Below are 72,089 nucleotides of genomic sequence, written 5' to 3'. Positions count from 1 at the left end.
GTTGAGTACACTGTGCTAGAAGTATGAAAGGGCAGTTTATGTGCTTTACCTAACTGGCAAGCTGAACAAACATTCAATATATTTTTCTTAGCAAGAGGAATGTTACAATTGCGCATAACAACCTCAAGAACAGAGGAATAGGGATGCCCAAGCCTTTTGTGCCATAGAGCAGGTGAAGAGGATAGTCGATCTGTACCCAAGAACGGTGAGGTAAAATGTGAACCTGCAGCAGGTGGGTGAGGTGACGAGCTACACACATGGAACCTGTAAAGACCATCATGCATGTGGCCTACTAGGAGTGTTCTCTTTGTCGTTATATCCTTCACATAACACAAGAACGGGTGAAATTAGAAATAAACCTCATTATCTCTTGCAAACTGACCAACAGACAGCAAGTTTTTACAAATATTAGGAACATAGAGAACATTTTGAAGGTGCAACAGCCTAGAACCAACCAACATACTGGTAGAACCTACATTAGCAATCCAAACAGGAACACCATTTCCCATTGAGATATGACTCGTACCTGCATAAGGAGCAGCATTTGTAAAGGATGATATATCGGGCGTGATATGATTTGTGACGCTAGAATCAGGGAACCAAACTTGGTCAAAATCTGAAGGTTGCAAAGGAGGCTGCCAACACGAGTTGCACTTATGAGAATAGGAGCATGTAGAAGAACCATCATCCTGGTCTCGAACTTGATGACAGTTGATTGACATTTGTTGGCTGGTGCTGACCCCTGAAAAAGACTCATCAAAGCGATGATAACAAGTCTGAACCAAGTGACCAACTTTGCCACACAGTTGGCATTGAGGCCTAGAACGAGACCAACCACGACCACTTGTACGGCCCCTGGGACGAGACCAACCTCAACCATGTCCTCGATGACCAGACTTATACTCCTACTGGTAGGTATTTGAGGTTCATTTTTCTCATTAGTGGCTTACTTGTGATGAGAAGCCAAATTCGCTTGTAGTGGGATTTCTGTCAGAAGAGCTAGTTGCCTTATTTCGTAGTCAAGCAACATTTCAGTTAAGAGGTAAAGAGACATTTGAGTTGCCGAGGCAAAACTACGAATAGACTCGTATTCCATCAAAAGTTCAGCTAGAATTATACTGACCTGTTCTTGTTCAGAAATTAGACTGCCAGCAGCAATCAAGTTATCACATAATGTTTTTACCTTGGCCAAGTAGTCTTTCATCTGTAAGATTTACCTTCTTGACAGAGTACAAGGCATGACACATACTAGAAATTTTGACATTAGATTTTACACGAAATCGTCGTTCAATGATTGACCACACTTCCAAACTAGTATTGGCCATTGTAAGATGGACCAAGATGTCATCAGTTACCGTAGACAGCAACCAAGAAGCCAGGAATTTATCTTGCTTCTTATAGAGAAGAAAAGCTAGATTATTAACAGGCTCCCCATCATGTCCAGAAATAAAATGAGTGGGGATAGAAAAAGTGTCAAGAACATACCCTTCAAGTTCATACCCCTCAAGAATGAGTAAGATTTGATGTCTCCACAACAAGTAGTTTTGCTCACCAAGTTTAACCGTGTCATGTTTTGAGAAATACTGAACGTTCGATAATGGAGTAGAAGTCTTACCTTGCGAAGTAGCATTGGACGAGTGACGCAGTGTATCACTTGGATGGAGGGCTTCAGTATCTATGGACGAAGCACGAAAAGAAAAGAAAGAGAAGAAAAAAAAGTCAGTTATGCCAAGAACACACTGGCTCTTGATACCATGTCATGATCATACCAGAAGCTGAATAAAATTCATAATGATTTTCTATGTACATTAATGTGAGAGTACAGGTCTTTAATAGATGGAAGAGAATGAGAATAGCACTAACTAACTTGACAGTTAACAACTGCTTTAGCTAACTAACTAACTTCTAACTCCTTAACACTAACAGAAACAAAGACACGTATGGTGAAATTGGGAACCCTAATGAGTCAGCTTTTCATCTCAATATATGAATTGGATTACCAACCGAGGCCTCCTCCTCAACTACCTCAACCTTCAAGTATGTCTCTAGAAGACATTGTCAATAAACTTGCTTTTAGTACTCTTCAATAATGATAGGACACGAAAGCAACACTTCAAAATTTGGAAAATCAAGTGAGCAAGCTTTTCATAATGATTGGTGGACTCAAATCCCAAGGCAAATCGTCGTCCCAAACAAAACCAAACTCAAGGTAAAATACAAGCACAATAGCTTTACGAAGCGGAACAGTTTTGGAACCTGCACCTAGCAAGAGCCGTAGGCATGACATTGGGTGAGAAAATTAGAAAGACGAACTAGCGACTAAGAGAGAATCTGGACTACCAAAATCGATTTTTGTACCATCTCCATCTCCTAAAGGGCTATCTAGAAATAAGAAATTGAAGGAAGAAAAGGAGAACCTCGAAACTCTTTACAAGGTAGAGGTAAAGATACCGTTACTAGACGTCATTAAACAAGTACCTCGCCATGCAGAGTTTTTGAAAGGATTGTGCACTATGAGAAAGAAGTAAGTTGGTTTTGAAAAGGCATTGATACTTGATTATCTCAGCTACCTCTTGTCAAGAGTTTATAAAAATCTTTTGCCTCAAGATTGGAAGAAATTTGGATTAAATATCCGACTTGAGTTGAAAAATAAAAATTATTGAATCAACAATATTAAACAAATGCTCTTTTGGGAGCAACCCTATTTTATTTTATTTTCTTATTTGTTTCAGTAATCTTCTTTATCTTTATTTTTGTTTTTGGTTCTAGTTATTCCTAATTTCTTTTCTTTTCTTCAATAGGATTGGACTCATGTGATCCATTGCATCACCATCCCATCACATTACATAGCCACAAGGAAGTTTCCTCTTCATACTTGATTCATTCATTTCATTTTATTGTGATACACTGAGGATAATTTATGAATTAAGTGGAGGAGTTTAAATTGAATCATTAATTGATATATTCTAAGTGTTTGTGGTAAATTGGGTCGTTGTTTGCTTTGTCTTGAAGTAGTAATTGTGTTTTCGCTCTTGCATGCTAATTTCATTTAGAAATTTTCAAAAATTACTTTGTCAATTCTTTGAAGCATCTAGACGTTAGGAAAATGTTGATTCTATAATTAGATTATGATGATAAAACACGTAGATTCACTTAATTATTTGAGATAAATATGTGTGCAAAATTGAATGCTCTATTATGTTAATTTTGCGCTAAATTGGTCTACACACTTTATTTGCATGAATTTTTTTACTGTAAATAAACTTTTGTTTTATCTTTTGTTTGAAGAAAAAAAGAGAAAAAATTTAATAAATACTCCAATAATTGTTTAGATTATGAGTAAAGTCTTAGAATTGTGACTGGTTGAGTAACTAGAGTCAGGTGCTTGGGTTTTCATTTGTTTTCGCGTCAAAAGTTTGAGTGACGTTCTAAGCTATTCACTTATTCTGCTAATTTTAAATTTTATGAGTAGAGCTAGTAGCCATCGAGATATGTGATGAATTGCATAACTGGGGTGGGGTGCTTGGGTTGTCATCCTTCTTCGCATAGAAATATTTAGTAACACGCTAGAAAAATTTTTATTTAAAAAAATAAAAAAAGAAAAAATTGAAGATAAGAAATGGGACAAATAGTTATTTATGGTTGCAAATTTTTGTTTAATTTTGGTGCTTTGACAATTTAGCATGAATTGATTTTATAGAGCCTTATTATAAGAATATTTGATAATTGTGTGCTTAACTGAATTGTGAATCGACGTGTTAGCTTGAGAGAGACAGTTATGTGATCATGTTAGAATTAAGTGACCTGAATCCTTATTTAAATAAAATACAGTGGTAAAATAAAATAAAAGAACAATCCATATAGAATTACACTTCTTTTATTTTATTTTAGAATAAGGTTTTTTAAACCTTATTAAATTCTATCTATTTCCTATTGATTAGAATAAGGTGTTTCAGTCTTACTAGAATATGACTTTACAAGCCTATAAATAGACATAGTCTATTTCTCTTGTAATAATTTGAATTTTCTTCTCCTCTGCCCGTGGTTTTTTCCCGAAAGGGTTTTCACGTAAAAATCTATGTGTTTTTTATTTTCATTTTATTTTTATTTTTTCATAAATTGGTATCAGAGCTTCCGGGTTATTCATCTCAATCACGGTAATGGCATCTTTGAAGTATGAAACTTTACTGTTGGATCGCAACACCAGATTTGTGTTGTGGCAAATTAAGATGCAAGCAGTTCTTGCACAGATGGATCTGGAGGATGCCCTGCTAGGGATAGATAAGATGCCTTCGACATTAACAGATGAAGAGAAGAAGCGTAAGGATTGAAAGGCGTTAACACAATTACATCTACATTTTAACACAATTACATCTACATTTTTCCAATGAAATTTTACAGGATGTGATGAAAGAGAAGACCGCCACTGCATTATGGAAGAGGCTAGAACAATTATGTATGTCGAAAACTCTAACAAGCAAGTTGCATATGAAGCAACATCTTTATACTCATCATTTGGAGGAAGGTGCGTCTGTACACGAACACTTAACAGTGTTTAAAGAAATTCTCTCAAACTTGGAGGTAATGGAGGTTCAGTATGATAAGGAAGATCTAGGGTTGATTCTATTTTGTTCGTTGTCCCCGTCTTATTCAACCTTTAGAGACACGATTTTATATAGCCGCGAGTCTCTCATAGTTGATGAGGTTTATGATTCTTTGACCTCGTATGATAAGATGAAGCATCTTGTGGTTAAACCCGACTCTCAAGAAGAGGGTCTCATTGTTCGTGGGAGACAAGATCAGAATGCTGATGATGATCGTGGAAAGACACAGAAACGGAATCCTCGCGGTAAATCTAAGGGTAGATCAAAGTCTTCAAACAGAGGTAAAACTTGTAACTTCTGCAAGAAGAAAGGGCACATTAAATCTAAGTGCTACAAGCTACAGAATAAGATTAAAAGGGAGGCTGCGAATCAAAAGGGAAAACAACCAGAAAATTTCGGTGAAGCTGATGTTGTAGAAGACTACAGCGATGGTGAACTTCTAGTCGCTTCTGTCAATAATTCTAAAGTAAGCGAGGAGTGGATACTTGATTCAGGCTGCACCTTCCACATGAGTCCCAATCGGGATTGGTTTACAACTTACAAAACAGTGTCTGAAGGTGTTGTTTTGATGGGAAATAATACTTCGTGTAAAATCGCAGGTGTTAGAAATAATACAGTGTCGGAGCATATCATCAAAATCTCACTTATTCCCTCATAATTACAACTCTGGTAAGGGGGTGAGGTCGTAAAGCCTCTAACTTAACTCTCATAACTACACACATATGACTTGACATTTATACATAACATCATCGTTTTCATATAATTCACTTCAAGAAAATTTATACACTTATATAGTCTATCAATATTTTCTGCCATCGACAATTTCAAACAATGAATTCACTTAGTTTAGCTCAATATCAACAATTAATCAATTTCAATCTTTTAAGTCCATTTATCACTTACATTTTTTAATCAATTTAGAGAACCATTTCGGAATTTAGTACTTCGTTTTCATCATGCCATAGTAAAACTATGGTCTTTTACATAGTCACATATCACACACCGTAGCCATAGCCCAGCCATGGCCTTACACGAATCACATATCACACTGATGCCATATCCCAGATATGGTCTTATACGAAAGCACGTAATCACATATCTCTGATGCCATAGCCCAGCTATGGTCTTACACAAATCACATATCACATTGATGCCATGGTCCAACCATGGTCTTTTCCGTCAATTCGTCTTAGCCACTGAACGAAAGTACTCAAATCCGTTGTTCCACTTAATTTGTACTTTTATTCAAATATCATTTTACAACTATCACAGTTTAATGACATTCATATGCAATAATATACTATATCATTCATGAAATTTTCATATCACAACATTAAATTTAGCCATATGAACTTACTAATCATACTTATTCAACCAAGTGTACATAAACACACACTTATTTAGTTTTGAATAAAATTTACTTAATCAAACATGTTAGGCACATAACATCGTAGACATGCCAAACAGACACGGATAGTCTTATCATAATAGACATAGTCATCATAAACCAAAGAACATACTTTAAGGATAAATCATGATCGATAATTTACGAAATAAGAGTGATAGGAAAACCGAGATAAAGAACTCCAAAATACGATACCATACCAGAAATCCGAGAACATAACTCATACGAAAATAATAATAAATATCCAAATAATTTCTCAGAGAAAACCAGAAGAGACAGAAGAATAGTCTCATGTAAGTTTCACCATCGACTTCCTTTTCCAAACATAATAGAATTGAATCTCATATGGAGTGATAGGGATTTAACACTTAATAATAATAAATAATTTGAATTATAATAATATAATCGTATGTTGAGTATGTTTGTACTCAGTAGTATTACCATAATTCAAATTATAAATACTATAATAAATAATAGACATCAAACATGTAACAATATAAGTCATATGTGTTAATTATGCTTTAATTTCATATCTCGGCAATAGTCTTTCATCAAATGGCATCATATATCATCTATATTATCTTTAATCAATTCATGAACCTTTGGTTCAAGCTTTCAATCTCATATCTCTATTTCAATTCACAATTCACATTTCTTTTCATAATTCCACTTTTTCACACTTTCAATAGTTTATTCGATCAAATTCATTCGATTTTCTCATTTCATTTACTCAACCCTATTAACATAACTCGGACTTAGACGGATACACGGATCCAACCAAACTCACCAGTACGGCACATTGTGCCTAAAACGGTACGTAGTACCTGATCAGTATACGACACATAAATGCCTGAAACGACACACGAGGTGCCTGATACGACACACAAGGTGCCTGAAATACGACACATAAAGTACCTGATCAGTATAGTCGACAAATCCCGTACACTTCCAGTTCCTATGGCATGCCAATTATATCCGACTAGTCCGATAAGTTAATAGGGAATTCAATTCTATTTTCAATTTCACTTAATATTCATATTTACCCCTATTAACAAGACTCGGATTTTGGCGGATACACGGATTCCATCCAAACACACCAAAATGTCCAACCAAAACACACCAGTATAATCCTCCAAAACACACCAGTATCATATAATCCTCCCAAACACACCAGAATAATATAATCCATCCAAAACACACCAGAATAGCACAAAGTGCCTCTTCGGATAAATCCGAAGGATATAAACATCAGCATATCCAAATCTCATCTCCAAATCCCTTCTCAAAATCCTATGGCATGCCAACTATATCCGAATCAGTCCGGTACAGTTAATAGGGTATTCAATTCACTTTCCAGTTTCCAATCAATACACATTTCAATTAATCACATATTCATATCAATTTCATCACATTCCCAATCAATAAAATTTTCAAATATAACATATATCCAAAATTCTATTTCCACATCAATCACATATATCCATACAAATTCAATTCAATATTAATACTTACCTTAAAATTTTACTTAGTATACACATAAATTTAAATATAACATTTATTCATACCTTTATGAGTTCCGACTCATCATAATCTACTTTTGCTCATATATTTGAGTATCGCTTTCAACATTATCGTAATTAGCTTGGTTGAGAAAGTATCTCTGTCTTTAAGTAAAATAAATCTCATCAGAGTTGGAAGATATTACATTATCTTATCACAAGTTATATAATGGCATGTATTTCTAGACTTCACATATGCTACGTTCGGTCCGAGAACCGACTAAACCTTAGCTCTGATACCATTAAATGTAATACCCCATACCCGTACCTGAGACCGGGATAGGATACGAGGCATTACCGAAATTTTTAGAATAATTTCAATTAATTTATATTATTTAGTATTCATGTTTCATGTTTCATGTAACATCCTTTTCATATATTCAATTCAAAATATCATATAAAATACGATACAATACTTAAATTGTTATATTTACATGCTCATTCAGGATATCCGAACCTACCTGACTAAATTGCAGAAATACCAAGATTTAGGGGCATATTGGTAATTTACCATTTTCCCAAATTTCACCCAATCTTAAATTGATAATTTCATTCAATTTATTAATTTAGATAATAAAACAATTTATTCCCTTCAATTTAGTCATTTTTGACATTTTTACAAAATTACCCCCTAAAGTTTTACTTTTATTCAATTTAGTCCATGAGCTTAAAACATGCAAATTAGCCATGCTAACTGAATATTCATATATATTTTTCCTCCTCCTCCTCTCCATTCCACATCCTTAATGTATATAACATTCTTGTAAGTACGATTTCACAATTTACTTATTAATGCTCACATCAAGCTGTTCACGCGAGTCATAGTCACTCAATTATTTATAATTCGAGCTACAGAGCTCAAAATTAAGATCCGTAAATTTTCCCTGAAACTAGACTCACATATCATTCCACTATAAAATTTTTAGAATTTTTGGTTTAGCCAATTAGTACAGTTTATTCATTTAAGTTTCCCCTGTTTCACTATCCACAGTTCTGACCTCTCTTCACTAAAAATTAATTATATCATAGTACAAAACTCGGATAATGTTCCCATTGATTTATATTGAAAATAGACTCATTAAGAATTCTAAGCATATAAATTTGAGACTCTAATTAATTTTCTCCAATTTTTAGTGATTTTCTAAAGTCAAAACAGGAGAACCCAAATTCATTCTAACCTTGTCTCACAAAATTCATTATATCTCATAATTTACAAATCCATTGCTTACACCGTTTCTTCTATGAAAAACTAGACTCAATAAGCTTTAATTTAATATTTTATTCATCTTCTAATTCGATTTATACAATTTATGGTGATTTTTCAAAGTTAGTCTACTGCTGCTGTCCAATATTGTTTTAGTTCAAGATGTTTATTACCATTTTTCCTCTAAATTTCACAGGTCATACAATTCAGTCCTTGCTTAATTAGCCCATCAATTAAGCTAATTTTTCTCAATTAAAATTTTATTCCATCATTCTAAACTATTACACAACCTTTGAAAATCATAATTTTAACACTAAACCTTAATTCACAACTTTTTCACAATTAGGTCCTAAAATCAATTTTCTATTGAAATTACTTGATAAAATCATCAAACAACAAAATCAAAGCTTCAAATTCATTTTATTTCATCATAAAAAGCTAATAATTATCAATTATAGCTTTTAATTTTGTTCATAAAATCAAAAACTAATGAATTAAACACTTGGACCTAATTGTAAAAGTCACAAAAACATAAAAATCTCAAAGAAAAGGGCAAGAATTGAACTCACATATGTCAAAGTATGAAAAACCAGCAGCTTTCAAACCTCCCATGGCATTTTTTCTGAAGAAAAATGATGATATCTCTAGATTTTTCAAATTTGTTTTGTTTTATATGTTTAATTTGCAAAATTTCCCATTTTGCCCTTGTTTCTCCTTGTCTTTTTTGCTGATTTTCTTGCCCAACCGTCCAGCCCATACAATTTGGGTCCAATTTCCTTTTAAATCCCTCCTTTTTAATCACTAAAACTATTTAATCACAATTTAATAAATTTCGCACTATTTTCAATTTAGTTCTTTTTAATTAATTGACTAACCAAACGTTAAAATTTTCTAACGAAACTTTAATACTAACTTAATAACACTCCATAAATATTTATAAAAATATTTATGGCTCGGTTTATAAATTCGAGGTCTCGATACCTCGTTTTCAACCAAATTTACCTGATTAATTCTTTTAAAATTGCAAAATTCACTAATTAAAAATTCTTTTAAGTTCGCGTTTGTCCTATAATTATTATTTATTAAAATTTCTAAACTTACTCGTTGGATTTAGTGATCTCGAATCACTGTTTCCGACACCACTGAAAAATTTGGCTGTTACCGCTATGCTACCTAACTTATCTCTTAAAGACTCTTCCAATAAAGAAAATCAAAAGCAGGTGGAGCATCAGATTAATACAGAGTCAACTCCTCAAGCCAGTACAAAAATTGAGAATAGAGTTGCTTCTTCACCACAATACTCTATTGCCAAAAATAGAACTAGAAGATAAATTAAACCTCTAAAGAAGTATGTCGAAGCTGATTTAGTTGCTTATGCTTTAAATGTGGCTGAAGATATAGATGCAAGCCAAGAGCCACCTAATTATTCTAAGGCGGTTAGCTGTGAAGACTCAGAAAAATGGATGTTTGCTATGCAAGAGGAGATGGAATCACTCCAAAAAAACAAAATATGGGATCTTGTGAAACTTCCTAAAGGTAAGAAGATTGTTCTTTGTAAATGGGTGTTTAAAAGGAACGAAGGGACTCCAGGAGTTGAAGAACCTAGATATAGAGTAAGGCTTGTTGCAAAGGGTTATAGTCAAATTCCAATAGTGGACTTCACAGATGTGTTCTCCCCAGTTGTGAAGCATAGTTTGATTCGAGCTTTGCTTGGTATTGTGGCCATGCATGATTTGGAGCTTGAGCAGTTAGATGTAAAAACTGCATTTTTGCATGGAGAACTTGAAGAGGATATTTACATGCAACAACCAGAGGGTTTTACAGTCTCAGAAAAAGAGGACTATGTTTGCTTGCTGAAAAAGTCCCTTTTTGGTTTGAAACAGTCACCAAGGCAGTGGTACAAGAGGTTTGATTCCTTTATGACTTCTCATGATTTCAAAAGAAGTAGTTTTGACAGTTGTGTTTACTTTAAGAAAAACAGTAATGGTTCTTTTGTGTATCTACTTCTTTATGTTGATGACATGTTGATAGCAGCAAAAGATAAAGGAGAGATAAGAAAGGTCAAAGCCTAAATAAGTGAAAATTTTGATATGAAAGATTTGGGACCAGCAAAGAAGATACTTGGTATAGAGATTCTCAGAGATAGAAAAGCAAGTAAATTGTACCTAAGTCAGAAGGGGTACATTGAGAAAGTTCTTTGAGGTTCAATATGCAGAGTGCTAAGCCTGTTAGTACTCCTTTAGCAGCCCATTTCAGACTTTCATCGGCTTTGTCTCCACAATCAGATAATGAGATTGAGTACATGTCACATGTTCCATACTCTAGTGCATGGGATCTCTCATGTATGCTATGGTTTGTTCACGTCCAGATTTATCATATGCAATTAGTGCAGTTAGCAAATATATGGTGAATCCCGGTAAAGAACATTGGAAAGCAGTTCAGTGGATTTTAAGATACTTACGAGGTACTACTGATGTTTGCTTACAATTTGGAAGAACTAGAGATGGAGACATTGGGTATGTTGATGCTGATTTTGCTGGAGACCTTGATAGAAGAAGATCTCTCACAGGTTATGTTTTTACAATCGGAGGTTGTGCAATTAGTTGGAAAGCCACTTTGCAATCTAGAGTCGCTTTGTCTACCACTGAAGCTGAGTATATGGCGATTACTGAGGCTTGTAAAGAAGCTATTTGGTTGAAGGGACTCTTTAGTAAACTCAATGAAGACCTTCAAATCAGCACAGTATTTTGTGACAGTCAGAGTGCCATCTTTCTCACAAAAGATCAAATGTTTCATGAGAGAACAAAACACATTGATGTTCGGTATCATTTTGTTCGTGATATTATTGCTCGTGGTGATATTGTTGTGAGCAAAATTAGTACTCATGAAAATCCTGCAGATATGATGACTAAGTCACTTTCTATAACCAAGTTTGAGCATTGCTTAGACTCGGTTGGTGTTCATTGTTGAAGTTAAACCCTTAAGGGGTTTTATGGAAGAGGTGGAGAACTTGTTCGTTAAGAGTTCGCGATGAAGAACTTGTTCTATTGAGAATTCGTGTCAAGGTGGAGATTGTTAGAATTAAGTGACCCGAATCCTTATTTAAATAAAATACAGTGGTAAAAAAAATAAAAGAAGAATCCATATAGAATTACACTTCTTTTATTTTATTTTAGAATAAGGTTTTTTAAACCTTATTAAATTCTATCTATTTGATATTGATTAGAATAAAGTGTTTCAGTCTTACTAGAATATGGCTTTACAAGCCTATAAATAGACATAGTCTATTCCTCTTATAATCATTTGAATTCGACATAGTGAATTTTCTTCTCCTCTGCCCGTGGTTTTTTCCCGAAAGGGTTTCCACATAAAAATCTGTTTGTTTTTTATTTTTATTTTATTTTTATTTTTTCACAGATCAAGATTTTACTAATGTATATTTGGTTGATTGGATTGAGGATTGTATTGATTTCATTGACTTCAATGATCGTAGTATGCTTGGATTGATAAATGCATGAGATGCTTGAGGACAAGCATGGACAAAGTAGGGAGAATTTGATAGTGTGCCAAACAGACATATTTATGTGATTTATTTTGATGAACTTTTAGGCACGATGCTACTAATTTTGTTGTTTATTGCTTAATTTCTATGTAAGTATAGTGTGAGTCCAAAAAATTTGGAGAACAAGTGAAAATATGAAGTCACGCGAAAGATTTGAGTATGGGAGTTCTTAGAATTTAGGATCATTTTATTTTTATTTAAATATTATTTGTAAATATATTTATTAGGAGTTAAAATAGGATTAAAATATTTTTTTTTATGAAAGATGGCATTCATTAAAAAAAAGGAAATAACAACAATAAATGAGAAATAAAAGCAAACAGAGAACAAACAAAAGAAAATTAAAAGCATACCAAAATCAATTGGTGAAAAAGCAAACTAAACGCTAGAAGCACCAAGAAAAAACCCACAGCTTCTCCCTACTGAAAATCTCAACACTAAGGCCAGGAAAATCTCCTAATTGGATTATATGACATTGAGCGAACAGCAGAGGAGAAAAACATAATGCTAAGCAGGATAAAATTGATTAATTCCTGCTTCCAAAAGCCAACCCGAGAACAAATTAATCCGGCCGATCCACCCATCATATGTTGGCAAGAGCAGCAGCTTCGACCTCCACCAGAATCTCCTTCACCCAAAAATGATCCATCCCCAAATTAAAACCTACGGCGGCAAGAAGGTGGGAAACCATGTTATATTCTCTATAATAGTTGTTTGAAAATAAAATATGAGAAAAAAATCGTTAATTTATGCTTAACTTCTTTTATAAGACTCGCGATTTCAGACCGGTCCTCATGCGTGGAGCAAATATTCTTGATTACAATCAAAGTATTGCCCTCAAACACCACGTACCTTAAGCCCAGATCATCAGCAAAAGACACTGTTTGGATAAACACCTTTACTTCCGCAACAAAAGCATTAGGTACGTAATGATGGAGTTGTTTACTTGCCCTTAAATTAGGCCATTTCGATTTGTCACCACAACTCCTGAGCAAGGCTGCCAAGAATGAACCCTGTAGGTTGCATCGAAATTAACCTTAACATATGGTTCTGCCGGCGGATGCCATTTCCTTTCGTGATGTCCAACACTAAGACTACAAGTTTCACCCAAAACTTGAACTTCTATGTAATAGGAATAGATCAGAGCCACTAAAGCTGAGGTCGTTTGAACAACCCTTTCATGATAACCTTTGTTCTACGACAACTATAAAGCCTGGATTGCAATTAGAATGAGATTAACAATATTCGTAGAATGTTTGTTGAACAGAAATGATAACCAATCAATAACATCAATATTGTTGTGTTTCGCAGGCCAAGAAATATTTAGAGATTGCCACACCGCAACTGCCATTATACAATCGCGAACTATATGGGTAATAGTTTCTGGAATTATATTGCATTTAGGACAAAACTAAGTAAAAGAAATCCTTTTGTTGAAGAGATTAGAAAGATTAGGAATATAGTTTTGACAGAATCTCCAGTTTGTAATATAGATTTTAAGAGGCATTGTTGCTTTCCACAATTTTGTATAGAAACATTATTTGGGTTATGTGCATCATGTAAACCATGGGAATGGTCCATATCTGTAGATGAGAACAGTAATCGATATCCACTACTGTGTATACACCAGTTGGATCACCCTTCCAAACAAGTACATCTTCATGAGCAAATTTAGAAAACGATATGGATAGAATTCTGTCAGCTTCAGCCTCCACAAAAAGAGTACAGACCCTATCTATATCCCATTTATTCAAACCTAGCTACAGAAGGTCCTTAACCCAAGAAACAGAACCATTAACATTCGTGTCTACAACCTTACATCTACCAGGTCCCGGAAGCCAGCAGTAATTCCAGATGGAGATAGAATTCTCGTTTCCAACACGCCAACCCAATCCTTTTTCCAGTAATCCTCGCGACTCCAAATGCTACGACATGAATAAGATTGATAAGATCCCAATCTAGCACTTACAACACCCGCATAAAGAAAATATTTAGCTTTGATTACTCGACTCTTAAGGCAATCAAGATTAGACGAGCAATATTGAATTTAGCCAAAAGAGCAATATTGAATTTAGCCAAATCCTGAAACCCCATACCCCCATTCAACTTCGAATTACAAAGAGCTGCCCAAGAAAACCAATGCATACCTCCCCTTCCCCCAATTTTTTGCCATAAAAACTTGCACATGATAGACTTTTAACCGTTTGCAGGAGGAGGACAGTAATAAAAAAACACTGCATCGCATAAGTTGGAATTGTCTGCAACATTGACTTACTAAAAACTTCCTTACCTCCTTGGTACAGACACCGAACACTCCCAACTGTCAATACACCTTTTGAAACGATCTTTAAAATGCTGAAAAGCTTTCTTCTTAAGACTCCCCACCATAGTCGGAAGCCCAAAATATTTTTCAGAATTAGAAGTAATCTGAACCCCTAAAACAAAGCCGGTCTGAGAACAATCTGCATAATCAACATTTGCACTAAAACATATCAGAGACTTATCAAAATTAACTTTTTGTCTGAGCATGCCTCATATTCACTAAAAATGGATTGAACATTACGTGCACCAATGACAGTGGTCTTGCTGAAAATAATGCTATCATCAGCAAACAACAAGTTTGTTTAGGAGTAGAATACTAAGAAAAAGATTAGCTTCAAAGCTAAAATTAAGAAAGACATAGACGTCCCTTTAGCTTTGAATTGTAAAGACTATTGCCAAATTCCATTAATTTCTTTATTTTTTTTTATTCCATTTATTCAATTAACCATTATAAGCAATTATATAAGGTGGACCAAATTTCGGTGTTTGAGTTGTGAGATACAAAATTATACTTAATTTATTTTCATTTGTGTATTCGTTTTTCTCCTGTTCAAGAGATAGATAGGATCATTTCATAGTATTGTTTTTAGTGTCATTTCAAGAAGGATTCCTTGTACAATGTTAGGAACAATACATAATTGGTACAATTAATTCGGCGTCGAAATACTTTACTGAAGAACAAGTTGGTGTGGTTTGTTTGGGAGTGCAGTTTGGTGACGCCATGGGATTAAGTGATCTAATTTAAATGATTTGTGCGGTTGAGATCATTAATTAGAGTCGGGTTCTTCTAGTTAGTAAGGCTGTCAACAAATTAAACCGTGGAAGCGTCTTAGAGTTATTCGTTCGGTAAGGTAAACGATAATTGTTGGGTTGTTCCTGTAGTTAATTTACGATTAAGGAAGAATTGGTGTTTGAGGCATTATCGATCACTATAACTGGCTTGCCAATGAGCGAGAAGACATCCATAGTCCATGATCAACTCTGAGATCGAGACCGACGTCGTACCTAAGGTTGAAACATTCATTAATTGGGTTTGTTTTATTTTATTTTATTTCGAAAACAATTTTTATTTATTGTTCTCCAACTTTTATTTATTTAATTTTGTGTTACTTTAATTCTCATTTATTTATTTTATGCAAGACTGCAAGAGTCGTGAGCACAAAATTGTCCACGAAATGCCCTATGAGAAATTCGAACACTGTCAGACCCATCCCTGTGGATCAATCCTACTCCTTATATTACGAATTTTATATTCTATTTTTAGGTGTAGAATTTATTTTTGATAGATTCGAAAATCATCAAATTTTCATCTACTAAAGTGTTATCCAAAAACATACATAACAATTTTATAACAGTTTAGAGATTTTTTTTCTTGATTTATATGTAAGATCTAATATCCTATTATAGAATATGGTTAAAAAAATTTTAAAAATGTTTTTACCACATGTAAGATCTATATAAGTTCCATAAAATATTTTTTCCTATGACACCATATAACACCAAGATAGAGAATATTAATTTTTTTTCATATTTTTTCATATTTTTCTCTAAAATAATTTTTAGAAATAACAAATTACCATACATTAATAATTGAAAATTGAAAGTGATTGTTAATTTTCCAACACATCATTGGTGTCAAATGTTAAACTTAGAACTGACTTAAAATTAAATGTTACCATATTTATGTAAAACTTTGTTATACATTATATATATATTTATTTATTTATGATATATACAATTTAATTTTCATTTTCTTGTTCAAAAATTGAGTTGTAAAGTTTATTTGTTTTTCGACTAATTCTTTTTGGTAAAACAAAAATTAAAAGGACTCAAATTCGTCTTACAATATCAAAAGCATCAATTTGTCTCTATTAATGAGATCTAATAAATTCGTAGGAGTTGTTGTCAACATGTTAACTCTCACCTTATCAGTAGAGACCAATTTAGTAATCTTGTTAGGAACACAATTAGCCTCCCTTATGTTTAACCACCCAATGTTCTTTATGTTGTAGTAGCTTTCGATTCACTTCATCAGAGCGGAAATTGAAATAGCTGGAGTGTCCATTCTTAGTACTTGGGCTACCTCGAGATCATCTGTATGAATTACTCTCCCATCTCTGTTCTTTTAAAAGGTAAGATCATCTAAAATGCTCAAAATTTGGCATCAAAGACAGTAAGTTTCCAAGAAATTATTAAACCCTATAATTCATTCCTCAAGATAGTTTCTCACCACTCCACCAGTGGAAGCGTAACTTGTCAAAATATATTAGATAGTTAATAAAAACAAAATATTATATCAATCCGAAAGATTTGTCATCAAGCTTTATTATATATTATTTAAATATTTAAGATTAAACTTTTTTTTAATATTTTAAGGTGAATATATTTTTATATTTTGATTTGCTGCTTACATTTAGTTTGATGAAGTGGTATATTTTAATTGGCATAGATGAGAAGAGGACTAACTTAGAACTTAAACTTACCTAAATTGCTCAAAAACTCTACTTTATTATTGTTATTATTATATGATATGAGTTTGATATAATCAATGTAAAATGAGAATAAAAATTTATTATAAAAATTTATTATAATAGTCGATCAAGTCTTAGCTCGATTAATATGGGCATTGTTAAAAATACAGGAGGACGTGGTTCGAGTGCGCTGAAGCTTATTATCCTTCTCCTATTTATAGGTTAGGGAGGAATTATAAAAAATTATAGATATTATGTCAAAAATAACAGATATAATTAAATTTATAACTGGGTTATTAAAAAAATTACTATAAGTTTTTTTATATATAAAAATGGTTGCCACTCCTATGTATAAAGAAGTTAATATTTATTTTGCAAATATTACGCCTAAAATTCTGTCAAAAAAACAATAGCAATGTTGAAATTTGGGGAAAACAGTACACGTGTCACATACATTTTGACAAATGGCAATAAAAGAACTAAGCCAAGAAAATAAGTTTACCTTTTTGGTTACTAGTTATAGAATATTATACTATGGCTTAAATTAAAAATTGGCTCTCAATTTATAGAATTTTTCCTATTTAGGTCTCTAAGTTTTTTTCTTTTAAGAAGTGGTACCTAAATTTTGATTCTCTTATTACTTCGTTTAAAAAAATTTCCAAACCTATGACACATGGTAATTTTTAATTAAATTTAAACAAATAAATTTAATATTAAATAAATGTAATTATTCTCTTCTCTCTCTTCCCATGTTTCATCATCATCTCCCTTACTCCTTCATCGCACATAACCACGCACTTATAGTTGCTCCTCATTATTGTTCTTGTGTCACGAGACTAAACTTTTTGTCTCGCAATCTGTGTGACTTTAAGTAAAATCTTCATTTTAAATACACTTAAGTTAGCTTGATTATTATTTATAGAAATTCTCCAAGGCATCGAAAATAAACAAAACTCAAAATCAAAAGAAAGTTCGAAATAACAGAATAGCCACAAAAAAGCACAACACACTAAGTGTTTGAGTAAATATTCTCAATATATTCTTTAACTCAAAAAATAGGATACAATGGATGATTGCAAATAAGAGGTGGCTCTTTATTTATAGTTAAGTTCCCTCAAATCTAACTGTACAACTAGCTTTATATCGACAAACGAGATCGAAGCATATCTACAATTACAAATTTTCTAAGATTGATTTTTCTATTTACTAAAGTAGCCTTAATTTTCCATAAGTGCTTCATTGGGCAACCAAAACTTCACGTAAATAGGTTTGGTCACTTGTTCTTTAAATTGGATTAATTCAAATTGATTAAATGAACCCTATTTAATAAATTAACCCTATTTCATATTTACGATGCTAATTTAAATTTTATATTTTTAAATATAACATTTAAATACAAAATAAAAAAAGAGATATAAAGTTAAATTTAGTCGAATTAAATTAGGATATCTGAATTTTTTTTGAATTAGTTGTGATAATTTAATTTGGTTTCAAATTTTCATTTTAATTTTGGGTTTTGATGTTTAATTTTTATTTTTGACGGAATAAGTTTTATTTTATGACTTATATATATTATTTAATAAAGTTTTAAAGTATACTAAAAAATGTTTTTAAATTTTTAATTTTTCAAATAAATAAAAAATAATCAATAACATTCATATAGTATTTTCTGAAAATAACATTTTATATATTACTTTTAAGTTATTTTCATTATTTTCAAAATAAAATATTTATTTTTACATTATAAAAATAAAATTAATTATAAATTAAATAAAAATTAGAATTTAGTTCAATTTAGAATAATTTTCTATTTCTTTTCTCAAACAGTTGAGAAAATTAATAAAATAATCTTATGTATTTTAAATAAGTTATATTATTATGAGGGTATTTGTGTCTTTTTCTTATTTAAAAAAATAAATAAATAATTTACAAATATTAATATTTGAATAAATAAATAATTTACAAATATTAATATTTGAACCATGCTACCAATATTTATAAAATTCTTTTTTTCATCACTTTAACCAAAGCTTTCTTTTAATATATTTATACATTCTGATGTTATTATACAAATTGTTTGCCCATATTATGTGTATTTCTCAATAATGTCGTCGATTTCGCTACTGTCACAACTTAATAATAAACTATTGCAATGCATTTAATACTATAAATTAAAAGTATTTACTTATTAATTTAAATTAATTTTTTATTATTATTATTTTAATTTCGTAAATATTACATATGTGGTATAGTTTTAAACTTTGCTTTTTATTTATTTATATTTATATTTATATTTTAAATACGTAATTTTTAACGTATACACTAATAACAAAAAATATTTATAAAAATTATTCTTTCAAATGATGAATTATAAAGTTTATAATAATTCTAACAAGTTCAATTAATCAATGAATTATATAAAACCTAGGTCTGTCGTCCTTGACACGCTACTGTTTTTCGCTCTGGCAAAGTGATTAGGGTTTGTTTTTTTAATTTGTTTTTTTGGTTTAGTTTTGTGGAGGCGGAGCTTCTTGGCTGTAATCTCTTGTGCACTGTTAATAGAAGGCATAGTTTGCGATTGGACCTGCAAAGATGGAAACTGAATTGGCTCAACTTTCAATAAATGAAGAAGAAGATGAAATTATTCAAATACAGCCAGATCTGAACAGATAAGAAAGAGGGGAGATTTTCCAACTTGTGGGTTGTTTTCTTACTGCTAGCGTCATTCACTTTCCAGCAATGAGGAGTACTTTGGCTAATTTGTGGCACCCAGTTTGGGGCGTTCAGATCTAAGATCTGGGAGAGAAAAGGTGTTTGTTTCAATTTTTTCATATTATGGATCTGGAAAGGGTTATTAAAGGTTCTCCTTGGACCTTCAACAGCCATTTGTTGCTGCTTTATAAATTGAACTGGGGAGAGGATCCACTACAAGTACCCTTAATTATGACGCCGTTTTGGGTTCAAATACATGATGTTCCCATTGGATTATTTTTTGAGAGTTTGGCTGTTCAACTAGGGAATTTTTTTGGAGTTTTTTGGAATATGATGGCTCTAATTTGGGTAAGGAGAATAGCAATTTTATGAGGATCAGAGTCCAAATTGATGTAAGGCGTCCTTTAAAAAGGAAGAAGCAGATTCTGTTTTCTGAAAGAAAGTCATATGTCAATTTCAAATATGAACGAATATCGTTATTTTACTTTTTCTGCGGAAGATTGGGCCATAGCGACTCTTTCTGTGAAGCAAAGATGACACTTGGTGTGGAAGTAGCTGAAATGGGTTGGGATTTGTCTCTACGAGCCCAGACCCGAAGAGCATTAGCAATGAAGAGTATCTGGTTAAGAGAGGATGGGGAAGGGAAAATAAGAGATGATGGGGGTCGTATGGTAGGAGAAGGGAATAGGTTTTGGAGGAAGAAAGATAAAAGAAGTTGTGTAAAACCTGTGGACCCAGTTCTTGGATTTAATTTAGCAGAGGGATCATTAGGGTCTATTCAAAGGGTGACAGGTGTATTGTCAAAATAGATGCATGATTCTATGGAGCATGATTTGGAGGACCCACCACTAATCGGAGAGGAGGGGAAGAAAAGATTTAGAATTGAATATGATAATTTCGTAGAAAATGGTGATAACAGTATGGTGCTGTCCAGTAACAGGAAAGTGGAGGAAAGCGATTTAATATTACGACGGCTGCCAGGAGGTAAGCCGATCGGATGCAATGAAAATTTTAAGTTGGAATGTTTGAGGTTTGGGGAAACCTCGAACAATTAGAAGACTTCGGCATTCGCTGAAGACTTGCAATCCCCAATTAGTCTTCTTTAGTTTACAAATGGAGAGAGTTCGAAGAAGTTGTGGTTTTGCAAATGGAATTGAAGTTGATTCGGAGGGAACGAGAGGAGGCTTGTGTATGGCATGGAAAAATGATATCGTGATAATTCTTAGAAGTTTTTCCAAGAGGCATATTGATGTGATAGTGGATGACGCAGAAATCAGTGGAAAATGGCGTCTTACGGGCTTTTATTGTACCCCTTATGTCCGAGACAGAGAAGACTCTTGGGCTGCCTTGAAAACTCTAAGTCACGAGGAAGATATCCCTTGGTTTGTTTGTGGGGATTTCAACGAAATTATGTATGGTTGCGAGAAACAGGGAGGCTTACCAAGAGAAGAGAGAATGATGGATTTGTTTCGGAGAACGTTAGAGGAATGTCATCTAAATGATGTGGGTTTTTCGGAGAGGTGGTTTACTTGGGAGAGGGGAAATCTCCCTAAGACAAACATACGAGAACGACTGGATAGGGGGGTTGTTACTACAAGTTGGATGGCTTTGTTTCCCGAAGTGGTAGTCCAACCTGGTTAATTTTTTTTCTGATCATTGCCCTCTATTGATTGAGACTCGTAAAGAAGAGGTCATGAGAAGAGAGGGTAATTTTAAATTCGAAGCATGGTGAACGCTAGAAGACTCTTTTTATGAAGAAGTTAAAAACCTTTAGGAGAGAGCAGCAGGTGATCTTTGGCAAAAGCTTGAGGTTTTGAGAATAGGGCTGAAAAGGTGGGTAAGGACGATACGAATGAGCAGAAAGTGAAAAAAGGAGATGTTAACAAAGAAATTATCAGAACTAATCAATGCTGAAAGGGATGAAAAAAATTTAGCTGACATGATTGACACAAAAATTCAGCTAAACTTTGAAATTAAAAATGTAACACCCTTCGCCCGTATCCCTCGCCGGAACAGGGTTCGAGGTGCTACCAGATTTAAACTTTTCATACACACGTATATTATCCTTTAATCGGGCTTACAAGCCCCAAAATATTCATGAGGCATTATTAAATATTTACCAATATCTTAGTCTTATATCATTTACTTACTCAACTTTACAACCCTATACATGTCATAGACTCGAAACACTAAGATTTACTTACGCCGATAGCGTAGACTTGACAATGTGATAATATCTCTGACGGCCTCCAACCCGAGCTATCCTGGCAACCCTAGGGAATATGGGAAATAAAAGGGGAGTAAGCTTTACACTTAGTAAGTTCATAAGAAAACAATAAGCAACTCATTAACAAGTTTTATCAATGTTTACAACATAATCACAAATTCACTACAAGTTGTCTTCCTGAGCAATAGTAACTAAATTATTTATAACTGGAGCTACAAAACTCCAAATCAATTGCCGTTAATTTTCCCTGAAAATAGACTCATAAATCTTCCATCCATAAAATTTTCAGAATTTTAGGTTTGGCCAATCAATACCAGATTTTTCTTAAAGTTTCCTCTGTTTCACTGTTTAACTAATCTGACCACTCTTCACTACGAATCAAATTTCTCATTGTACAGAATTCAAAATATGTTATATTTGATTTCATTTGAAACCATACTCATTAAGGAATCTAAGCATATAAATTTTATCTTATAACCATTTTTGTACAAATTATAATGATTTTCTAAAAACAGAACAGGGGACCCCGAAGTCATTTGAATTTATCCCACGCCACTTCAAATATATCATTATCAAAAATTATTTTGCTTACACGGTTTCTTTTATAAGAAACTAGACTCATTAAGCTTTAATTACATAATTTATTCAGCTTCTAACTCAACTCCAAAAATTTATGGTGATTTTCCAAAATCACATTACTGCTGCTGTCCCAAGCAGATTTATTACAAATTTACTCTTTCACATATTCTTTGCATTCACATTATTTAAACATGTATATCACCAATCAATTTCATCACATATCTATAATTTCACTCAAGCATAATCTCAATACAATACATCATGCTCAATGATTCGCACACAACCGTTCAAATTAGCAATTATAAGATGATTCCGCACATAGTCCACCCTTATCGATAATTTACGATGGTTTTACCCTTACTCACATATATGACATAGGCATTTTCACCTATGCTTCTCATTTCATATTCATGATTCAATTCCAATCGATCTAACATGCATAAGAATATATCACATACCTGGCCAACTTAATGCATTGAACAAATTCAATTGTCGATTTAACACAGTCTCATAGTCTTAGACTTTTATCAAATCACCGGCATTTAGCCTGCTAGGTTTTAAATCCGATAATATTATTCACCTGCTTAAAGCTTGCTAGGCTCAAAGCCCAAATATCACCATTATAAAGTCGTCTCATAAACAATTCATATAATATAGCATGTATACCTGCTCACTTTGCTCTATTTAATCATTCAATCACAATTTATAATATCCTTTGAATCATTTGATATTTTGCACACTAAGTGTCATTCTCAATATCTCGCATACTAAGTGTCATTCTCAATATTTCGTACACTGAGTACCATATTTGATTGCCACACACACTAAGTGCCACATTTTGTCGATATGTCGTCAGACATTAAAATATTCACGTATATACAATTTATACAATATTAAAGCATTAGAAACATCAATTTAACAATGCTTATTGCATACAAACTTACCTGGCTAAATTGTAGAGATACCAAAGTTCAGGAACATTTTGATAATTTTTTCAATTTTCTCGATTTTCCACCCAATCTTGATCTAAATTAATAATTTCATTCAGTATACTAATTTAAACATTAAAACACCTCATTTCATACAATTTGGTATTTTTTTATTTTTACAAAATTACCTCTAAAGTTTTACTTTTATTCATTTTAGTCCCTGAGCTCAAAATATGCAAATTAACCATTTTTAACCATAATTAAGCTTAGCCAAATATTCATGGTATCAAAACAGTCCATAATTCACTTTATGACAATTATAATTTTGCCCCTAATATTTCAACTTCTTACAATTTAGTCCCTATATCATAAAAATGCAAATTTATAAAATTGAGTAAAATTCTACTATAGAAGAATATCATTAGTGTCTCTCGCAACCCACATATTTCATTTATTTGACATTTTAACCACAAAATTTTCAAATTTATCAATTTAGCCCTTAATTGTCAATTTCACAAAAAATCACTTAACAAAAAGTGTTTAACTATCAACAAGGACTCATATTCTTCCATTAAACTTCAAAGCCCTATTATACTCATCAATGGCAAATATCAAACTATTCAATGGTTTTGCAAAATAGTCCCCTCATTAGATAGATTAAGCAACAACAATCCCGAAAATATAAAAATAATTAAAAACAAGACTAGAAATGCCTACCATGCATTAGCTGAAAGTTGGAAGCTTCTTCCATGGCTTCTCAAGCCTTCATATTCGGCTAGTAAAAAGAGAATGAAAAAGATGACACCTTGATTCTTTTATTATATTCATTTTATTATTATTTTTAACCAATTTACAATATTAACCTTTATACACTTTATTTATTACACCAAATGCCAAGCCATCATATCCCACTATCTCTTTAATGGGCTAATTACCAAATAAGGACTTCTACTTTTAAGTTCTATATCTATTTAATACCTTTAGATTATAGAACACAACTTTTGCACTTTACACAATTTAGTCCTTTTTGTTTAATTAACTATCGAAACGATATAATTGTTCAACGAAACTTTAATACCATCTTATTGCCACTACGTAAATATTTATAAAAATATTTATGACTCGGTTTATAGAAAGAAGATCCCGATACTTCATTTTCTAAACCCACTTGACCTTAGAGTCATACCACTTGAACTTAATAAATCGCTTATAAAACAAAAATCACAATATCAAAAACATTTTTTAAATCACAATTAACTCGTAAATATTAAATATAATATTTACCAACCTACTCGTTCGAATTTGGTGGCCCTGAAACCACTGTTCGAATCAACCTTAAAAAACCAGGCTGTTACAAAAAGGAAGAATATTACTGGGAACATAGGGCTCGGTTGAATTGGCTTCATCTTGGCGATAGGAACACAGCTTTTTTTCACAGCCATGCAACATAAAGGAGGAAGAAGAATTGGATTAAGAAGTTGCAGCATGACAATAGGGAGTTCACGGAAGACACTCAGGAAATGGAGGACGTTACACAGGTATATTTTGAGAATTTATTTACAACAGGGAGGACTATTTTTAATGATCAAGTTTTTGCAAGTATTAAACGTTGTATCTTTGATGAAGACAACAGGAAACTCTTAACTCCTTACGAGGATGAGGAAATTCGAGGAGCTTTATTTGAGATGGGGTCCACCAAGGCACCAAGAGAGGATGGATTTCCAACCCTTTTTAACCGAAGATGTTGGGATAACGTTGGGAGTGATGTTTCTTTTTGCCTAAATCTTCTTAATGGTGAAATGGAGGTTAGTTCTATTAATACTACACAGATTGTGCTGATCCCAAAGATATCTAATCCTTCTCATTTGACTCATTTTCGGCCAATTAGTCTATGCAATGTTCTATATAAAATCGTGGCGAAGGTGATTGCAAATAGATTTAGAGGAGTCATTGACAAATATATTGACGAAGCACAAAGTGTATTTGTGCCAAGAAGACTCATAACAGATAATGCATTAGTGGCCTATGAAATATTACATTCGATGAAACAGAAGAGAGGGAGGAAGAAGGGATTTATGGCAGTCAAGTTAGACATGAGTAAGGCCTATGACAGAGTATAATGGAACTTTCTCCAAGAAATCATGCATAAAATGGGTTTCAGTCAAAAATGGATTGATTCAATTATGAAATGCATCTCTAGTGTCTCCTATTCAATAGTGTTTAATGGCATTAAATGAGACGATTTCTATCCAACAAGGGGACTTAGGCAGGGAGACCCATTAAGCCCTTTTTTATTCTTGATATGTGGATAAGGCCTATCGAGTCTAATGCGAACTGCTACTAGGGAAGGGGTTATAAAAGGTGTCAAAGCCAGCAGAAGTGGCACTAGGGTGTCTCATCTATTGTTTGCTGATGACTGCTTACTATTTGAAGAAGCATCAAGCAAAGGTGTAAGCACACTTAAACAGATCTTGTGAGAGTATAGAAATAGCTCAGGTGCGTAAATTTTGACTAATCGACAGTCTTTTTTTAGTAGTAATTTAGCTGAGGAAGTCAGGCAGATGGTGGTCATCCAATTGGGAATTCGTAGCTCCAATGAATTTGAAAAGTATTTAGGGCTGCCAAGTTTAGTTGGGAGAAAGAAAAAAGAATTTTTTCAAGTATTTAAGGACAAAATAAAACAACGGATTGATAATTGGAGTACAATATTACTGTCTCAGGGAGGAAAAGAGATTTATTAAAGCCATTTTACAAGCGATACCAACTTACTCCATGGCTTGTTTTCTACTACCAAAGACATTACGTGATGAAATGGAAGGTATAATCGCCAAATTTTGGTGGCAAAAGGGGCAGAGGAGGAGAGGAATTCATTGGTGCCCTTGAAGAACTATGATTTTTTAAAAGAAGTTGGAGGTATAGGTTTTCAAAATTTTAGCCAATTTAATATTGCACTTTTAGCTAAGCAGGGTTGGCGTCTCATTAAAATCCGAGTTCCTTATTAGCTAAAGTTTTAAAAGCCAAATATTATCCGCAATCAAATTTTTTGAACGCATAGCTGGGTTGGTTACCATCATATACCTGAAAGAGCATCTGGGCAGCTCGAGGGCTCATTCAGGACGGGCTGTGTTGAAGAGTCAGACGAGGGACTGAGATTGATGTATGGAATGACTGTTTGGATTCCTGAATGTAGAGTCATTGGTGAGCCAGGTAGAGAGACAAGCAGTGAAGTTTCATCAGTTTCAGATTTAATCAATAGTACCTGTAGGACTTGGAAGCGAGAGCTAATCAATAATACCTTTCAGCCGGACATAGCGCAGAAAATTCTGAAGATTCCCTTATCAGATACAGAACATGCTGACTTTCAGGTGTGGAGAGAGGAGCCTTCAAGAGAGTTCTCAGTCAGAAGCGCCTATAAACTATTACATAATGCTAGCTTGAATCCTAATGTTTATCTTTTATAGCCCGAAACAAGAAATTTCTAGAAGAAATTATGGAATTTACAGATAACAAGTAAAATAAAGATACTGATCTGGCGAATTTCCTGGAACTATATTCCTTCACTAGTTAATCTAAGATCTAAGAAAGTAACAGAGTACACTTGGTGTACTCGGTGCAGACTTGAAGAGGAAGATAGTAGCCATATCTTTTGTCTTTGTCCTGCAATCACTGAAATATGGAGGTCTTGGACCAGAACTCATAGTAATCAAAGTTTTTGGGAATGGCTAACCTGGGTTCTTGAAAGGGGTACAATAGAGCAATATCGGTTCTTTTGCTGTGCGTATGGTGCATATGGAGTTCCCAAAATCAGTTAGTACATGAAAAGAAGATTATTCTAGTTAGGGAGTTAGCAAGGAAAGTAAGTAGTTACATATCAGAAATGGATGGGATCCGAATGAAAACACCTACCTTTTCTACCAAAAGGGCAATCAGTTATACCGGGGCGACAGAAGGCATCATAGCTCAGTTTGACGCAGCCTTTGGCAGAAGAAATGCTAGATTTGCCTCAGGTATAGTCGTTCGAGACCAGATGGGAGATTTAAAAGCCTCAAAGATAGTTATACATGAGGATATTCCCACCCCGTTCGTAGCAGAAGCCCTCGCAGGATTAGACGCCATGAAGTTAGTAATAGAAATGGAGTTAACAAAAGTAATGATAGAAGGGGATTCGAAAACAGTCATACAAAAATGCCAGAGGACGGAAATGGATAAATCGGTTCTTGGTGCGATTATTTATGACATACAGAGCAGGAGATTCAGGGTAGAAGAAGTTATTTTCAAGTTTATCCATAGAACGAAGAACATTCAAGCCCACAATCTAGCAAAAGCAGCGTTAGTGGGAAGGGAAGACACATACCTGGGAGGGGAAACGATGATCCACAGTGTAACAAAACCAGAGGGGAGATGGAGAGAACCTCCGGATTGAAGATGAAATGACGCAGAGTAGGGAGCAGTTCAGGATAACAAGATTTGGATATCTTTTGGAATGGCTATCCATTAATGCGTGGCTGTTGGGAAATGAAAGGACGAGCAAAATAATAAATGGCCAGGCTGGCTGATGTGACTGGGAGATTTTCTTTGATTTCATTTTGTTTTCCATCTATTTATTTTATTTCTTTACTGTCTGTCATTCTTTATTTTTAGTTTTGGGTTAGGTAATAGGTGCTTTCTTTTCTTTGTTTTGTTTTGCTCGTATGGGCAGACGGACTTGAGCCCAAATATTTACTTGAGTATTGTTTTATTATTTTATTATGAGCCCAGTCATATTATTCAAAAAAATGTTTATAAAAATTTATAGATTTATTAAAAATATATTTTTAGTTATTTTGTTAGGCCCAACAATTAATTTTAAATTTAGTAACAAAATAATAAAATAAGGAAATTATATATACACAGATATCTCTAGAAACATTAAAAAACGACGGTTTCGTTTTTCTATTTCTATTTATCTCACTCGTTCTAGTCCCGTCCTAGCTAAAACCAGCCCAAAATCCCCTAGACCGGCCACCGGAACCGCCGTCTACCGCTGTTCTCCGTCTTGGGGCGCCCCTAGCAGAAATTTTTATCCCAATCCATCAAGGGGATCCTGTTTCCTTCTCTTTTCACATTACCTAGATAAATTTTCCCCAAACAAAAACCCTAAGAAGCCATCGATCTAGATTGAAAAATTGGTACTGCCACTTCCTCAAGTCTACGTTTCCTTTTGGAAATCATCTCCTAGCTGCTAAACCTTCTTGGATTTTCTGGTTTGGGATTTTCTTTGATCGAGGTTGGGATTGAAAATTACTGGCTGAAGTTTATTTTTTTTTTTGTTGTTGTTGTTGGAAATTGCTTGCCGTTGATTCTGTAGGTATTAACAGCAACTATGTCAGGGAATTCTAGTTGCAGTGTCTACATAGGTTGGTTGTGCTTTAACAATCAATATCTCTGTTCTTTTTTATTTATATATGATTGGAATTGTTTAGTTTAAATTGTGCTCTGATCTGTTTTTTTCTTAATTATTGAAATAAAAGGTAATTTGGATGAGAGGGTAAGCGACAGAGTTCTGTACGATATTCTTATCCAAGCAGGAAGAGTAGTAGACCTGTACATCCCTCGAGATAAGGAAACCGATAAGCCTAAAGGATTTGCCTTTGTTGAATACGAAACCGAGGACGTTGCTGATTATGCTGTCAGGCTCTTTTCTGGCCTTGTTACTCTTTATAACCGAACCTTGAAATTTGCGGTAAGCTCTTTTCCCTGTTTTATTATTGTTATTCTTCTATAATCGGGGGGTAAAGTTTCACTTGTTTTCTTATTCTGAACAAGCACGTACCAAATATACTACATATTAGCAATTAAGCTGTGTAAATGGAAATATTTGCCTTCCTCTGTGATTCATAATGTCCAACTTCTGAGTTCGTTTGTATAAGAATCGAATATTGACTGTAATCCCAACAGATCTCCGGGCAAGACAAGTCTTCTCAAAACCCTGCTAATGCAGCCATGCCTGCTACAAATTCATCCTACAAATCAAGGCATTACCATGGAGTAGTTAACCACATGGAAACCTCTCAGCAGCCAAAGAAGTCTTCAACCCCTTCTAGGATTCCGGATTATCCTGCGCGTTACAGCCAAGGTGATTGTTTCTTTCTTTTATTATCTCAGTATGTTTTTTAGATATGTCACTTGATTGAACTGTTTAGTTCCCTGAGTGCTGAAAAGTTTGTTTTGATCCAGCGCCACCTCCTCCTGGTGTTTCTCACCACTTTAATGGGTATGGATCACATATCAATGATATTGATTATGAATACAGTCGAAGGGTTTTTGGGGCAACATGGGATAGCATTAGTCGCCCTAGGTCACGTCGCTATGACACAAGTGACCCAATTTCATATCCCTTTTACTGATATTTATTATGACAGCTACATGAGGGTAAAATTCTTAAATGATGCACTTAAAATTGGACTGTTGTAGTTATTCAAACAAGATAGGCTGTAGAGTTGTTAGTCAGAATGGGTAAAGCTAGCATTTTTTGTAAGTTATTTCTTTGGTCCCAGTATTGTTTGTTTATCATACTACAATTTCATTGTGTGGTGCTATTTCATACTTTCACAACCTTTCAAATATTGTATTTTTGTATGGTTATGACTCCATATTTGCTAGTAGATTGAAACTGAATAGCAGATTATTTTCTTGGCTGAATTCACTGAAAAAGTTCACACAAATCTTTTATATATATATATCCTTCCTTTTGAGTAAAAGGAATTGGAGTCTCATATATATTATGTTACTCTTAGAGCATGTGGTTCTTTTTAATTTTGTTTTTCTTTATTTTAGTTATAAACTTATAATCTATAGTGACTTAGTGAGCAAAAATGATTTTAGAGGTGCATTAGATATTCAGTTTTCTTGTAGGTGCTTGGTAACCGATGGGATGTTTTTAGTCATTATTTATTTTAGTTTTTCTTGCTGACGAAGGATGTCGAATTTCGGCCTCATTTTTTCACTAAATGGGTTAAGGTAATAATTTTAATGGCTTTGGATACTTGTCAAGCATTGCCTCAACTTCTAATTCTAAAAGCTTGGTCAAACCTTCCCAATATGAAGATCACATCTTACTACCAATGATAAGCATGGTAGGTGTTCATGGGATGGGCCGGGTTTAAACATGATATTAATATACTTTATATTTGTCTAAGCCCGGCTTGATCTGAAATATGGGCATAAAATTTTGTTCAAGCTAGCTCTTATTTACAAAAGACTAACTCAAATTCATTTTAGGTCTGCATATATTATTTTAAAATTTTTTTAAAATATTCGTATTATCTTTTTAATATTTAATATTTTTTATATAGTCATCTTAACGTTATTTCAATGTTTATATTAGTCGTATTATACATTTAGTATAAGTTTATTTTTTCAATGTGTTATAAATTATATAATACAGAGTATTATAAATTTAAAAATGGATTGGTTCAGGTTGGGTTTGAGCATTGAATGTTAAAGCTTAAGTTTGGCTTATATTTTAAGTGAGTTTAATTTTTTTTTGTACAAGTTTATTTTTTTGGTTTAATATTTTTACTGAAATTCTCTCAAATTTTAGATGGACTTCTGAATTTGGGTGGGTAGCTCGACTCAAGTTCTACTTCATTAAACCAGATCTTTAACAGTTAAAACTATGACCAAACTTATCTAATATCATGTCCACTTTCATTGACATTTTGACCAAAGAAGAGAAGGTTTTGATCCTCAATCAACCTCTTTGGTCCTTGTTTAACTCAACAACTGTGGTTTAGCAGAGTTTGAATCGTAATCAGACTCTTTGTTCAAGTAAAATCACCGTTGGGTATTTATGCATTAACGTCGTTATGACATTTGTGATGATGTAGCATTGATATTCAATTCAATTATAACGGGTCGGTCTCATAAAAAAATTTCACAAAGTTTCACGTTAAGAACTAACTTGAGCAGAAATATTTAGATTTGGACAACCATTTGTTGGTTCGAATTTATCATAGTTTAGTTTACATGTTCTCCATTTTCTTTTTATCAGTTTTCTAGGTTATCATTATTTTGAAAAACGTATAAAATATAGATTTTGAAATTATACTCAATTAAGAATATGTAAAGAGCCTATGATATTTTGAAATATATAAATTATAAGAATTTATAAAAACATATAAATATATACTAAAAACTAAAAATTAGGTACCAAAATTCATGGCCAGAGTACATACATTAATTTTTCTTTCTTTTTCTTGTAGGAATTGATCTTTGGCAGGGTCAAATTTGAATTTTGATTCGACACCCGCACTATAATTTGGTGTAATTTTATGTGTGGAATTGTGATTCTGATTATTTTTCAAACACCACTAATTGCTTTAAATTGGTTATATTTGATAAGAAAATGGTGATATAATATATTTTTTAAATGGCTTGGTGTGTTTACGGGTGAAATTTTATATAAGACCTTTTTTCAGTTTTACTTCAGTTTTTTTCCTAAAAAAACTGAGAAAATTGTTTTCGATCCATTTAAATCAAAATTGAAACTTTATAAAAAAAAATTATACAATATTGTCCGGTAAAGTTAATTCGTACAATTTTAGGGTCTTCCCTTTCAATTTTATTTTTTAGAAAAAATAAAGTGTGTTGATGTATACAGGGCAATTCAGCAAAAATCATTTCTTTAGAGAAGGGTGAGTTTGAATTAGATGTACATTGATAGTATTAGGACACATTTTTAATGAAAAATAAACAAATAAAAGATTATTAAAAATTATAAAAATAAATAGCATTTTAAAGCATCATGTGGTTTACTTCCAAAACCATTATTAAAAAAATTTATCCAAAATATTTATATACCGGGAAAGTATGATGTATTATTAGAATAATAGTTTTTTCCGAAATATAAATATAACATGGTAGTAATGACTATATGTTCATTTTTTTCTTTTTTAGACAAACAGATTAAAATATTAACAAAATATAGTACTAAAATACTAAGATCCTTTAATGTTAATATTTCAATTAATAAAATTTTCATAGTTTATCATATTTTTGAATTATAAAATTATAGCATTTCAGTTTATTTATAGTATTACTTTATTGCTATAAATATTTTCAATCAATAAATCATTTATCTTTAAATATTTTAAAGTATAACTTTGAAATAGCTCGTGGACTTATTTTCCCTTAAATGTTAGTTAACTTAAGCTCGCGATCTCTAGATAATTCTAGTTAGTAAAGTTAAGCTCGTAATTTCGAAACAGCTCGCAGACTTATGTTCTTAGCTGATGTTTAAAGGTTAGTTGTGTTAAGTTCACAACCTCCAAATTATTCGAGTTAATTGAGTTAAGCTTGTAACTCCAAAACAACTTGCAAACTTACGTTTCCAGCTGATATTTAAAGGTTAGTTGAGTTAAGCTCGTAGCCTTCAAATTATTCGAGTTAGCTGAGTTAAGCTGGCAACTTTGAAACAACTCGCAAACTTATGTTCCCAGTTGATTCTACTAAGGCTAGTTGATTTATCTCTAATTATTTGAGTTCGTTGATCTAAGATCGCATTTCTTAACAACTTGCTAACCTATGTTCCCAGTTGATGTTTAAGGGTTAGCTAAGTTAAGCTCACAGTCTCCAGATTATTCGAGTTAGCTAAGTTAAGCTTGCAACTTCGAAACAGTTCGCAGACTTGCGTTCTCAGCTCATGTTTAAAGGTTAGTTGAGTTAAGCTCACAGCCTCTAGATTATTCGAGTTAGTTGAGTTAAGCTCGCAAACTTTGAAAGAGCTCGTGGACTTGCGTTCCCAGCTAATGTTTAAAGGTTAGTTGAGTTAAAACTCACAACCTCCAAACTATTTAAGTTAGTTGAGTTAAGCTCGCAATTCCGAAATAGCTCGCAGACTTATATTCCCAAGTCATTCTATTAAGGTTAGTTGAATTAAGATCGCAATCTCCGATTATTTAAGTTCACTAATTTAAGATCGCAACTTTTAATAGCTTGCTAACTTACATTCAGAGTTGATATTACTAAAGCTCGTTGATTTAAGATCACAACCTCCAATTATTTGAGTTCGCCGATTTAAGAACGCAACTCCTAACAACTCGCTGATTTAAGATTACAACTTCTGATTATTTAAGTTAGTTGATTTAAGATCGTAATTCCTAACAACTTGTTGACCTGCGTTGAGAGCTGATATTACTAAAGCTCACTGATTTAAGATTGCAACCTCCGAATAGCTCGTTGATTTAAGATCGCAACTGATATCAAACAATTTTCTTTGAGTTCGTTGATTTACAATTTTTTTTCTTACGGAAAATATAGTTTGTAGTATTCTGCAATACAATTCTTGACTCCTATAGCACACTATCGGACAGCAAAATTTGTTCAACAAAATTTCAAATTAAAACTCACGTGGTAAGCCTACAATTATACGCTTCACACGTGTGAGCTTGTACCCAAAAGAGTCACTTTATAACTCTTCTTCGACAAGATGAGAAACAAATTATTATATATAATTATAATAAAAATAATCTGACCCAATATACCCATGACCCAAGTACTAAAAAAGAAATCCATCTTCATGACTTGAAAAAAAATAAAAAATAAAAAAGGTCGGACAACCAGTTTTAAGATCTCTTCCTCTCTACTCCTAAAAACTCCCTCTGTTGTTATTGTATATCAACAATCGTTATACTAATTTAACATTTAAATCAAATATTAAAAATACTATTAGTATATTGTAACACATTTTATTAGTTTTAGTAAAATCATAAATATTATTTATAATGTTAAATTTATTACGTTAATGAAAATAGTAATATAAAATTACTAAAATTCAAAACAGAAATATCGATACAAGACTTTATATTTAATATATTTCAAAATTGAGTTTAAAATTAATTTGAATGTAATGTTTTTAAAAATAAATTTTAAAAGAGTTTGTAAAATGGTATTGTTTTTCTTTCACCGTATTTTGAATTATTTACTCATTCCAACTCTAAACCGAGGAATAGATAAATAGGGAAAGGGTAAAGGGCTCGAACCTTCAATTTGATGTATTTAATTTGGGATTTTTAATTTCTTGGGTGATTTTTATTGGACTTATGTTTTAGGTTAAGGTAATCCCAGTTTGATTATCTCCGACTTTTTTTGGTTTTTTTTTTTAATTTACTTGTTGGAATCATTCGAATTTTAATGTTTTTTATTTGATTAATTTAAGTTTGGGTTGAATAGTTATTATTATTATTATTTTTTTTATAATTTGGATGCCAGTCAAAACTAATTTAATAAATCTAAAAAAAGGCTGTGGCGCAATTGTGGATTGATGAAGCTTGTTTGTTGCTTCTCACTTACCTTATATTAATCGATTAACTTTTTCGTAATTAGAACTGACCATAGGTCAGAGTATCTAGTCAGGCTTAAAGGTTTACTCGAAAAGTGGGAGGGTTTGGACAAAAATATAGGTCTGAAAAATGAACTTAAACAAAAAAAAAATAAGGCTAGTTTAGAAAACAATCAGACCTCGGCTAAGCTTTTTTTGGCTCGGCCTGATTTTGTTAAAAAAATTTGCCACTGTTTTGCTACTATTTTTTTACTGTTTTGATGTCATTTCACTAGTGTATTGCCATTATTTTGTTGTTATTATTTGTATGTTATATAACTCTTGTTTTATTGTTAATTTTGCTACTATTTTAGAGGCATTTACTTATTAAGTTGTACCTATCTAAGCGTTATTTAAGTATAAATTTTTAATTTATTTCCACTGTGTTGGGAAACATTTATTTTAAGCTCCGTTTGTTTGCCAGTAAAACATTTTCCGGAAAAGCTTTAAGCCTTTTCCGGTGTTTGTTTGGCTAAAAATAATTTCCTAAGGTAAAATGTATTACAAAACACAGGATAAGCAGCCCTTAATTTAGGAAAATGTCTTACCCTTTTTTATTTCGGTAAGATAATTTTCAGGAAAAGAAGCCAACACTGATCTTCCCTTTCCCTTCCCTTCCCCTTCCCCCATCCTTGACACCCCGATCTTCTGCTTGCCGTCAACCAACAATGATTCTCAACACCAGACGCTAGCGTTCATATTTGATTTTCCCCATCTTTGCCTTTTGTTGTCAAAATCTGCATTGGTGTTCATCTTCCTCTCTCGAAGGTAAGAACGAAAAAAATTGATATGGGGAAAGGGTGTTGTATTTTCTGATGTTCAACTTAGGTTTGTCGTTAGCCGGTTTGAAGAAGGGAAAAAAAGAAACATGTGTTAATTGTAGTTGATAATCTAGGGGAAGAGTTTGCTTTGATCCGTGACATTGTTGATACTTATAATTATGTGGCTATGGATATTGAGTTCTCGGGTGTGGTTCTACGCCCTGTGGGAACTTTCAAGAATATAAATGATTATAATTACCAAACTTTGAAAGATAATGTTGATATGTTGAAATTGATCCAATTGGGTCTCACTTTTTTGGGATGAGAATGGGAACCTTCCCACTTGTGGAATTGATAGCTTTTGCATTTGGCAATTCAATTTTCGTGAGTTTAATTTAAGCGAAGATATCTTTGCTAGTGATTCAATCGTGTTGTTGTGCCAGTGTGGGATTGATTTCAAGAAGAATAACGAGAAATGTATCGATGTGAAGCGGTTCAGTGGGATTTTGATGTCGTCTGGGGTCGTGTTGAATGATGATGTCCATTGGGTCACCTTTCATAGTGGATACGACTTCGGGTACTTGCTTAAGCTTTTGACTTGCTGGAGTTTGCTTGATAGTCAAGCTAGGTTTTTCGATTTGATCAAGATATATTTTCTCATGGTATACGTTATCCAGCACATGATGAAGTTTTGCAACAGCCTTCATGGTGGTTTGAACAAGCTCACCGAGTTGCTGGAAGTGGAAAGAGTCGGTGTGTGCTATCAAGCTAGTTCCGATAGTTTGCTCACCTCGTGCACCTTTAGGAAGTTGAGAGATAACTTTTTCAACGGCTCCATAGAGAAATATGCATGTGTATTGTATGGCCTAGGTGTCCAGAATGGATAGAATACTAATCAGAAGAAACTAATTGGAAAAAAATGTTGATGGATGTAGACTACTTAGAGTTTGAGCCTGAATTTTCTTTGTATACATTGTAAAAAAAAAAGGTATTGTTGATTTAGCTGTGACTTTTCTCCTTTTGCTTGCATTGTAACTGAAACCTTAACTGGTTCTTCCAGTTGAAGTCTAGTGTAAATTATGCAGTTAGTGTTTCTATCTTTTTCAATAATAATCATAATCATTTGCATCTTATTGGCTTGGATTATATTTCTATAGTTTGTGTTTATTTCTGCAAAGTTTTATTTATTTCAATTGCTAGTTGCACTGGGATCCTCTTGAATAATTTTAGAACTTATTTGTTTTTTGTAGAATTGGCCTCTGTGCCTTGAAGTTGTTGAGGTCTCTTGGTCCTATTATTTCAGTATGAGCATAATAGGAACAAAGGATGCTTCTCTATCAGAGGAAGTGTATCTTCTACAAGTGAACATTGCTAGTTATTAGGAACTTCGGAGTTGTAATTTATGCACTGAGATGACAGATGATGAATAGGGTTGTGTTCTTACATATGAGTTCAGATATGGTTCATATATTACAAACGGGGAAGGGGATGACAATTACAGGGTTTGAATCCTAGTTTTTGTGATGCCAACAAATGCCTTAACCACTGCATCCTCATGATGTTGGCAGATATGGTTCAAATAGTGTATATTGTTAAGGACTTATTAGTGTTCTCTGAGGTCTGAGCAAGCTTGGTGCCCTTCGTTGAAATGAAAGAAGGATTAGCTCTTGAGATGTGGCTAAGAGAACTAGAATCATTGAAATTGTGGGTGGTATTTCCAGATGCGAGATTAACCATTTTTGAGTGAGTGCTTGTTGATTGCAATATAGGCTTTGTTGCATGCTTAAAAGGAAAAAGCTTGTTAGGCTTCTACTAGATTGGCATGCTGCATCATGCAATACAGGCAAGAAAAATATAAATTTATTAATATATATATATAATAAACTCAATTAAACAATGAAAAGATAATAAATTCTTAAATATGTATATTTGTTTCATTTAAAGCAGCTTTTATGAAATATTTTCAGAAAATCAGCCAAACAACAGAAAATATTTTACACAGATTCATCTAAACACTAGAAAAGTAAATCATTTCTAGAAATGTAAATCATTTTCTAGAAATTATTTTCCGGAAAATATTTTATTGGCAAACAAATGGAGCCTTAATGTTTTTAAATATATTTAAACTATTATATCTTTTAATTTTTTTTAAATAAAATTCTTTTTATACGGGTGGGTTGAACTGGACTTAAACAAAATTTTATACCGATTTTTCAAGCCGAGCCAAGACCTATCAAACGGATTTGAAATTTTATTATGATTCCACCCAAACTTAATATCACCTTTAAGTATAATATCTCACTCTGAGTTGATTGGAAATTTTGTAAAAATAATTATGGTTTGATTGTTTGCCCAGCTTCAAATTCCAAACATGGGAAATGATTAACTCAAATACTCTATCCTCAATTTGGTAGTATTGTTGATAAATGATTGTTATGTTTTTAGATGCTCAATTTGCTTATATGTTATAGGTGATCATTAGATGTAGAAAATATGTCTTTTACTCATGTTATACTCATTCATCTTTATTCAAATATTTTTTGTAATATTTTTTTTATATATGCAGTTTGAGTATTTCAATTATTTATTTCAATTTAAAAATTAGGAGAATTATACATTTAATTACAATTATATTATTAGTATGAAAAATTAAGATGTAATTACACTTTTATCGATCAAGTTTTGAAATTATAATTACGTAATTATTATGTCTAATTCAAGTACATCCTAAACTAAGTCCTACCCTAAATTTATTTTGGTTAAATGTGTACTGACTTATTCATGTCTTCAAGCAGGTGAAGAAGCAGAATCAATATGATTGTGTTGATCCTCAAATTCGAATTTGTGAGCAAAGCATCAAAGGCAAATTTTGTCCCACTTCTCAAGGCATTTATTCCTAGGTTTCTTTTTTTTTTTTTTTTTGGAGAGATGGTGAAATAAGTCATATGGCATTGAGAATAAAATCAAATTAATTTTAAGATATGAGATATGTTAATCAATGATAAATTTGATGATACATAATATTATTTTAAAATAATCATATTTATACTCAAAATAATAATAAAAATAAAATTGAATTATAAATATTTTATTATTTATAAATTATGTAAATAATACTAAAAAATAGTTTGTGCATGTAATATAAAATTATAAATTAAAAATTAAAAAGCACTTAACATATCATATCAACAACTATTCTTGTTGAGTAATATTTTCTCGTATATCAGTAATAGGTGTGTTCGGGTATTTATTCATGATGTTACAGATGCTATTATAGCTCATGATAAGGCCCTACTATTTTGTCTTAGGTTTGCTGTTTCTAATACTAACATTCTCTGTCCCTAGTACTAACATTCTCTGCGAACTCCAAGTTTGTTGGGCACGTGTCTACTAAACACGCAGTCCTTTCTATTCTTGGGACTGTCATTTTGGGCGAGTTCCATACCTACTGAACATGTGTCAGGGTGGCCTGCGGAGCACGCAGCCCCTTTCTGCGAGCTCCTTGGGCCCTTGCGAGCTGAATCTATGGCCTTGTTTACAAGCTCGGTCATTGGCTTTGCCTTGCGAGCTAAGTCCGTGAGCTCGCTCTGCAAGCAGGGTCCGTGAACTTACCTTGTTGTCCTCTCGTGTCTCACTTTACACTTAATCTTCTAGTGGGACCTATCTAGGTCATAAGTTGAAAATCCAGATCCCTAATAGGACTCGGGTTGGTGATTACTGATATATAACAATTATAAATCATAGAATTTAAAAAAAAGATTAATTTGATAGTTTTAATTTTAACAATAAAGTTAATAGGTGGGGAAAATAATCTTATTTCAGAGAATAAAATTCCATCTTAATTACAATAAATTTGTAGGAAATTAACTCAGCCTTTGATTAGGAATTTGTGAAAAAAATGAAATATGAAAATATTTTTTGACAATAGAAGAGAAATAAACAAATAAACAAATGAGTTGTAATGAAATGTATAAAAACTAGTAAGTAAATATGTTTAAACAATTTAAAAAGTGAGCTGCAAATCTACATTTTTAGGATTTCTAAAAATTATCATTCATCAATAAAAATAAAAACTGGGAAAAGATAATGGTAATATATTTATTGCCTTACCTAAATGGATTACACAAAATATGATAGAATTCATCACTAAAGTTTATCTAATCTAAATTAATTTGATATTCGTAAATATTATATATTAAATATTTTAAAAAATATATTGATAAATTTTGAAATGAAGCACTGAAATAAATTGGTATCATCATGTATCAGTTCTAATGAAAAAATATAAACATTAATAGTATCTTTCTCAACTCTTCCGGAACTCCATCAACAATGGTGCAGTGAGCGTTGATTGAACTCGTCAAAAGAGTTTGCCATTCTCTGTGATGCTAAGGTTCTTGTCATCATCTTCTCCAATACTGACAAATTCTTTGGGTTTTCCAGCTCTGGTTCAAAAGCAATAGCTGAGAAGCAGTACTATTCAATGGCAACGGTGGATATCGAGAGGAAAGAGACATGTGCCGCCAAAAGCCGCGCCAAGCAAGGGGAAGGGCTCCGGCAATACTATATCCAACACATACTTCTGCCTCTTTAGTGCTTCATAGCTATTTATGGATACATTTGTGATTTTGGTTCCTATCATCTGTGTTATGGGGTTCGCCATTTATTGGCGGAATTTTCGGGAAAGCTGAGGTGAAGAACGGTGAGGAGGAAAGGATGTGGTTCAGCTTCAAATCGACTGATTTGCTGGCTTGGATGAAAGAAGCACTCGACAACCAACTAAGGTATGCAGCTTTGGAGCCTTAATACTTGTGGAATTGTTTGTGCATGTGTCTCTTAATTTTCTTGATCCTGTTGTATAAACTTATTAAGATAGGTGTGTCTTAGTATTGATATTGTTCTTGGCTGGGCTCAGTCGGTGCATGATGTCGGTGTGCTAAAGCAGTTTTCGAATCTCCCTTAACCAAAATAAAATAATAAAAAGGAAGATAAAGCAATTTTATGGTAACTTTTAGTAGACTAAATGCAAGTCCAAGTCTAATAGCTGAGCTATAGTCATTGGAGTTCTAGGTTTATGCTTGTTCTGCTTTTATTAAAGAAGCATCCTTGTTTATGGCTTGGTGGATCATATTTGTGTGGGTGGTTATTACATCAGCTAGTCTGGTTTTTTATCTTTGTTTTGCATTAGCCTTTAGAATTTGGCCCTAGGCTTGGAATTTTTGCCTAATTTTGGATAGAGATTGTTTTGCTTGAACCAGATTATTACAGATGTTTTTATACATGGGGAAAGAAAACTGTTTTTGGATGTTGTTTCATTTTGGTTTACTTCATTTACCACTTCTATGTTCTTCCCTGTTTAAGGATGTAGTAGGAACACTTTAGAAGCGTTCGAGAATAAGATGATGTGAACTATAGTTGAAGCTTTTTTGGTTTCATATCTATCGCTAGTAAGAGAGGCATGAATGGCTGCAGGATGCATATCTGGATTCCTGAGCAACTGAGCTACTACCAGGTGATATATTTGTTATCATTGCTCCATATAAATAACTGTCGTTATGAACCAAGCAATATAATTTCCCAGCACACTTTTCATCAATGTTTTCCCTCGATACTATCATGTGGAGTATAAGGACGGTGTATTTGCTTTATGATATCTTGACCTGCATTTTGCTCTCTTAAGGTACATATTGTTTTCCCATGTCATGCTACAAAACTGTCATCCTATCATTTAGCTGCCGTGTGAAAACATGCTATAATTGACATAAGTTTTTCTTTTACTATCATCTAAGCATTACGATTTTGGATGAACAGTTTTAGATTATATAGGAATGCTGAAGTGTCTTTTCCTCACTATCTGTCCTCGACTTTTGGAGTACCTTTACATGTTCATATTTATAGTTTTGAACTCAAAAGCTATACAATTGTTTGCATTGATTTCTTACTTCTGATTGACAGACTACTTTTATCATTATCGAGGTGTATCTTGCGTGTCTTGTATATATGTAGGAAATGGAATTTGTTGCCATGACCTGTGAGGAGAAACAGAGATCGTTACCTTATTCTCTGCCTCCTGTAAAAGGTGAGCTATTGCTACCTTAGCTTAGTGTTCATCTTTCCGGTCTAAGCTCAACGATGAGCTCTTTAGAAGTTCATTCTGTTCTGATCTTGAAAGCTGATGATTAGGTAGTTTGATGTATGATAGATGAGCTTCAAAGGGCAGTCATGATGTTGCTTGGACACTGAAGTAATGTGTATAATTGCAGCTTTTTGGCATATCCTTTTAAGTCGATAACAGCTAGCTGCTGCTATGTTTGGAATAAGCTACTTTAAACTTCCACGAGCTTATGATTAAGGAGTTACGTAAGATGTCCAATGCATCAAAAGCAAGCTGAAACCAAAAAGAGCTTTGAGAAACCTTCTCTTCAATAGCGATACCTCAACTATTTCATTTCAAGCTCTCATTATAGAAGAAGTCTATGGTTTTAGTTAGGCCATCGAAAGAGTGAGGTCGCAGGCTTTCAGAAATGGCTAATGATAGGATGAAGATCCAATATGGAAATTTGATAGGACAGAAGGTTGGGATTCAGATGGCTCTGTTAAGAAGCCGCGGTCGAAATTTTCTGGCCAACATAGCCATAAAAAAACTTTGAAAATTGCAATGAATGGAACAATCACCCCAACTTCGGTGATTTTTATTCTGTAGATCATTGATGCTTAAGCCAGATTGTTCTTATCCCATCAATTGCCTGCAGCATATCATAACTATGTAGAGAATAAACGATCATGACCTTTGCAACATTCGATATTTTAACAATTCACTTGATTTAATATCGCGACTATCATTTTTACTGTTCACTTTATTTAAGATTTAATATCGCGACTATCATTTTTACTGTTCACTTTATTTAAGATTGCAACCTTCGATTTTCTAAGAGTTGATTTAATATCGCGACTGTCATTTTTAAAGCTCGCTAATTTCTTCTATAAAGTGAAGGGCAAATTTTTACTTACGAGAAGTACAGTTCACGATATTCTACAATACAATTTTTAATTCCTGAATTACACTATTGAATAACAAAATTTGCTCAATAAAGTTTCAAATTAAAACTTAACAGTGAGCTCTCAATTACACATTCCTAGCGTGTAAATTTGTCTTAGAAGAGTCAATATATAACTCTTCTTAAACAAAGTAGGAGACAAATTGTTATACAATTGTAATAAAATAAAATATATTATAATTTGACCCGAGGTCTGACCTGAAATTCAATTTAAAATTCGACCTGATGACCCCTATATATATTTTTTAAAGACTCCTTTTGAAGAGGAGGGCACTCCAAATACTCCATTTTTATTATATTTTTCTTCTCTACTCCACTGAAACTCCCTCCCTTTCCTTCACTACTTTCATTGATATTGTTATCAAAAAGCTAAAATTTTCACAGCTACAATAGAAGAATTCACCAATAATGCTGTAAAAAAAATTAGAAACCAAAAACTTGTAATAATATGTGTATCTGATGCACTATAGCTACTGCTTCTAGTGTTCGTCCTCGAGCAAGGAAGCCAAACCACCTTGGGTTCCTTCAAACTTAAAAGAGAAACAGCCAGATAAGAAAAAAATACCTCAAACCGGTCCAAGGTTAAAATCTCCTAAAAAATAGAGATGGCAAGAATCTAACAGAATTTTAGATTTGATTGATAGGCTCAGGCTTCACCCGAAAAATGAGCTTAAATTTTTGTATAAGTCTGAATTCAATTTAGCTTATATTAAATTAAAAAAATTATTTTATTAAATAAAACAAAATTTAAAAATATGATATATTAAATATACTAAAAATATTAAAATAAGTATTTTTCAACAAATTAAAAAATATAATTTTTATACTAAGATAGTTGCAACTAAATTAATAACAAAATTAATAATAAAACAAAAGTTCTATAATAGTAAAATACTATGAAATTAGCTATACAATTCAGGCCAAGTTAGGGACCAAAAAAAACTATCAGAGGTCCGGCTCATTTAAAAAATAAGTCTATTTTTTATTTAAGTCTAATTTTCAAGCTTATATTTTTATTTATACATTCTCCCTTTTCAAGTATACTTTCGAGTTAAGCATTAAATAAATTTACTCAAAAATTAGTAAGAAAACCCAAATCAACAAATCAAAAGGTATGAAAATTGTAACTAAAGAGATTTTGGAAAAAAAAAACTAAATTTGTTGTGAAAACAATATTAAAAACCCTTAAACTTGAAAGGGAAAAACGATAAGGCATAGACTGAATTGAATGGGTAAGGATGAAGTTTGAGAAAAGAAGAAAAAATTTTCGAATAATAAGGGTAATATATAATCTAATAATATAAAAATATTTTAAATATAATAAAAGTTGAAAAGTTTATTAATTTTATGAGTCGATTGAATCATGTAGTATGGTATTTGATTTGCTTGAGATAAAGATTGACTTGATAATTAACGAATTCAATGAATAATTTTTTAGAAAAATTTAAGTAGCTTGCAAGTATAAATTGTCTCATTTATACCCTAAATGTTGATGTGAATACATATATATTGATTCTAACAGTTAAAAAAATCTTGAATTTAATCAAATCTTGACGCTCTTTACTTGATTTTATATGGTAAGGGGTTTGGAATTTATTTTCATTAAATTTTAAAGTAAACTTGACATTAATGAAAGTTAAGATCGTTAAAAAACACATTTCGATAAATAATTATGGTGTTGTTTCATATTTTTGGGAAAAATAATTAATTAAATAAAAAAGTCATTAATTTGCATGATTCCAGTATACATAATAATATTTTATTAAATTTAACATTTATTTCCCATATTATCATTAAAAAAATATTGATATATTTTTTAAATCTAATGTACCCACTTATTGTTTTTTTTTTCATATTTATATTTTTATATATTATTATGCTTCTTTTATTATTGTTTTTATTTCATTAAATTTCAATAACTTAAATTTTCTTTTAAAATTATTTGTTCAAACAACATAAATAGAAACACTAGTATTTAAAAAAAAACCCTTAATTTTAAATTTCTTATTGTTATGTCCAAAAGTGATTTGAAAGAGGAATTTCATTTCTATTAAGTTTTTCAAAGTTCCAAAAATGAATTTACTTCTTTGTGTAAAAATAAAACAAAATTTTAAAAATTATATGAAATGTCAAAAGAAAAAACAACTAAATTTGTGTTTTCTTTTCAAAATTTCTCAAAATCTTTTTTGATTTAATTCATTTGCTCTCACTATAAAATAAAAAATTTAAATCACAAAACTTGTGCGAAACTAAGTTACCAATTTGCTTGTGTTCATTCTAGTATTTTTTGCTTTGTTTTTGTATAGTTGTGTCAATACTTATACCAAAGCTTTTGGTCGTATCTCATATCACAATCTAGCTAGACATTTTCTCAATTGGTAACAAAGTCTCCCACCTAATATAACTACTAAGATCTTGTGTCTAGTAATCGACAATAGAGTTTATGAAAAAATGCGAAACAACTATACATTCACCACTATTAAATGGATTTAATTATGTTCATTAAAAAGCTCAAAAGAGAACTTTAATAAAATCAATTGATGAAAAAGCATGGAAAGTCGTTTTGAATGGATGGAATCATCCCCAAACTACTGAAAAAATTCTAAAACCTGAAGCAAGTTGAACAACTAAAAAAGATAAAGTTGCAATGCAAACTACAACTCTAAAGTTTTGCATGCTATCTTTAATGGTGTATATTCACAAGAGTTTAGAAGAATTTCTAGATGTGTCTCAACACAAGAAGTCTAGAACATTTTGGAAACTATTCGCAAAGGAACCTCTAGAGTTAAGACTTCAAATGCTACCAAGTTTAAAATTGTAAGAATATGTGAAAATGAATCCATTTTTTGAGTTTTCTGCTAGACTTGTAACGTAACTAATGAAGCTTCTACTTTTGGTGAGGAATATTCTAAGGAAAACTGAGTTCAAAAAATACTACGTTTGTTACCTGAGAAGTTTGTAGTCAAGGTGACAACCATTGAAGAGGCTAAGGACACCAACACTATGTGTGTTGATAAGGTTCATTACAAACTTTTTAAAAGAATCTAAAGGAAGTTCAAAAAGCCAAAATCAAGCCAAATAATAATATAGCCTTTAATGTGAAAGTCGATATCAACACATCTGATGACTCCATGGTCTGTATTGATGGGTTGTAAGAACAATTGTCTCTTCTTACAAGGAACTTTAAAAAAGTTATTTAGAAGAATAATGATAAAAACAAAGGAGTTATGGCAGAGTAGAGATGTAAATGCATGGGCATACACAAGTCAGGACAGTCCAGTGGGCTTGTCTTCAAGTTTTCATATTAAAGCTTTACGTGGGACTCCGCCATATGAAAATTTGGAGGTAACTCATGTGTACGAATGCACATATATGAATTTACATTTACGAATATACATGTAAGAATCCGTAAGACTATTCGCCAAGTGAATCCAAAATGTATCCATCCATACAGTGGGTTATCTGTCAAGGTTATTTGCAACAAGTTTGTACGTAGAGACTATAAGCGCTATAATCATAAGTGGGAGAAACACTCATGCATCGTGTACTATGTAGTTATAAAATAAAGTCCAAGTTTTAATTGCGATAATTGTTTTATATGTTATATTTTCATGAACGCCATATGTATGCGCAAGTTTTATCTGAGTATAAACCGTGGCAGACTCTTAAAGCTAGCCATAAAAAAATAACTTATTTTGAACTCATTAAGTTCCTTACGAACTTACCATGATTCTCTTCTTTAGTTTCAGGAAATCAACATCGTTGTGCGATGTTGAGAGAGACTAGCCAGAGTCTTCAAGCCTAGTATGAGCCTAAAACCTTTTGTTGCAACATGTATAGATGACAGGGCACCTTTTGGGTTTAAATTCTTATATTGTACTTGAGAATAACTCTTATAATCTTAGTTAAACTAGTGTTTTGAATGTATAAGGTTAAATCGTCCAATTATATGTAAAGTCTTTGTTTTATTAAAAGGTTGTGTAAGTTCATTTGATACTCTAATTTTAAATTTTGGATTTAAAATTTGCAAGTAATTGTTCCATTAATTGTATAACTCCTTATAGCTTTGGTTTGGCAACGGGACCAGGCAATGGGTGTTACATGAAACTTGTTAAAGAAAAAGATGTTGTGATTGGTAATTTTGAAAAGACAAATGTAAAGCTTGATGAGGCTTTCAAAGAGATTGTGTCATTATTATTGATTATGAAGTCAACTTGAAACACAAAGACAAAATTGAATGTTGTTTAGAAGGATTTTTTTAGAAGCTTAAACCATCATAAAGAAAATGAGTTATAAGAATGAGAAACTTGATGAGATCTTGGTTATTGTAAGATGGGAAATAGAGATAGAGGTTTAGGATATATTGATAATGGTGAGAAAATATCTTCCGCAACTATTTTTCATTAAGGTTAAAGAAATCTTGAAAGCCTATATGTCACTGTTATGGAAAGGCTGAGCATATTAGACCACATTACTATAGGTTGAATAATGATCGAAGAGGGAGAAATACCATGGATGTCCCATCTCATGTTGCCACATCTTAAAGAATAATATCTTGACAACAATAAGTATGGAGCAAGAAGAATGGTAAATTTGTATGTCATTATAGTGGTGTTATAGGACACACTAGACCTATATGTTATAGATTTGAAATGGAAGCAAAATTTAAATGTTGCATAAGGCAAACTCTATAAGAAAGTAGAACAAAAAAACAAAGTAGAACCACTTATAAGAAAGTATGGGTAAGAAAAGATCAATTACATATCAGTTATGAAGACCAACAAAAGATTGATGCTCGAGTGAACTATAAGGTTATAACATGTATAAATCATAATAAAAAATTTCAACATTCATGAATACTCCATCAAGGATACTTGGAAAACTCTATGTTGTTCCATAAGTTACAACTCTTATCGATGATGATGTAGCACCTTGTTTTTTAAGAAATTCATTAATTATATAAGGATTCAACAATTTTATAAGAAATTCAGCAATTTTGTAAAAAAAATTAGTATTTTACAAAAGGGTTAAATATAAGATTAGTATTTGAACTTGTCCACTTCTCCCAGATTGGTACTTATGACTTTTTTTTTTCCTAGATTGGTACCCGAACTTTCTTTCCGTCCACTATATTGGTACTTGACACTAACACCGTTAATTTTTTGATAACATGGTAGCGCTGGCCAATTGTCGCTGCCATGTGGCGTCCTATTATACCTCATTTTTCTTTTTCTTTTATTTTTCATTCTCTCATTTTCTTTTCTTTTTTTTTCTAGGTCTTCTTCTACATCTTTCTTCTGTCAACCCCCACCCTTAAATTTTCTTTTCCCAAATCCCTGGTTTACTCCATGAAATCGAGCTTAAAAAAATGTTCGAGTTTCTTTAACATTCAAATTCTAATCTTAAATCCAGAATCCACCAACAAACATGTTAAGCAAGATGCCATAAAGGAGAAGTGATAAACCAAATATATCTAAGAGCAGTGGACAAGTTTAAGTACTAATCTTATATTTAACCTTTTACAAAATTATAAATGAGGTAAACGTTACAATGTTGAGAGAAATTTAATAACTTTGTAGGAGGTTCAATGGATGGGTTGATATGGAAGTTTCGATGGACGAGCTGATTCAAGGATTTTAACAGGGTTTCAATTTCTAAAAGTAATTTCTTTATATAATTCTTAAACTACTTACAACATTTATTTTAGGTTTGGTAGGAGTATTATTTTTTAAGTATGTTTTAATATACGAGTTTGCAATAAACTAATGCAATTGGTAACATTTAACTACTCTCATGACTTATTTTTAACAAAGAGAGAAAAATTCTACTTTAAAGAGATTTTATTTTTTATAAGAGTTTTTACTAATATTTTTAATTTCAAATTTAATTTTATACGAATTATTCTTTATTTTATATCTAACTGTTATAATAATATGCAATAAAGTTTTTTTTAATATTATTACACTAACAACCAAATGAGAGACCACCTCCTTAAAATATTAAGGTTATGACTTTTGAAGTAATAAATTTAAGCAAATAAAAGAAGGAGATTAAATTGGAAGAAATTGATAAGTAAAGGGACTATGTTTGGAATTTGAGCAGAAATAAATAAAGAAAAGGTAAAAAGGAGGGGGTGATTCACGCGGAGGAAGATGAGAGCCAACCCCATTGCCAGCTGGCTGTCGGGGAGGGGTCACCAGATTCCCAGCACGTGACTCACCACCTCCCCCACCCTCTCTCCTCCTACCCTAAAAACTCAGAAGTAAAAAAGCCATTGGTTTCTTCAATAGATCAAACAAAAGCAAAGAAGAAGAAATAATTAATAAACGACTACACATCGCTTATTTAATATTAAAATCCAAAAAATCCCATCCATCGCTCTTTCATTTCTCTCTCTTTCATTTCCTCGTTCCCTTCTCCTTTAGGTTTGCATTCTTATTCTCAACCTCTATTATTTTATACATATAATAAATAAATTATCAGTATCTTTCTGGCTGGTGCTGAGTTTGTGTAGAAGAATGCGTGATTCGAAAAAGATGGGGCTAATTCACAAACGGATGGGTTGAGATTCAAATGCCGTCGGTGTCCGATTCAAATGCAGGGATCTGCTGGTGGTAACTTCGTCATTTCAATTTCTTCCTTCCTTTCATTTCACATCCTTTCAGTTTCTGTTTTTATTTTCTTAGTTTTACAGATTTAGACACGAGCTATTTGCGATTAAATAATCTATTTTTCCCGTGTTTGGGCTGGAGCTGGATTAGATTTTGTTGTTGATTAGGGAAAGACCCACCGTTTGGTATTATCGATTATCGGTGATAAAAGAGAGTCGGATTCAAGTGTAATTTTTTTTTTTGAAAATGCGATGCTTATTTTGATTCGTTTCAAGTATATGTCTAATTGGGTTTTTCTGTTAGTAGATCTTCTAATTTGATTTATAATTTTTCTTCGTTAATCAGCTTTATTTGCATGTTTGTCTATCAGATTATTAATCATTTGAGAACTCCAATTGCTTTCCCAAGTTGGAATGAATATTTTTTTTTAGTGGGTAGGAATTAGATAGAAACGAGTTAATTTCACTAATTTATTAAGTGGGGATCGACTATTTTATTCTGAATATTTGTTGGTTGGTGATCTTTATATTGGTATAAAATGATTTATTGGATAGGCTGGCTGATATGCTTGTGAAATAATAATTTTTTGGATTTTAATAAGACCAAGGGCTTTTTAAGGGAAGTTTGAAGACATTATCATTGTACTCTGCTTTGTCTTGGCTTCATTTGCTTGTAGGTGTTTCCCCTTTAATAATAGGTGCTACATCTTGCATGTTTATTGAATTCAGAAGCAAAAAATTTTGCCCATTTCGTCTAATGATCTTTTCTCTTCAGGTCTGATGGCCTCCAGCTTGAGCAAGTCAGTAGAAAAGAAGCTTGTCATCATATGATTTGTTTCCTGCGAACTATTCCTAGATTTAAAATATCTTTTATGGGTTGAGAAGTAGGGGCGAATATGGTTTTGCATTTTAAATACTTAAGGACATGGAAGAGACACGAGATGATGCTGGTCCCGAAGAGCAAGGGCATTCTAATGCAACATGGTGGTCTTCAGATTTTATTGAAAAATTTGGTTCTGTTTCTTTAGGTTCTCATGAACAGAGTTCAAGTAATAGGGAATCGCCTAGAACTTTTGAGCAAGATGGATTGTCATCTCAGACAGCATCACAGATTTTGTGGAGCTCTGGAGTGCTTTCTGAACCAATTCCAAACGGCTTCTATTCTGTCATTCCGGTGAGGATATGTTACTTTGTGATTAATTGTACTGTACTAGCTGCTCAACTCTTCTTGTTCTTTGATTGAAATTGAGTTTCATATGATAATGGCTTCTTGCTTTCTTCCCCATGTTTATTTCTTCTTATTTATACTGATGGTTGATAGTTTTTTTTTTTTTTGTTGATATTTTCATATGATAATGGCCTCTTGCTTTCTTCCCCCTCATTATTTGCTTCTTATCTATTTTGATTTTTAATAGTTGTTTCTTTTGTAGATATTTTCACTTTAATCTATTTGTTAGTTTGAAAGCGCTTTCTATTGCTCTCCACCCTCCTTGTTCAAAGATAGATGTTCATCTTCATTTTGTGTCTTATTTAGGATATTATGATGACATTTGATGGGCTTATTAAGGATATCTATTGTTGGATTCAACAAATTTCCTCAAGCATATCATGATGAGTCAATGATATAATTTGAAATGAATGGATTTTTTTGATTGATAGATTCATTAAGGTATTACCTCTTATTTGTGGGAATGCTTAGTGATTATCACTATAGATACATTTACTCAGGTATTAACCACTTGTTTGTCTAGTTGCCACAAGTTGATTTAGTGATGTTGTTTGCTGATGTTTTGGAATAGGAATATGCTGTGTTAAAATGACAGAGCAATGATATAAAGATTTTGGGTTAGGTGAGATGTAAAAGAGAGGTTGACTCAAGTAAGGCTTTTGACTTTTAACTGAGGTGGTTAAAATTCATTTGTTAACGAAGAAGGCTTTTGCTGCAAGTTTCCCCACTCTGGTTTTTATGTTGTGAGGATCAATTGAGGTAAGGGGGGGCTGATGTGACATTTGCTTCAAAGTTTATGAAGAGCCATCCATATCTGATATCTAAAGAATTTCAGATAATGAAGAAAAGTATAACAGCTTATTCAAAATTATTATGGTACCTTTGATCTCAATTGTTTTCATCTATAAGGATTTAAACTTTGTTTATGAGGATTTAAACTTTATTTATGAGGAACAGGATCGATGTGATTGGATTACCATTTTTTCTCGAGTAAAATAAGATGGTTTTGTGTTTTCTGATTCATTATTGATACTGGGCCACTTCCGAAGTGTTTCAAAGAAGGAGTTTTGTGATGTAAGTCAGCTTGTGGCCTAGATCAACTGAGTCTCCATCACTCTAATGAAAAAAATCAAACATGAATCATACACCTTGAGATACACAGAAGGAAATAGGGGGGGCTGATGTGACATTTGCTTCAAAGTTTATGAAGAGCCATCTATATCTGATAATTAATCTCTAAAGAATTTCAGATAATGAAGAAAAGTATAACAGCTTTTTCAAAATTATTATGGTACCTTGATCTCAAGTGTTTTCATCTATAAGGATTTAAACTTTATTTATGAGGAACAGGATGGATGTGGTTGGATTACCATTTTTTCTCGAGTAAAATAAGATGGTTTTGTGTTTTCTGGTTCATTATTGTTACTGGGCCACTTCCGAAGTGTTTCAAAGAAGGATTCTTGTGATGTAGGTCAGCTTTTGGCCTAGATCAACTGAATCTCGATCACTCTAGTGAAAAAAATCAAACATGAATCATACACCTTGAGATACACAGAAGGTAAAGATAATTTTTCAGGTCCTTGTATGTCCAACATTGGATAGACTAGAATATGGAGGGCTGTAAGCATTTTCAGAGCACATGTTAATATCAAAATCTTGTTAGTGTGTGATGATAATAGATTTCATTTTTCTTAAGAATGAAAGAGCGCATTTACATCATCAAATAATGAATCAGAGCACTTCAATGCTTCTATGCCGAGAAATGTGATGGAATTTTGAAGAAAGGAAATTATTTCTTTTTGTGGATTTGATGGTTATTTACTTGTAACTGTACTCTGCCGAGGAAAAAGTAATGGCATAAAGATAGAAATTAATTGCAATTGGTTTATTGGATAAAAACTTGTTATTGAAGGAAAAAAGGGTAGCTACCTCCCTGTCCTTTATTGTTCTGTTAGCAGATATTTTCTTTACACTATTCAGGAAATGCTTTTTATCCTGGCAAAGAAATCCGGCAAGGAATCTCCACGAAGGATTCTGTAAATTCCTTGAAATGTAAAATCAGAATATATTTTATGCCTGTTTAATGCTGTTACTTGGATGATATATGGTTCATATATGTGCTGGTGTACTGACAATAACAAATGCACGATTTCTGCACTTAGATTTTCATTTGGTCTTGTTTCATATGATTGTTCTTTAAAGTAGTATTACTACTCGCAGGATAAAAGACTTAAGGAGCATTTTGACACTATTCCTACATTGGAAGAGCTTCAGGCATTGGGTGGAGAAGGTTATAGAGCTGATATTATTCTTGTGGATACTGAGAAAGATAAAAAGCTATCTATGCTGAAGCAGTTGATTGTGGCACTGGTTAAAGGATTAAATTCCAATCCAGCTGCAATGATTAAAAAGATTGCCGGACTGGTGAGAATAGTTTTTATTATTTCATTTCTTCTTTAGCCGATCTTCCTCTGGCCCACGACACCTAGTGTTCTCATTGACTGTATTTCAGATTGTTTTGTTGCCTTGTCAATAGCAATATATGGCTAGATGCATCTATTTAATGCTGTTCTTGTTATCAGATAAATTTTCTTTTCTTTGCTTTTGAAAATAAAGTTTCTTTATGGAAGCACACTATGTCAGTCATTCATGAATGACCTTTATCTTGTGAGCTTTTAAGGTGCATGCTATTTGACATATTATGTACAAAAGTTTCCTACTGTACCACTTTTAACATATTTCAGCTTCTTCTAGTGATATTGGTAACAAAAAGAAGTGTTATATCCCTTTCACTGCAGGCAATTTTCTACTGATATTTGCTAAATGTTAAGTAGTCTGAAATAAATATGGCCTGTAACATACATGAAAAGATTTTGTAAGGGAATTTTGTAGGCTAGAAGGTACATAACAAAATGCCTGTTTCTGTTTGTGCTTGCCCATGGAATAAAATTTCTAAATTTGAAATTTCAGTAATTCCAGATGTTGATAAAGTACCTTCGTAGGTCTTTATATAGTTTAATTTCAGTTCTCTGCATTAACATGAGAAATAAATAGGATAAAACCTATGGTCAATGCTGGCTAGTTTTGCCCTTGAACAATGGGACAAGGCAATAATGTCATGATCTTTGTTAATCTGTCTTTTGTACTCAGATTCCCTATGTTACTCCTACTTGGAGGTGAATGTTGGATATGGGTATGCATCCGATACAAAAATGCTTTTTTTTTTCTAAGTTTCTCCACATAGTTGGAGAATCATACCCATACCCATGTCCAGATATGTGTCAGATATGGATGTTGGATGTGTATATATGTTGGGAAAAATGAAGAGTTAGGGCAACATAGCGCATTCCTATTGGAGGTCCTTTGTAAGCATTTATTTCATCTTTTCAGTTCTAATTTGGTTGTTTATAATGATTCCTGCTATTTACCTAGGTTTCTGATTTTTATAAACGTACCACTGTGGAGAGTCCAGCAAAAGCTGTACTAGATGAAACCTCCCACATGCTTGAAAATCAAGGTGTCCAGTTGCTGGGGCAAATAAAACATGGTTTGTGTCGCCCACGAGCCATTTTGTTTAAAGTTTTAGCAGATACTGTAGGGCTTGAAAGTAAGCTCATGATGGTAAGCTCTTCTCTTTCCTCCCTCTCAATTGTCTGGTTAGATTAAATGATTTATTTCCTCTTCCATATATACATATCTCAGTTTCAAGTTTCAGACTGTGTGAAATTAGGTTGATAATATAGAAGATTTTCCAAGGCATTCTTTATTGTTGGTTGTCAGATCTTTGACTGAAAGGCTGTGCCAATTTCTTGTGTCATTCTTTCAGGGTTTGCCAAATGATGGGGTTATTGAGTGCGCAGATTCTTATAAACACATGTCTGTGATAGTTGTGTTAAATTCTGTGGAGCTATTAGTTGATCTTATGCGGTTTCCGGGTCAGTTGATACCTAGATCAACAAAGGCTATTTTTATGACCCATATTTCAGCAGCAGGGGAGAGTGATTCTGCTGAAAATGATTCCTGTGATTCACCATTGGAGCCAAATAGTCCTCTCTATGGACTTTCTGAGAAAGTTGAGCCTGACAGGTCAGCAGATGACATTTGACACATTCCAATATTGCACATACTATCCTTTTGAGCGTGTTTGACATAATGTACTAGGTCAGAAGTGTTTGTGAGATGTTTAGAAAGATAATATATTTTGATAAGTAAAATATTATAATTCTAGTTTGGGTTGCTGCAGTGCTGAAAAATTGAGAACCTTCAGTTCCATTCAAAATTAGATCAGGTCTTGTGACATCTCACAATCTATGAAGCACAGACACTTCTGTCAAGTGAGCATCCAAGTATCGGACACAGCATGATAGAATACATATCAGATGCGAGGACACATCAAAAATAAAACTAAAATAAATGGCAGAAACATGTCAGGATATGATTGGACTTGTTTGGACTTGGCTTGACATGCCTAGAAATGTGATGAAAATCTTTTTCTTTTTTCAATTTTCCCAAATTTGGAACTACAATGAGCAATTTTTTCTGAAGGAATTTAATTTAAAATTTTTGAAAAGCTATTTGCATATTAATGTTTTATTGAAAAATATCAATTTTACTATTTTATTGTATAGTATTATATAAAAAAATTTATTTCTGAGTCTTGTCATAACTGTGTCTTAAAATTTTTAGAAATTGCAATATTACTGTTTCTATGTTGTGTCATGTCATACCCGTTTTATCTGTGTGCCTGTGCTTCCAAGCTCACAAGATAAAATACCTGCTTGATTGAATATTTAATATGCCATAGCATTTCTGATAATTTCTAATTTTATATATTTACTTATTTTGCTTCCTTAGTCTGTCACATAGTGAACCGAACATTGCTACGACTTTCTGGCGTCGAAGCCGAAGAAAGGTTATTGCTGAACAGCGGACCGCCAGTTCCAGGTTCCTCTCATGCCCTTTTGTGTTTTGGATTTGATATGTGCTAAAAGTGAATGGTGTGATCTTATTATTATATGGTTTGTGTTTTATTATGACCGGATATTCTTGTTGGTCCCTGCACTTTTTATTAAATAGTTATAGATGGGATGCCATAGCAATGCAGTGATGTAGAACAGGTTGGAGAACGAGAATACAATAGTAATGTATAGGGAAAATCGGAGGTATGTGGCAACAATTCAGGTGAAATGAATGGAATTGGAGAGGAATAGAAGAATTAGAGAATAGGGAAGAAACTCAATAGGAGAATATCTCAACATTGGTCATGGTAAACCTAATTGACCCTATTACAAAGCAGAATACCAATATCACCCTAAAATCCTGATACTTGGAAAATAATTAAAACTAATAACTATATAAATAGACAAGGTAACCTAAATCTATACAAGGAGGACAATAGAACTGAACGTTACAGAATTTGAGGCTAATTCATTTCTTTTCTCCTGCATCATGTTGGCAGTAAGTTGTATTAGAGTATGTGTTAAGTAATTCTTGCTCTTTTAAATTTTTAATGGCTTTGCAGTCCAGAGCATCCATCTTTTCGAGCACGTGCAAGGTCCAAGCTAAGTGGTGATAGGAATTCACATAGAGATTTTGGTGATGATATTGCTGCATCAAGGTTCCTTTTGATTGGATTCTTTTTCATTAAATCTAATCTACTTTTTTCATTCAGAAATTGGTTCTCATGTTTCCTGAAAAACATATATTTGCCATGAGTAGTGATGATAAGGCTGCAGTATATGCTTGTGTCTTTGATTTCAAAACATGCAAATCTCCATCCTCCCTCCCCCAAACTCTTCTGTTGCTGCAAAACTTCTTTCATTTGGGTATTAGAGTTGGATGTAGAGAGGATGTGGAGCTGAGTTTGGAGTTTCCTTAAAACAGATTTCTTTCCATAACTGTATTTTTATTCATCATACCAGTATTTCAAGATAAATACTTGTGTTCTGTGTATAAGCATTTGTTCAGGTAATCTGGTAGTGTTATCTTGCTTGGCAAGCCGGTGATGTTCTGAATTCAGATGTCTGTTTTTAGTTTAATATGCTTACCTTGGCTTTAATGAAAAGAATGTTCTGGTCTAATGTTAATCTCATTTCATTCCCTTTCCTGTGTTCTGTAAATTAACTTTAGAATTAAAAGTCAAATTGTTGACAAATTTTAGTGCTATCTTTGAACTGTAGATCTAGCTATAGATCAGATGGTGCATCAACATCTGAAGCTCGTAGAATAAGGAGAAGAAGCATTAGCATGACTCCAGAGATCAGTGATGATATCGTAAGGTTGATTATATTTCTTGTTAAGAGTTACTTCTTCTTATGCTTGACTGATCTAGCTTTCTTTCTCTCACTCATTTTCCTAGCATTTCTGTTTTTCTTCTGGTTCTAGTATTAAGATAACTCATTTCTATTTCCAAGGTGCCTTCCCAGATTTTCTTTTTGGTTTAGCTCAACCATTCTGGGCCTTAATTAAAATGGATTTTTAATTTACAATTCACTAAAAAGAAGGGCCAACAGATAGAAGTTTCTTTGGAGCCTTGAATATCAATAACTTCCTTAAAGGTGCTAATATGTTGAAAATCTTTTAAATGAACTTTATCTGAAGTGCATAAATTGATGTACTCAGGATACTTGCTGTGAGTAATTAGATGTGATTTAAGGTTGTCAGGTTCTAACATGTACCCTAGAGTTTCGTTATATAGTTTGTTCAAACTGGAAATCTCTTGGACATTTTTCTTACATTCAAAAAAAGGTGGGGACAGCACAAAAAATGTGGATATACAATTCTTTTGTTAGTGGGGAGGGAGCACAAATTTCCTTAAGTCTGGTTTGCTTGTCTACAATTGTGAGAGATGGTTCAGTGATAAATCTTAAAATTTAAGCCATCCTGCCTTTGACCCTTCTTTCTTTTTTCTCCAAAATGTAGAAAAAGAAAAATAGTATGTATCCATTTGATCAAATAAAAATCTAATTGATTGCTGATTTCTTGCAGTCTTAAACCAGTGTATTGGGAACATATTTGCTCAGGCTTATGTTACAAACAAAATTAGTAGTATAATGAGGCACATGGGTCTTGCTGTTATGGCCTACGTAATTATCATGCAAGTTACACAGTTTCTTTTTATGCAAGGTGTCTACTAAGTATTAAATCTAGTGCTACCAATCTCTTCAGATTGACCCTTCGGTTTGCATAATTTTTACTTTCTACAGCTAGAATTGTTTTAAATTATGCCACTTAAACAAGTTATTCTCCAACTTTTGAGCCCTTGAATATGAACTTGAATTTATCTCTTCATGTTTTCCAGTTCGCTCTTGTCATAAACCTTCTTACCTTAGGGTTCCTTTAGCTTTAGAAATTGTTTTGTACTTTCTGTTTCCTGTTACGCTAAGTATGATCATTGGTCAACAAGATAATGTAAATAACTACATTTGGCAAATTGGAACATTGGTTTTCCAACATGGCCAAATAGTTGGAGCAAATTTATGTAAATCTCCTCTTTTGCTGAAAATTGGTAAACAAAGATTTTCATATTTGGTTATTATACCCTTATTTGATTTTTTTTCCTGGGTAAAACTGGAGATGTCAAAGGGAAACATTTTCTAAACATCTAATCTTCCTCTTTTCTTTTCTTTTTTTCTCCTTTATTCTCTTCCTTTATATAGAAGTTATTAATTTGTCAATTGCATCAAGTATTTTTATTGTTTGAACCCTATGTAATGGATAGAAGAATCTAGTTTATCTTTTTCTTTTAAAAATTTATTCATGGGTAATAGCTTTGGAATTAATCATAATTATCCTTGTCAACAACCTTTTGTTCTAGTAGCAAGAGGCTTGTGTGGCATGACAGCTTGGGTTCAAACCCTAGCATCCCTAACCCTATTATCAAATGAAACAAAAAACTAGTCTCTTATAGGCTTCATATGAAGGTGGCTTCTTGCTTTTGTTCATATTAATTTTAGATATTGAACTGCACAATTAATGTTTAAAATGACCTTGTCTAGTTGTTTACCTTAGTAGACTTTTAGTTTTCAATCCACTAATATATTTTGATAAAGCATACCAAGTGATGCCTATATTTATTTGTTTGCTCCTTGGTGTTACCTGAACGTGCATTTTGCTGCATATTTTCTGAAACTTTTGGGATATTTTTTTTGGCAGGGCATGCATTCTGTTATGTAGTTGTTTAACTTGAATTATGTCTGTATTGTTTCAGGGCTGTAAGAGCTATGAATGAAACATTGAAGCAAAATCGTCTTTTGCAAGAGCGCAAGGAAGATAGATCTTTTTCCCATTCTTCAACTGATAGGAGTCCAGATCTTCAGGAAAATGTACGTGTCTTTTACAAAAAATTTACTTTATCATGGTGGGATGTTCTGCACTTGCACAAGTCTTTTTCCCTATCCCTTCAAGAAGGCAAACATGCCTTTCACCATTTATGCCTATACAGTTACATTTTTTTTGCACCACTGTCGATCATTTCAGGAGATGTTGTTTAATGGACATAATATGAGTCTCACTTGATAATTACAGTTTGGTTTTGTTTTAAATTAATTGCATTTTTTTGGGGATTGTATCTATTGTTATATGGTATTTGTTTCTATTTTCTGATATAATCATTTCGGGTTTAGAATTTTATATATGACTGGGTGGGATTCTTTGACATTAGTGTAAAATTGAAGTAGTTTTTACACATTCTCATAACGGATTATATGATTCATGTTTTATTAACATTGATTATGCATGTCGAGTTTTGAGTAAATAAAATGTCTGTGTTCGATGTAATAGATTCCTACCATTAAGTATATATGAAAAAAAATGTAGTTTTCTCAATCAATATTATGGAGTTATCTAATTGATTTGAAATTTACATGCATGATAAATATGATTATACTGCTAAATCCAGTAGTTGATTTGTTAAAATATTAATCATATAAAAGTTATGAAGGTGTGTAAAACTAATACAGTTTCATATTAGTGTAAATGGATCTCTTTTCTCTCTCTCTGTATATATATAGACACACACACACACACACACATAAAAGATATTGACTGTATTTGCTTAGACCTCTAATCAGTTTGGGACTCCTAGTTATAGGGAAGCTTTCAGATTTGTGCAGTTACTTTTGCTGCTATAGATGTTGGAAAATTCCTTTCGACATGAATTATATTTCCTTAAAATGTGGAGAGGGACAAGAAGTGCTTTTTATCTTCTCTGTTAAGAGTCACATTTTGATGATTGTTGCTCTGATGCCTTACCTGATTTATGCTTGTTTCTTATCTGTTTCTAATGTTTGTAAAGTTATTACATCAACACAGGAAACTTTTTCCTCTTGCACTTGTTTATTTCCCTAATATCATAAATTTGTGCTACTGGTTTTAAAATAAGAAAGTTGTACTCTGTTTTGTTACCATTTGCACAGTGCGAATATTCCATAAAAGAATTGATTGCAATAGAACTAATCTATGCACAGATTATATGCAAATTGCCATAAATAGGTACATTAACTTTTGTTATTTTCTTTTTGTTGTCTTAATTCCACAAAATCTTTGTTTAGTGGCAAGGCTTTAAAACAGAAAACTGGAACATGCTTTCCTTTTGAGAGGATGTGGTTGAATACAATTAATAGGTCATTGAAGTTTTCTTCTTGTTCTCTTAGGCATCAAACTTCCATCTTGATGGCCACAATAAAATTGCTGGCGGGAGCTCTGCATTGTATAACCTTTCTAGGGACGAAATAGATTCTCAAAGAGCTATATCACTGCCATCATCTCCACATGGCTATAGGAGTCGAACTTCAGAGAGAATTGGAGTTTCAGGCTATGTAGCAAATGATGAAATGGTAGCAACATGGAATAAAATTCTTGAATCTCCAATGTTCAACAATAACCCTTTATTACCTTACACTGAATGGAATATTGATTTCTCCGAATTAACTGTCGGAACTCGTGTTGGGATAGGTAAGCACTCTTCTCAACTTTCTATGGTATAATTGCTATGAACTTACCTGCGCCTGCTTCATTTAGATTAATGCATTACATTTTCTTTCTCATATTTCGCAGAACAGTTGCCTCTTTTTTCTTTCTTTCTGTTGGGTTGTTTTTTTTTTTGGGGGGGGGGGTGGGAACTGGTATAGAACAAAATGCTAAAGCACTGGCTGTCCTAAATGCTACTTTAAATGCAGCAGCATTTGAATAAGACGATAATGCCAATTAAAGGTTTCTTTAGTCTAACTTTGAAATGAATGGTGACATTGATATGATGCTTACAGAAAATTAGATTGAGAAGATACTGATTGTCAAAATCAATTTCACGAGAATGGTCAGGAATTAAACTTATAAATATCAGGCACTTGAATCAGATGAATATTAGAGAAACCACCAGACTGATGGTTTTATCATGTTTCAAGTTATAGGCTAAATGCTGTTACCTCACTTTAGTGAAGTTTAATCTTTTTTGCCTTATATTTATATAGGGAATCTCCACTCTTCATTTTAGGTTGGATGCTTAGTATGATATTGAAGTACATGGTCTTTGTTAACCTCTCAATTGTTTAATATGTGACCTGTTTTGTTTTTTCACTAGTTAGGTTAGTTGTACAATTGGTATTGCACTTGTACTTGAATCTTATGCGGTGGTCTCCTGAGTCCTGAACCTCTTCTTTTCAGAGTTTCTGGTGCTTTTTTTATTCAAGTTGGGCCTTCTCATCTATTGTCAATTGTTTTCTCCAGTTGAATGCATAAGAGAGGCTATTTTGTACATCATTAATTTTCAAATTGGGTTTTTTTCTTTGTATATTTATGCATGTATATATTTCTAATTTTTGTATGCTTTTGGACAAAATAGAGGAAGTGTCATCTAATTTTTTCTGTTCATTTTGTTTACCCCCTTTTTTTAGGTGTCAGTTGTGAAGGTTATAAAATGAGACCATATAAACAGAAAATTTTAATCATATGCTTTAATAGCCTCTGCAAACTATATCAGAAAACCATATGAAAAGCCATTGGACACTGCTTTTATTGATTTGCCTGACAAAGCATTAATATTTTGTGCTTAATTATGGATAGAAATACCATCTTTCTAGAAAACTCTCACTGAGCAGGTTGTATTTCTATCAACATTTTGTTGTGTTTATTGTCCAGGGTTTTTTGGAGAAGTCTTTCGGGTGTATGGAATGGAACAGATGTTGCAATCAAGGTGTTTTGGAGCAAGATCTTACTGCAGAAAACATGGAAGATTTCTGCAATGAGATATCCATTCTTAGGTATCCTTTTGTCCATATGTTCCAAAGTTATTAATGTTTCCTGTTTAAATATCTTTCTGATAATGCTTGATTCAACTGTGTTTCTACATGTTTGTGATTCCAGCCGACTTCGACATCCCAATGGTACATTTCTATGGCCTTCTCTAGAATTTTAATTTTTAGGTTTGTCTGGGATTGTCTTGTAGTCCAACCGGAAATAAAACAAACAGAAAATGAAGTAAAATAAATAAATAAACACTGGCGGTGTGTCTTTAGTAAGTTATCTCATATATACAAGATTCCTATTGAACCATAAGAAACATTGGCAAGTTTGCTTTGTTTCATCATCAAGTAAATCAAGGAGTTCTGCTTTTTGCAGTTATCTTGTTTCTGGGGGCATGCACAAAGCCACCACAGTTGTCGATGATTACTGAATACATGGAGATAGGATCGTTGTACTTTTTGATCCATCTGAGTGGTCAGAAAAAACGATTGAGCTGGCGGAGGAGACTGAAAATGTTGCGTGATATCTGCAGGTTTGTTAGGCCTGTGCATCAATTACAAAGTGCATATCTTTCTTTGCCTTCATATTTGAAAGGAATATAGTGCAATTAAGAAGATTTTTTCTGAAGTTTTATATTTACACCTAGAGTCTGAACATTCTTGTACTCAAGCTTGTTGAGTTTGTAGAAAAACAATTTATTTTCAAATATATTTGGACCTGTATAATTAGGTTAATTGGTCATGTTGGGATGAATGAACTGATGGTTTGTGCATGAATAAATTTTTTTAAGTAGAACAAAAAATGTGATGCTGACTAGATTTTTCTCTTTGTTCATATAGGGGGTTGATGTGTATGCATCGGATGAAAATTGTTCATCGTGATCTGAAAAGTGCAAATTGCCTTGTGAATAAGCACTGGACTGTTAAGATATGTGATTTTGGTCTGTCCAGAATAATGACCAGCCGACCTATGAGAGACTCCGCATCTGCTGGAACGCCTGAATGGATGGCTCCTGAGCTCATTCGAAATGATCCTTTCACTGAAAAATGTGATATTTTTAGCCTTGGAGTGATAATGTGGGAACTTTGTACTTTAAATAGGCCATGGGAAGGTGTACCACCAGAAAGGGTATGATGCTGTATGCTTGTTACTTGGTCATTCTCAAAACATGAGTTTACCTTATAGATATATTTCCAATATTGGAAGATATATACATATTCATTTTGCTATACTGGTTCAGGTAGTTTATGCTGTTGCAAACGAAGGATCAAGGTTGGAGATTCCCGAAGGTCCACTAGGCAGGCTAATTTCAGGTACACAAGACAATGTTTTCATACATTTTTACTGGATTTTTTTTTACTTATTGATCTCATGGACCACATTTGGGGGGTGGTTGAATTTGTTGGGTACACAGATTGTTGGGCAGAACCGGAAGAGCGGCCGAGTTGTGGGGAAATACTATCGCGCTTGCTTGATTGCGAGTACTCTCTCTGCTGATACCATTACCATTCTGTTTGTATAGAAAACCTGGTAGAGGTGTTAACAGTGTTGTCGGCTTTTCGGGTTGTATTATACTTTTCTTTTTGTTCTTTCTATAATTTTCCCGGTCATTCTAAAAACAAGATTTTCTTTTAGAGTTTTTCATTCTCATGTGGTGTGGTACGTGACTAGCAAAAAAAAGAAAATGGAAGAGGAAAGTCAAAAACTTTGTAATTTACATCTTCTCCTGCTGGTAGAGAGGGTTGGCAGTATACAAAGATGAAATCCAGACCAGCTAATGAATCTTTGCCTTTTTTCTTATAATTAGTTTTTGTTTGTTTGGGTACATGCTATGCTTTGCGGCGACTCTTGAAAGTAATCCTACTGGGCATAATGTGGGTTCAGTTTCTGATCCTTGTATGATTTCAATGGCTGGCGGCCCTGCACTTGAGTATCCAAATGTGTTTAAATATCATGTGAGGTTTCTATTTTAAAATTTAGTTTGGGTTTTATTTGAACATGTATTGTTGTTGTAAAAGAAAAGAAGGAACTCCTCACAATTCTACTTTGATTCTTATAAGAATCTACAATCTTTTGCACATGATGCAAAATGCAATTTGTTTTCTTTAGAAGACTGCAATGCCAAATAAATTTTCCTTAGAAGATAACATTCTTCTTAAATATTAGTATATTTTTATATATTAAATTAAACGTTAAACTGAATTGATAGAAGAAAATAGTTTGAGACCCTCACAATTAGAAGTTGCCTTTTTGTCGACTGAAAGAGGCAGTTATTACTATTTTCCGTCTGTAAAACCAAATTGCCCAAGAAAACAAGAACCCAACTCTTGGCCACTTGCACCCACCACACAACAATTCTCCCACTGGAGATGAGTTGGAACAACCAGAGAATGAGAACTGTGTCTATGACTATGATGATCATGCTTCCGACTTTAAATCACAATCCGTTACCAACGCCAATAAGATTACCCTCTTTGAATTCACTCTCCAATTCCGCCACTTCATATTTTAAGGTCTCATGGCAGTCCCAAGCAATGCTCAGTGACTCATTTAAGCAGGTTTGCCGTGCAAATAATGCATCATCTGTTGAAATGATGATGAGGGTCTTCCCAGTCACCCTACACAATGAGGCTGGTCTGTGGTATGATCTACACATAGAACCATACCCTTCACTGGGTTGGGCAGAAATCAAGGCATCTTTTCTGCAGGCGTATCGTAAAACCCAAGTGAAAGAGCAGCTGAGGAATGAACTTGGCATGATGAATCAAGGCAGTGAGGAGTGTGTTCGCTCGTATTTCCTGAGACTGCAATGGCTTTTACAGAGATGGCCAGACCATGGGATCTCAGAAATTTTGATGAAAGACATATTTGTTGATGGACTGAGGAGGAATTTCAGGAGTGGATAATTCCTCCAAAACCTGAATCAGTAGGGGAGGCGTTGAGGCTTGCATTTGCTTGTGAGCAACTCAAAAGCATCAAAGTTTGTTGGAGGAAGAAGGAATGCATGGAGGGTCAGGGTGGTGTTGAAGAAGAGGAAAATGATGAAAGAGTGTCAGTTTGGAAAAAGCAGCTTCATAGAACGAATAGCCTCCTTACCAGATACTCTAGTGCAGTGTTATTATTATTATTTTTTACTATATCATTTCCTTTTCTTCTTACAATTAGCAGTTGCTTATTTTATAATATATATACTAGAATTGTATCTCCTGTTTATTTATTTATAATTAATTTATTTAAGGATTATTATTTAATATAACTTCAGAAATAAGTCGAGGAAAACACCATGATTGTTATGAGTTAAGTTTTACTTCGTCACCTTTTCATCTATTTATATTTAATACAATCATCATCACCATCTAAATATGTAAATTAATTTATGGATATCCATTAAACTCGATTCTTATTTACATATATTATTATTTTAGATAAGATTATAGAATTAAAAAATCCACTGAAATTAATACTTAAAAATATAGACTAAAATTAATGGTTTGTCAATAATGTTGGGTATGCAAGCAAATCATAATTAAGGAGGATTGTGGATTCTTCTTGTGTCAAATGGTAAGAAATTCAGTGCTCTTAAGACTTTAACAAGTTTTGTGGATGAAGAAAATAATGTTAAGAGAATTTATTTTAATTTAAAGTTGGACTAAACTTGATTATGAATTTAGCCGATTATTAAAATAAAACTAATAGAAGAATGTTACTTTAAAAATGTATATTGAAAGAATAGACCCAGACCCTAAAAGAAATAACACTTGTTCTTCTACTACAGAGTTTGAAATAAAACAATGGGTTCATAAAGACGATGATTCACATAAAAAAGGAGACGGATTCACAAGCATGAGGCAAAAGAGAAGCTATATAAAATTCTTTTTGAAAGTAGAAATCAATTGTAAACAATTTCAGGGTAGTAATTTAAGAAAAATTATGAAGGAAACAAAAATGAAGCCAAATAAAAAGGCGAGAACCCCTTGATGTTGTATCTGCTATGAATCGATTCTTCAGTAAATTTACTTGCTTCAGCAATAGGGTTTGTGTAAATATTGAAAAAGCAACAGGGAAGACATTTAAGCAGGTTTGCCAAAGTTTGCGGTGAAAATAAAGCATGTCTGTCGAAATGATGATGAGGATCGAACAGGCTGGCCTTGGCTACAACCATACCCGGTTGGGAAGAAACCTTTCTGCGGTGAGAGAGCAGTATTTGTTGTTGATGTAGCCGCGAAAACCAGAATCTAAGGCTTGCATGAGCAACTGAAATGCATTCAATGAACAGTAACCCAGAAATGGAAAGGATGTTCCATTCACCTTCTGCACACAAAGTATATCACTTGAAACAGCCAGCAATAGCATTCCATTGGGCATTTCTCTAACTAATAACTTACCCAGCAGTCGATAGCTATCAGTATTAATATGCTAATTGCTTTACAATTTCAAAACTGACGATACAAGCAATTTTCAATGTAAATGTCATATAGGAAATAGCTCCAAGGCTTCTATCATGGAATGAAGAAAATATATATATTTCATGTGTGCTGATGGCATGCAGTTCAACTGCCCCTCAGATTCATTCCATCCATGTAAACATCATTCCTTCAACAAAGAATTGAAGAAAGAATTGAAGTTAGCAATTGATGCTCAATTAAAAAATCAGGATAATGTTGAAGTATTTCCCAGATAGACGATCTCTGTATCCTTGTCATCATTCTAAGCTGTACACATCAAAATAAAAAGAGACAAGTAAGACAAGTAATATCTAATCTGTGGAATCCAAGAATAAAATTTCGAATCTTGACTACACCCTTGAAGTTATGTCTTGTGCCAATAATACAAGGATCTGATGTCATCTTCGACGCCAATAAGTTTCCCACAATCCAGAAGAGATGACATAATACTTCATTGATCCATTACAATAAAGAAACCAATTCAGCACCAAAAGCTCTACCATATCTGTACCGCTTCTGACCTAGTTGCAGCAAGGCTTCAATTTGGCGACTTTTCTTTCCTTGAGGTCAATCCAGATTGTAAACACTGAATCATGTTTTTTCGTTCCAGGACACCTGAATCATGAACTGTGGATGTATAACTCTTTCCAGCATCACCATAATTTAAGGCAGTGAACTTAAGCAGAGAGAGGCTTTATAGGTCTTGCAGAGAAGCAACCAATAAAGCATAACCAGTCAGTCAATCCTTAACACCATCATGGTTTCATGATTGGCTTCATGCCATGTGCCTCCAATCAATTTGTCTACAAGGGGCGAATTGCATGTCAAAGCATGCAAATTAAGTTATTAAGAATGATGCATCAAGGTAGCTATCTAAAAGAGGGGAAGCAAGAACTATTTAGTTTAGCAACTTTGTTAGGAAGTCTGTTAAAGTGATGTGAAAAAGAAAATCAGAATAATAAGAATCATAAATCAAATTTAATGTACAAATGAAGCCTAACAAAAGCAATAAATCCCTGGTTGTATCATCTCAATAGCAATTATAAAGCCAGTAGCGTGCCTCAGAGAATCTTTAAAATTGGGGAGGAAAACAAAAAAGAAAGATGAACCAACAGGCTATAGGCAGACTGGGTAAATAATAAACCTAAAACAGAACATTTGAAATGCATATGCATACCTTATTTTTGCGCTGAAATCTAGAAATTCAGAAACAGCCATGTTTTCTCTGCATCTGTGCCTGCTCCATTACCTGACAAGAACAAAAGCCTATGACCAGACTGGAAAGAGGCAAAAAAGTTGAGAACTAATGAGTGAAAAAAAAGAGAAGAAAAACCTTGTCGCAGTTTTCTTCATTATCGATTTGTATCCCTCTTATCAATTTTTCTTGCCTTATAAAGGGGCATTAGCAATGATGCAACATAACAACGACAGCCTGCTTAATACGATCAGTACATGGGGATGATTTCAAATCGCTCCTTGTTACAGAAACTTGGGAGATGGAGCTCTCATTGCTCGTCCATCATGCTTCCAGGTTGTTTGCCTGAACTAGCATTTGATCTTCCTCATCCTTGAAATTGTAGGATGGAAGAAATCTGGATCAGCAGCAGCTGCTTGAGACTGCATCTCTCAATGGCATGACAATCCTAATCCCTCACTACCAGCATTCTCAACCCATGCTTTTGTGAAGATACTACTGTCCACAGCCAAACTTTCTCCAGAGTGTTCTCTAAGCTTCAGTGGCTCCTCTGAGACAGGTTATCTACTGACATTCTGGAACTGTCAAGGTAACACAAGCAGCAGAGAAATCAACAGACCAGTCTCTGACTCTGCAGTCCTAAATCTATCTGATATACAACTTGTCTTCTAAAACACCACCAGGCCATTTCCCTTCATCCATTTGTGCATATGCTCCCTTCTGGCAAATTGTGAAAAGAAGGAATTTTAGGAAGCTGCAGCAATTGTTGCAGTTGGCTCTGGGATGCAAGTGCTGTGAAGTCAATAGTTATCTCTTATGACACAGTCCATCAACAAAGTAGGAAAGAAAGAAGGAATTTTTTTATTGAAGATGAAAATCAAAATTTACATGAATAATATGATTATACACACCGCTGGGCAACTCTTTGCATTTCAAATTGATGTCAAATTACTATCACAAAGTACCCATATTTTATCAGCCTATCACTTGATATCAACTTGATCAAAAGTGAAAACACGCATTCATTCAATTCTTTAACAGTAGAAAAGCCTTCAGACATACTCTAAAAGGTTATATGAGAGCTGATGCTGAAAAGCTAACACCAAACAGGTATAAGCTCTATAAATCTTTTGGTTGAAGAGAACAAGATAAAACAAACATCCGAAAACAAATAAGCTTCTACAGGTGAAGTCAGTGTTTAGGACATGCACAATATATGCCTGTAGAAGGGTACAAGAAAACCACCTCTGCAGTGCTTTTGTGCAGCTCGGGCAGCTGCTTCAGCAGAAAGGCAGCGCTCTCCTGACACCTGGTTGACAATTCCACCCGATCAACGATTTGCCATTCTCTTTTGGCATAGAAAGGATACACTGCTTTCCAGCAGGAAAGATCCTGCAAGCTGCTTTACACTTCTCAAAGCACCATTTGTGAGTGTAGAGGCGGCTTTCCTGAAGCAGTATCTTTAAGGGGTTTCTCTTTGAAGAAGCTTTTGCCTACGGAAGACTTCAAGCCAAACACTAACCAGCTGCTTGCTATAGCACGTATATCACGACTTGTATGCACACAAATTTTTTCCTTCACAGTTTTCCCTATGCTAAAAAATTAATAAAAAAGTCATTGTAGCCAGTTTATTTAACATACAAAGAAAAAACTTACACATACTGTGCAAGTACATTATGGAAAAATATATACGGTAGACAAAAACAAGTACCTGATGAACGAACTGCAAGTAGATCAGTTGAAACAAGCCAGAGACGAACACAAGGCGCAACACTGAGTCCCATCTTTCCCATCGAATCCTATAAATTTCAATATGACAATACAATACAGCCATATTAGTGCCACAAATATGCATTATAGAACAAATTCATATTAGGACCAAGATGGATAATAATCATGAAAGCATAATACCAGCACCATGAGTTGAGTGTGCTAAGCCCTTCCTTTGTCCCAGCAAAAGGATTTCAAGGATTTCAACTGGGAGACCCACAACTTTTTTTGGCTAGAATCGCCTGAAGTGGTTCAATTAAAGACAGTCCGTATAAAGCTCCCGCTAAAACCCAAACATCAAAGAGTTGTACAAACTAAAAGTCCTGCTCAAGCCTAATAGTCTACTTCATCCTTCCTGATTGATGTCTCTGGCACTCCATGCTCTACTTCCTGTAAACTTCCCAGTGGTAATAGTCAATTACGCACAGCTCCGAGTCCCTAACATGCACCAGCAACTGTTAGGACTCCTTCAGTAGCTTCTCCAGCAAAAAACAAGCAGTTCTCAACAGGCCTGCCCAGCATATCATAGTCTTCTCCAGATGCTCCAATGGCAACATAGGAGTAAGCACCGTAACTGAAAGGATCCCTCCCCAATCAGTTACAACTGAGGCAACAGGATCAGGAACTGAAGCCTCACCAAAAAGTTTTCGGAGAATAAGTACAGCATGGTTTACATGATCTGATGAGCTCATAGTTTGACCATCAATAGCTGCCTTACCAGCCACTAAGGCTATAAGAACAGGAGCCCCAACAGTTTTTGGACATTCCAAAACATAAAGCAATGGCCTCTACTATCTGTTTCCTCAGCAGTCACTCCAAAGTAATCCACAGTATCATCCCAAAAAACTTCTGGAAATTCCAAAACAACTTTATTAAGTACTCCAAAACCAAGTTGCTGTATGGAAGAATGTTTCCATTGGGGCAATGGAGGAGAAAACTTTATGGCTCCTGCTTTCAAGCAACCAAGTGGCACAGTGATCAGCACAGCATCTCCTGAAAATTCACTGCCATTTGACGTTGAAACTTTGACCTGCCTATGATGACTATTATCAATCCCAGGGTCCTTTGGGCCGTATGAAATATTTGAGACTACATGGTTCAAGTGGATCAGAAGTCCTTCTCCAAGAGACTCAACCACCTTACTGTAACCTCCTTTAATCATACAATGGGCTCCTCCAAAGCCGCCATAACATCATCTTGATTCCAATTGGGAAGAGACACTTCCTTAAGCGGAGCAGCACAGCCATACTCCAAGTGGGCATAGTGCCAATTCATAACCCTTCTCTCAAGAGGACTCAAAATCTCCCCTTCAGAACATTTTTTTCCATTGCTTGCTTTCAAGTCATAGACAGCTCCACTGAAGAATGTGATTCTATTTCTTCAATATCAGCTCCTATTTCTTCCATCCGATGCGTTTTTAGGGCAAATTCTAAACCATCCTCAAGAGAAATTGTCATTGCTTTTTGACCTTTTTGAGCAACAAGAAACACCATATCATCAAGAAGACTATTGTATTCAGCTTCCAGAGCATCATCCAGATCAGCAGGAACCTTTTGACCAGATACAATGTCATAAAGAGGACAGGAACTATTCAACACGTCAACTCTAGCCCCAACTGTGCACAAATCAGTGAGGATGGATCTGGTCTTCTATTAGTTGACACATCGCCTCAACTCCAGTAATAATGCTAGCCCCAAGGTCCACGGTACTGAAAGAGAGAGCAATCAGTATAAACACGACCTCCTATCCTATCCCTAGCCTCAAGTACTACTACAGAAATCCCTGACGTTTCAAGTGGCGTGCAGCAGTCAATCCAGCAGGACCAGCTCCAACAATTATGATGTTCTTTCTGACCTCTGATCACCCTGCAGTTGATGATTCCCATCAGGTTTATCATAAGTTGCAGACTGAACATAATGAGAGTCATTTCTTTCTTCTGGAGTTATACAGGGGCTATTCCCATGTCAATAGCATCACAAGATAGATCTGCACTTGGAACCTGCGAACTAATCAATAAAGGGTTTAGTTTTGCACTGATGCTGCCATTTTGCTGGCAATTATCACTTGGGTGTTCCTTTTGTTCTTTTCCGCAAGGTAATTCTGATGTGATCGAATCAACCAACACTTCAGGTATTGTGGCTTCAGAAGCCTGGTTTTCATCATCAACTCTAACACCGACTTTGCATCCATTGAGGCTTCAGAATTCTTGACCTGGCCAAGGATGAAGGCAACTCCATCCTCTGAATCAGCAACAGAGGCCACAGAATTGCCATAATTTTTTTTTCCTTAGAAGCTTGCGGTTATCCTTAACCCTAAGCTCAGCTTTTTCTTTCTTTGAAGCAATTCCAAAGTTTATGTAACCCTGCAAAGAGAGGTTATCCAAACTTCAAGATCAACATACTTTACAAAGGTACTAAAATAAGAGAAATTCAAAAAAAAAAAAAAGTATCCATCAACAAACATATGGATAAATTTCACTCATTCAAGAGCAAACACTTACACCCTGATCAAGAAATGCATATATCTCCCTGATTAGGGAAGCTCGGGGTGGTTCACCCTCTGAAGGAGTGTCAGTAACACCACACTCAGCAAGAGGCAAAATGCGGTTAACATCTTACTCCAAAGACCTAAGATATGATTCCTGCAGCACCAAGAAATTAAATTCCATTGAAGAAAACATAATTTTTTAAAACAGAAAATCTGAATGCAGCACAATGGAAACTAGCGATCATACAGCTCCTATCAAAGAAAGTGACCAGTACAAATCCTTAAAGTTTATGAATATATAGATGCCAAACCACAGATCACAAAAAATAAAATTACTACAAAAAGATGCTACCTGGCACCC

General features: G+C 33.4%; 2 protein-coding genes, 1 long non-coding RNA gene and 2 pseudogenes across 49 annotated transcripts; 3 read left to right on the top strand and 2 right to left on the bottom strand.

Annotated features, from left to right (window-relative positions):
• Positions 1-19,451: 19,451 nt before the first annotated feature.
• LOC107959794 (uncharacterized) lies at positions 19,452-28,171 on the bottom strand. 46 transcript variants are annotated; one of them, XR_005927482.1, is made up of 7 exons: positions 27,929-28,112; positions 27,481-27,670; positions 27,302-27,406; positions 26,834-26,955; positions 26,653-26,754; positions 22,044-22,112; positions 19,452-19,711 (listed from the first exon to the last, which is right to left on the bottom strand). XR_005927482.1 is itself a non-coding variant. In XM_016895946.2 (3 exons), the coding sequence occupies exons 1-3, from the start codon at positions 28,169-28,171 to the stop codon at positions 19,541-19,543; spliced, it is 483 nt and encodes a 160-aa protein (XP_016751435.1). In that variant the 3' UTR covers positions 19,452-19,540. The 46 variants fall into 46 exon arrangements, 1 of the variants encoding a protein (XP_016751435.1); XR_005927479.1 differs by having other exon boundaries at positions 26,870-26,955; XR_005927468.1 differs by having other exon boundaries at positions 26,870-27,240; positions 27,302-27,346.
• A 362-nt stretch (positions 28,172-28,533) lies between these two features.
• LOC107959793 (RNA-binding protein 7) lies at positions 28,534-30,255 on the top strand. 2 transcript variants are annotated; one of them, XM_041114346.1, is made up of 5 exons: positions 28,534-28,742; positions 28,922-28,970; positions 29,085-29,296; positions 29,512-29,689; positions 29,791-30,255. In XM_041114346.1, the coding sequence occupies exons 2-5, from the start codon at positions 28,937-28,939 to the stop codon at positions 29,958-29,960; spliced, it is 594 nt and encodes a 197-aa protein (XP_040970280.1). In that variant the 5' UTR covers positions 28,534-28,742; positions 28,922-28,936; the 3' UTR covers positions 29,961-30,255. The 2 variants fall into 2 exon arrangements, with proteins under 2 accessions (XP_040970280.1, XP_016751434.1); XM_016895945.2 differs by having other exon boundaries at positions 28,665-28,840.
• A 9,693-nt stretch (positions 30,256-39,948) lies between these two features.
• LOC107959792 (uncharacterized) lies at positions 39,949-42,535 on the top strand. The gene is made up of 3 exons (XR_001700947.2): positions 39,949-40,478; positions 41,167-41,773; positions 41,958-42,535. It is a non-coding gene; the product is annotated as an uncharacterized lncRNA (long non-coding RNA).
• Positions 42,536-49,033: 6,498 nt separating this feature from the next.
• On the top strand, positions 49,034-63,634 carry LOC121229629 (serine/threonine-protein kinase EDR1-like; annotated as a pseudogene).
• Positions 63,635-65,983: 2,349 nt separating this feature from the next.
• LOC121228987 (lysine-specific histone demethylase 1 homolog 3-like) overlaps positions 65,984-72,089 on the bottom strand; it is a 6,912-nt pseudogene continuing 806 nt past the window's right edge.

The sequence above is a fragment of the Gossypium hirsutum genome, chromosome A05, assembly GCF_007990345.1.
Source record: "Gossypium hirsutum isolate 1008001.06 chromosome A05, Gossypium_hirsutum_v2.1, whole genome shotgun sequence".
In the NCBI taxonomy this organism is placed as follows: Eukaryota; Viridiplantae; Streptophyta; class Magnoliopsida; order Malvales; family Malvaceae; genus Gossypium; species Gossypium hirsutum.
This window is presented reverse-complemented; position numbering and strand designations above follow the sequence as displayed.

Coding starts and splice junctions, on each gene's coding strand:
- LOC107959794 (XM_016895946.2), bottom strand. CDS start 28,171: ATGGAAAACAAAATGAAATCAAAGAAAATCTCCCAGTCACATCAGCCA. Junction 22,113..27,928: donor ATCATCGTTTCCCCTCCCAG/GTATGTGTCTTC, acceptor CATATTCCCTAG/GGTTGCCAGGATAGCTCGGG. Junction 19,712..22,043: donor GTCAAGTCTACGCTATCGGC/GTAAGTAAATCT, acceptor CCATCTTTGCAG/GTCCAATCGCAAACTATGCC.
- LOC107959793 (XM_041114346.1), top strand. CDS start 28,937: ATGTCAGGGAATTCTAGTTGCAGTGTCTACATAG. Junction 28,971..29,084: donor TAGTTGCAGTGTCTACATAG/GTTGGTTGTGCT, acceptor TTGAAATAAAAG/GTAATTTGGATGAGAGGGTA. Junction 29,690..29,790: donor TCCTGCGCGTTACAGCCAAG/GTGATTGTTTCT, acceptor GTTTTGATCCAG/CGCCACCTCCTCCTGGTGTT.